At 36.7% G+C, this 72089-nt stretch overlaps 1 long non-coding RNA gene across 2 annotated transcripts; it reads right to left on the bottom strand.

Annotated features, from left to right (window-relative positions):
* Positions 1 to 19194: 19194 nt before the first annotated feature.
* Positions 19195 to 41499, bottom strand: LOC149793778 (uncharacterized). 2 transcript variants are annotated; one of them, XR_016422589.1, is made up of 5 exons: positions 40454 to 41499; positions 39815 to 39936; positions 29235 to 29349; positions 19758 to 19864; positions 19195 to 19305 (listed from the first exon to the last, which is right to left on the bottom strand). It is a non-coding gene; the product is annotated as an uncharacterized LOC149793778 (long non-coding RNA). The 2 variants fall into 2 exon arrangements; XR_016422588.1 differs by lacking the exon at positions 40454 to 41499 and having other exon boundaries at positions 39815 to 40252.
* Positions 41500 to 72089: the final 30590 nt, after the last annotated feature.

Here is a 72089-nt window from a genome sequence, read left to right as displayed (position 1 = left end):
GTGTATTTCTCTTTTGTCACCTCTAGTATATCACATATATTTCTCTTTGGCACCTCTAGTATCTCACGTATATTTCTCTTTTGTCACCTCTGGTATATCACGTACATTTCTATTTCGTCACCTCTCGTGTATCACTTTCAGAATTCTGTCTTCACGGTCAAACGTCTTTGTAAGCTGTTTATTGGTTTTGCAACATCTTTGTAGCTAATGTAAATCTGATCAAAGGATTTTCTTTTGTTCTTCTCGCTCATTTTTTCTTTGGTACATAGGAAACATCGTGAACGGGGGTGGGGGGTAAGAAAGAACGATTCACACGCATCAATAACCTTTATGCGGTGACCAATCCATGTATGTATGCCATAAAATTTCATTTGCTTTTCACTCTCTTTCAAGTCGAACTTGTCTTGGCGGAAGTTTCACATAGCACTGACGGTAGCACCCGTGTGCATACGTCTGTAATATGAATCTCGAAAATCATATTTGATCCGTTCTTCACATACAGTTGACAATGGAGTCAGATTAATTGGGGGATATATATATATATATATATATATATATATATATATATATATATATATATATATATATATATTAATCTAAAGAAGAAGAAAAATAAAACAATTTACCAAAACGTCCTCGGCGGGAAAACCATGTAGCTATGGCCAGCCATTTGCTTAAAAACATTCTTAAAGCCTTCTATAATGGCCCGTATGGCATGTAAAGTACTTATTCTCACTTTTCTAGCTACCATAAACACTTTTACTGCATTTTACAACCCGAAATCAGTTTTTGTTTTGCTGGATAATACCGTATTTTAACGAACAACTTTTATCTTTCATGTTGTCTCTCCCTTTTTCACACTCTCTGGGTTTTAATATTTCTAGATTTCACAGACATTTTGAAGAATACGCATACGTCTAAAATGAATTTGATCTCGATATAATTAACATGTGCAGTGATATCCTGACAAGATCCATACGCGTGTGCAGTGATATCCTGACAAGATCCATACGCATGTGCAGTGATATACGAAAAAAAAAATGAATGTGATCTGGATATAATTAACGTGTAGTGATATCCTGACGGCATCCATACTGAGTTATAAAGAGTTGTTTAAATTACTGTTGTGCAGAATTAATTAGGATTAATGTATCTTCTCATCTTAGAACTAAGATCTGTTAGGTATATCTGTAATATGTGGACAAAGAACTAAGATCTGTTAGGTATATCTGTAATATGTGGACAACGAACTGAGATCTGTTAGGTCTATCTGTAATTCGTGGACAAAGAACTAAGATCTGTTAGGCATATCTGTAATTCGTGGACAAAGAACTAAGATCTGTTAGGTATATCTGTAATATGTGGACAACGAACTGAGATCTTTTAGGTCTATCTGTAATTCGTGGACAAAGCACTAAGATCTGTTAGGCATATCTGTAATATGTGGACAAAGAACTGAGATCTGTTAGGTCTATCTGTAATATGTGGACAAAGAACTGAGATCTGTTAGGTCTATCTGTAATTCGTGGACAAAGAACTGAGATCTGTTAGGTATATCTGTAATATGTGGACAACGAACTGAGATCTGTTAGGTCTATCTGTAATATGTGGACAACGAACTGAGATCTGTTAGGTCTATCTGTAATATGTGGACAAAGAACTGAGATCTGTTAGGTCTATCTGTAATAGGTGGACAACGAACTGAGATCTGTTAGGTCTATCTGTAATATGTGGACAACGAACTGAGATCTGTTAGGTCTATCTGTAATAGGTGGACAACGAACTGAGATCTGTTAGGTCTATCTGTAATATGTGGACAACGAACTGAGATCTGTTAGGTCTATCTGTAATATGTGGACAATGAACTGAAATCTGTTAGGTCTATCTGTAATATGTGGGCAACGAACTGAGATCTGTTAGGTCTATCTGTAATATGTGGACAACGAACTGAGATCTGTTAGGTCTATCTGTAATATGTGGACAAAAAACTGAGATCTGTTAGGTCTATCTGTAATATGTGGACAATGAACTGAAATCTGTTAGGTCTATCTGTAATATGTGGACAACGAACTGAGATCTGTTAGGTCTATCTGTAATATGTGGACAAAGAACTGAGATCTGTTAGGTCTATTTGTAATATGTGGATATCATCTTGCTAGTGTTGCGTTCCATGTAAGTCATATTGAAATTATTATAAAGCTTTATCAGGTTCCTAATCTTCGAGACTTTGTCTTTGCTCAACGGGGACACATGTGTTCCATACAATTAGAGAGAGAGAGAGAGAGAGAGAGAGAGAGAGAAAGACATTCGTGTATATTTATTAAAGAAAATGCAATACCTAAAATGTTATTTGCTGAAACGATTTATAGACACAACTACACATGTGTTTTATTCAAAGTGGGACAAAAGAACGAGTTTGATATTGTGCGGGAATTTGGAAGTCTGTATCAAACGAGTTCTTTTCCGCAACTCGGAACAAACACATATATGTTTTCTTTGTTGTTGATTAAATATTCCTTTTTATTCACACCTTCCTTAAGGTTTGAAATGAATGCATCTGGAGTTTTTCTTAACAGGGGCTTGGCCTAGGTATGTAATGTGCAGTCTGTCTGTCTGCATTGCAGGCAGGATTTACTCTTTAGCTTGACAAGATAAAGTGCATGTTCTCTCTCTCTCTCTCTCTCTCGTTTGATGGCACTTTGCACAACAGTTCATCTGAGAACTTATTGTCGAATGTTCTGCCCAAACTATTGTTGATCACTTCAGATAACTCTAATTTCTCGGGAGTAGATACAGTGATATGCCCACAAACTGCTCGTCTCTGACAGCAGCAGGGCGGGCGAACCCTACAAAGAGTTAGGAGGTCCCAAACGTCAAAATAAGCCTTCCACAGCACAGCTAAGGAGGATTAAAATGACGAGAAAAAAAAAACGACTAACGTTTTTTTAGGACCCGGAGAAAGTATCTCCAAGAGAGTTACTCTCTGAGTTCCTCTCTGAGTTAGCTGCGCTGTTTTCCTGCTGGAAATAGGTTAGGTGTGCAAAAAAAATGAACCCAACTCGTTGTCGCCGCCCGAACGGCTGCTATGAATTAAAAACTTATTATATCAGATAATGGTACACCCGGAATCCTACACCACTAGATTGGCTAGAGAGCGACTAGAAGCAATCAAAAAATGTATTCCTGTCAGAGACGAATTTAGAAAAAATTTACAACAACAAGAGACACAAGTTGAGTACGCAGCGGAAACAGAACAGTTATTTAAACCCGTCACTGAGGTTACTGGAAAAGTCTTAACTGCTATTAAGGGACCTGAAAGAAAACCAGGGGATCCAGAGAAAAAGGAAGAGAGTGTTATTCAGGCATTAAAAGAGACTGCTGAAAAGATAGCTGCAGCTCAGCCTCAGCTTGAAGGTGAAAAAACACCTGAGGGTGCTATTGGCAAAAAATCCCAAAAAGTAAAAAAGGAACTAATTTTAGAGAAAAATTTAGTGAGGAAGGTATACAAAAAATTCAAGAACATAAATTGAAAACTAGACGTAGTAAATATAATTTTGGTGAGTTTGCTGCCGAACATTTTTCTCTCAGAGATCAATTTGTAAACTCTGAACATGTTAAAACATAGATAGAAGTACATGGAATGATTGGGTGTTAAAAATAAATCAAAATATTGATTCTATAGACAAAGAGGATACTACTTATAAAATTTATTCAACAGGAGCAGAAAACTATCATAAAACACTAAAAGAACAACAAGAACAAGAACTAGAACAAAAACGAAAACAACAGAAACAAAAACGAGAACAACGAAAGCAAGGACTAGAATAAAATCGAGAACAACAAAAACAAAAACTAGAACAACAAAAACAAGGACGAGAACAACGAAAACGGCAGCAAGATCCCTTTCCGCCGCAACAAATGGAGGAAAAAACGCATGATCCAGATGAGGATAAATACGAAGAATTTTACGATCCAACTCCGGATGAAGAAACTCTTAGACCATTAGAATTTCCCGGTGATGAACCAGGCGCTACAGGTAGTGGTTTGGGAGGTAATATTATTTGTCCTGATAGTATCTTCAATGATGTACAACGGTTAGAGGTTCTCATAGGAGGAAAACGAGCTGGAAATAATTCACCGGAAATAATTAATGAAGCGTCTGATATTTGTCAACGATTATTTCAAGGTGGTATCATGGATATTGGTGTTTACTGAGAACTTATTGATGAACTCATTGATGGTTACCATAGTGACTAATTGTTAGACAATAACCACATAAAATAAAATGGTCATGTACAATAGTCATTACCGACCAACACAAGTCAGAGCAGTAAACTCACGATTGCCAATCTATAGAGTAACTTACGCCGAGGGGCTTGGTGATGTTGTTCAGGGATTATTTGCAGGATTAGCACCAAAAATAGGTCCTCTTGCAAAACAATTATCAATGAAGGCTATTAATGTTGTCGGTGAAAAAGCTCCGGTGCAATTGTTGATGTTGCCAGCAAGGCATTTTCGGCAATCAAAGAAAGACTAGCACGATTAATAAGACGAAAAAACCACCACCAGTGAAATTACAAAGCACTGAAGTGATGCCCGCAAATGTTAGTAAGGTAGTAAATCAAGCCGCAAATCAAAAATTGGCAGCCTTGATAAATCAAGGGGTTAATGAAGCAGAAAGAAATATAACAGCAAATTTGATAGCGGGTAGTGGACTTCGTGTCAGGCGACGGTAATTTAGATTAGGGCAACTATAATAAATGTTTAAATATATATCCGATACAGCATTCGACATAAATGAACCGGTCGCTAAGGATAGATCGGTACGTGATTTTCAATTTTATTCATATGATGCTAAAAACCCAAATGAACGGAAGCGCATCGAACTTCACGTTCAGGATACAAGTAGATATTTCTTATCCGCTGAGGCCTTTATTGAAGTAAAAGGTGAACTTGTAAAAACGAATGATAATGAATACGGTGCAAATGCACGAGTTGGTTTTGTCAACAATGGGATCATGGCATTATTTAGTAGCGCCACATATCTCATTGATGGAAAAAGTATCGAATCAATTCAGAATGATGTTGATGTTGCTACAACAATAATTGATCTAGCAAAATATTCTGACGACTTTACAAGATCGGCCGGTCGATCAATGATGCTTGCCAAAGATATTACCTATAAAGCTGATCACTTTCAATATATTAAGCTACTGACCCCTACTGCTACTGGCAATGTCGATCAACCAGCTGATCCTGAACACGAAGCTAAACCGACCGCTAATTTTGATATCATAAAAAGTGTTAACCCAAATCACAACTTAGGATTTGTAACGCGCAAAGCAATGTTGAAGGGTGATGATAGAAATAAATTTTCGTGTGCGATTCCATTGTCTCACATCTTCGGATTTTGTGGAGATATTAGAAAGGTCATCTTTGGAGCTAAACACACAGTCGTGCTCGTGCGAAAAGGTGATGATAATGATGCAATATGGCGAGGTGATGGTGTTGCTGATGCTGGTATGGTAAAGTTAACAAAACTTTCATTGTGGATGCCAGTATTAACTCCGTCAATCACAGAAGAACCGCAATTATTGTCTTTTATGAATCAAGGTGGTAAAACATTACTATCATGGCTTGCAGTAACCACGGATATGACTCAAAGTTCCGTCGGAGATATATTTACTTGGCATATAGTATCACAGCAAGGTGTTTCTGCACCACGACATATTTTTGTTGCGCTGCAACATAGTAATCGGGTAGGTAGTCAGGAACATTCACATATGATATTTGACCAATTCGGTGTTAGAGAGGTTTCGTTGAGAATAAACGGACAACAAGAACCATCCGAAGATATATCATTAAGTTTCACAGATAATCATGTAGCTCGCGCATATCATCGCTTGTCGACATTCCTGGCACGTAACACAAATATAGATACCGGCTTGCAAATATCGCAGTTAGATTTTACAAATCGATATCCGATTTATTACTTTTCGCTGGAGCAACTTGATTTATCCAAACAAACTGTTGTTGATATACGCTTTCGAGCTAAAGTAACAAACCCGCCAGGTGGTGGTGTTAATTATAGAGTAATCGCGGTTAAACTCTCTGACAAAGCGATGCTACTTGAACGTGGCAGTGATCAAATGAGAGTCGTTGATGTCCCAGTAGAAAACATGTAACAATTAGATCAATCGCGTTTATTATAAAAAATGTCGTACAGTCACGTTAATGTCACTCTGACTCCTGGTCAGATGAAAAAATTACAATCGAAGCATGCGAGCACATGCGGAGCAACAATAACCCTGAAACAAGACCAAATTGCTAGTGGTGGCTCAAATAAACTGTCACTGACTAAAACTCAACTCAAACATTTCAATAAAGCATTAAAATCAAAAACCGGAGTTCAACTTGATTTTGCTCCAAAAGCCATCAAAGATATGATTAAAACCGGTGGTATTTTTCCACTTCTCGCAGCTATACCAGCACTCATAGCCGCTGCTGCTCCCGCGGTAGCCAAAGCCGCTGCGTTAGGTGCTGTTGGAACCGGAGCCGGAATGGCATTAAAGAAACTGGGCGAGGATACTAAAAAAAGGAAAGGGTCTAAGACTTCCAGGAACTCCACCTTCGTGGTACACAAAACGTTTTCTGAGATGAAACCGATGTCCAATTTTGATTTGCTCGATGCTGCTAAACAATTAAATATAAAAAATTGCAGAGGCGTCTTTATGCGAGACCAACTACCACAACGACCGAATAATCTGGAAACGGGTATCATTAACCTTGATAACAAAAACGGCCCTGAACTCACTGGGCTGCTTACGCGATTGACCCAAGTGGAATTATTTATTTTGATTCGTATGGGCTAGCACCGCCGGTTGAATTTCTAAAGCATGTCAGCAGAATGCAAAGCATTCCAACTTGGTACTCAACGCTACCAACACAAACATTAACCGACCCACCAATATGTGGCCGTAAAGTCATTAATGTGCTTGATGCGATATCGAGATCAACTAAACCACCTCATAAAGTCGTGCACGAGTATACCGCAAATTTAAAGTCAGTCCTTAAATAAATAATGGTGGATATTTACGGAAGATCTCTCATCGAAATAAAAACAAAAAACAGGATATTGATTCATCAAAATATGCGACTAAAGATGAAATCGATAATCTTTTAAACCTGACTGGAGTAGGACCAATTGAGGTTGTTACTTTTCAGGATATACATGGTAAGCTTAAAACGAGCAACATCAGATGGAATGATATCATTCGTAGGGTTCTTGGAGCTACCACGGGCAACTTCCCTGAGTTTACTGACGGTGGTAGAATCAGAGACTCAAGTATATCAATCACAAGCATCAGAGATGAAATCAAAAAAATGTTGCTGATCGTTTAAAAACCACCGGTGACAAAATGACAGGCGAACTCAACATGAACAGAAATAAAATAGCGGTTTTAGCGGATCCAACATCCGATGAGGACGCAGCAACAAAAACTTATGTCGACGTCAACTACGGTTTAGTAGATTATAACTTATCCACGTTACGAAACGATTATAACGGTCATGTAAGCCAGTTTGAAAGATTTCGTAAAAACGTTCGAGAAACACATAAAACCGTAGATAAATTCTTTGGTGATCCAGCCGTTGATATGAAACTTTCTGATATCAAGACCAACATCGACACAACCCAAAAAACACAAAAAGAATTCTTTGGTGATCCGCTGACCGTTGACATGAAACTTTCTGATATCAAGACGAGCATCGACACAACCAAACAAAAACAAGAAAATATCGTAGCGGGGATTCCTGAGATTGTAAATAAAACCAACTTAATTAAAATTCGAGCCGGAGTAACCCCAGGGCATATTACCAACATAGTATACACAGAATCATCTGGATTCGCATCATGGTCAGCGCAGAATAATAATATCAAATATACCGCAACCGTCACTGGCATGTACAGATTTTCCGTGCTTAGTGCTACAAAATTTGGTATATTTACTAGATATCTTGCGCGGTACATAACCGATAAATTTTCCCCGGATGTTTCTGTGATCATAAATAGCGGAGCCGAAGAAAACTTTACACTGGAAGCAGCTGATAAAAATGTACAATCAGCACATTACTACTACTGTTTGAAATTTGTAGCTGAAACACCTCAATTGGTCACTGTGTAAAATAATAAAATGGCCCCTTGACAGCGTCAACGACAACATTAAACGTCCAACAGTATCGATACGATCAAGTGCGAGAATGGCAATCAGAATTAAAAACCATCGTTGACCAATATACGTTAAAAGCCAAGAAATACAAACGGCGTGTAGTTATTGATGCTGTAGTTTACTCAGTATCTGCGTCAGTTGCATCCACCGGAGTAGTATTATCAGCATTTACCCCAGTACAACTGCAATCGCGGTAACTATATGCGTTTCATCATCCACTGCAATTGCAGGAGTTTTTAATATTATTTGCAAAAAATATCCACGTGCACGAGCATGAAATATCATCACGCGGTTACACTATTAAACACGGTCATGGCAGCCTATTCTAAATTGTCGTCGTTGATATCAGCAAGCCTTAGCGACGAAGCAATATCAGGGTTCATGGTTAAAATATACGAAGAGGTTCTTGGTAATAATTTAGAACTTCAACAGTTAAATAATGACCAAACTACTTCATCGAGCTCTGCTCGACATAGTCGCAAATATGACTCCGGTAAAAACTACGATGTTAACAATAAGCTGGACTAACCCAGAATTTGATATTAATTTTCCAACGGCGATTCCAGTGAAAGAAATCGCATTATAACAATTACGAGTCTATCACAGTTGGCCGAATATCAGATCAAAACCATCTGGTGGATTACCAGCTAATAATTCGTTTGTGTTTGCGTGGAAAAATAAACCGGATGGTACTACAGACTGGAACGTCATTGGGTTACCCACTGGGTCTTATCAAATTGAAGAAATCAATGAATACTTACAACGCAGAATAAAAAATATCACATGAAAAGAATCCAAGATAAATATAGAGGCTTATGAACCCACATTGTCTTGTGCGATTGAAATAAGCACCCCTGACTACGCTGTGGATATCTATCAAAGTTCGATCAGATCGATATTAGGCTGACCTGAAAATCTACCACCGGCATCACCATCGCCGCTAGAACCTAAAAAATCTGATTATGTCACTGACCAGCAGTCATACCATAATGTTAAAATGTCGTACGAAGATAATTTATTCAACATAAAAATTTCAAAACTTCGTGATCATTTTAATATCGTCAATGAAGATATATCGTGGGGGTTTATGTTTGCAAAAAGTACCGCGGCAGATATTAGCTGAGGTTTTAGACTTTAAGATTTCACTGCATTTTTTAAAGAAATTTATGAGAAACATAAAACACAACTGCAGCGACTGCGACAAAGTTTCCATGAACATCTTTTTGATATATCAAGTTCACGCAGTGATATCTTTAAACAAATTGAGATCTTAAATCAGCTCGTATCTGATATGGAATATATCAACCGGCGAGCAGTCCAGACAGTAATTTATGACCGTGGTAACAATAAACAAAAATTTCTTAACAAATACAAGATAACAGAAGCTGAGCTACCAAATTTTATACTCCTCGGGTATAACGCAGAAGAACTACGAAAATCAGTCAATGATGTCATTGATGTGCATTTTCCTGATATACTTGGATAAGTGGACAAGCGAACACTACCACCTGCAAATATTCTCAGACACAACAATAGCCCCGAAGGGACAGGCAGACATGTATCCCCGGAAATCACAAATATCACCCCTGTGGTCGCGGTCAATCTTACGTGTGATGTAGTCGATGACAGCTATGCCACGGACACAACATTATCAAATCAAGCCCAGCAAGGATACATTCTTTACTCGTTTACCCCTAAAGAACCTCCTGGATTTTTGATTGTGCAAGAGCCGATTAATCCCGACTTCCTAAGATGTTATAATCCATGGTTATCAAGAATGAATTTTAAACTCACTGACCAGTTCAGCCACCTTTTGGATTTGAGGAATAGGGTGATTCATATTAATTTGCTTGTGAAATCTTAAGATTTCCATCTTAGAATGTTTCACATTCCAGGATTTTCGTCTTAAGACTTTTATCCTAGATCGTTTCACATTCCAGTGTTTTACACTCCAGTATGTTTTCACACTCCAGAGTGTTTTCACACTCCAAGATCTCTGCGGGTGTTACAATTCACTGACAGAAACCTGGAATGTGAAACATTCTAAGATTTCTAATTAATCAGACGAGAATTATATAATGTACCAACACGTAAAGGTTTTGATTCACAAGCAAGCGCTTGAAAACCACACCAGAAAAGTATTTCATCAGCTTCTAGCCGGCCCAGTTGAAATAGTTATTGATGTTATAGTTATTCGGTAAAGAGGATTTTTTATTGACACAACCACAGCTCGATAAACTACGGCAAGAACATATTTCAACGATCACGTGTGATAGAGATCAGATTCTAAACTATGCGCATTCTTGCATTACATTTGATCGACTTCAGGAAATATTATCCAACCTGTAGGTACCAGGTGAAACTCACAGGTGAAAAAAAAAAGATTTAGGTTACCAGGTGAAACTCATCAGATTGATTCAGGTGAAAAATGATAGGTAAAAGAAATGATACAGGTAACAAGTACCTTTATTTACTTTCAATTTCAACTCCAGGTATAATAGAGGGATCTAACTTTCGATTACTTCGTTGGACACTAATTTCCTTAATTGACGTACGCGCGAATTTATTATTTTTTTACATTCGTATTCTTGTGATAATTGTAATCTAATGTTTTCGATTGCACGAGACAACGAAACAAATTCATTTATTTGTGATTCTTCTATCGAAGTCAGCAATTGATACATTGCAGTTTGAATCTTCTTTATAAACCGGTAATGAGATGGTAAAATATACCGTCCCTCAAGGTTAGCTTCTTGCAGAGTCTCAAAATCAAGCATGATTTTTTCAGGATTTAATTCATCAGATAATTTTATACCGTTATCTTCTAACTTTTTAATAGCAACAATCACATCATTAATATTTTCATAATTCATAGTATATATATATATATATATATATATATATATATATATATATATATATATATACACGTTTTAGGTGCGTTGTGGGCAGTCATCCCGAAAGTGGGTTTACGGGAAGGACATGATATAGTTTACATTTCAAATCAAAATACATATACATAGGTTGTATTTCTTACATAGTAATTATGTATATGTTGAAAATAAGTATATACACTTATGTTATAGTCCTATTCATGTTTTCGGTTCGTGGGCAGATATATATATTTCATGGGCAGTTTTGACCTTTAGGTTGAAGATGACAAAGTAACTGCCCAAAAATACGTTCACGAAGAACAAACATATAGCATTCTGCCCGTGAATACGGTCACGGGAACAATATATAGCGTACTGCCCACGAATACGTTCACAAGTAACAAATATATAGCATGACTTTCCGGTGTGCGCGCGCAAAATGGTTGTCAAGACACGACGATAAACATTAATCTATTAAAGCATCCTTTGCAATGGCCAGCGTACATATAGCGGACGTGAGGTTCGTTTTTCACAGCTTGTTTGAAATAAATGGATGATTATATATCCAGTGTAACAACTTGTCTTGACAGCTTATGGATGCTAATGTTTGACATTTATTGTGAAGATGATTGTTCACTGCTTGTTGATGAATTCGTAGCTTCTGTTAATCGATGCTATAGCTCAATTTAACTGTCATACACTGATATGTTTAAGTCTGCTTGCACAGTTAACTATGCAGAGTTATGGAAATATAACAAATTGGTTTTAATAACTTTCAGAGTTTGTTTTACTATTACTCAATATTTGTTTCAAGTACTATAAAGGCTGTGATAGGTTGGGTGGCTTAGATTACAAATCAGGCCCTTCTCACTTGGGGTGGGGGGTGGGGGGTGGGTACTGCCCATTATGAATATTACTGGTCCTAGATGTCCAACCTGATATTTATGACATATAGGTTCAACATCTTACTGCAAGCAGAAATGGTGTTCTGTAGTATTTTTCCCAGTCAATAGTTTATGGATATATTATGTCATGTACTATGCTTGTTTAATTCTCTCATCTCAGTTCTGACGTTACCATTGAATGCTATAATGTTCCCAGACATCCGGTATTCTTGGTTATTAAAATTATATATATACACAGATAACTGAAGGTGAGTTCTCATTATTCCCTAACAATTGTAATTAGTGGGGCTGTAGCAATTGATGGTCTGAGAATTCAAGTTAACTGGTTCAAAACTTGGGTAAACAACAAACTGTTTTCTTCCTTTGACAGGCATCATAAAGTTTTGCATCTTTGTCTCTCTGATGACTGTGGTACACAAGTTACAGACTTTGCCTTAGAATGAGCCTGATTTTTGATACTTGTTACTGAATGGGGTGGGGTAGGGAAGTAACAAAATTATTAAAGGTGGAATGTATGCAAACCATGCTGGAAATAGATATGTGCCAGCAACTGCAACATGTAAGCTTCAATCAATTTGGAAACTATAAGCTTTATCCTGTAAATATTAACAGTTCACACCCTGTATAAAAGGTGATTTTGTGTTTGATTAACTGGAACTGTTAATTTATTATGTTAAGGAATTTATTGTTTTAACCCTAGTAAATGTAATATAATTAGGTCAAAAGTTCCAGTTTGTTTATTGTTTCCAGAGTTGATTATTGTAACTGGAAGAACCTGTTTCTAAGTGTTAAATGAAACGAAAGAGATATTGTTTACTCAAGTGATATAAAATAAAAGTTTAAAATGAACTGAAAGAAATATTGTTTATTCAAGTGATACAAAATAAATGCAAAAGTTGGTTGTTGTTTGTTGTGGGGTTTAACGCCATTTTTCAGCACACGATAGGCCATATATGGCGGCCAGTATTAATGGTGGAGGAAGAACCCGGGAAAACCCCGGAAAGAACCACCGACCCACGAGAAGCTACTGGCATGCTTTCTCACATATCTACATTGGCTGAATCTGAGACTCGAACCGGCGCAGACAGAGGTGAGATGGCAGTGATCCGTAACGGCGACCGCTTTATACCACTCGGCCACTCGGGGCCCCTAAATGCAAAAGTGTATATTCATTAAGAAGTGTATTGTCAATTGCAAATAAATGAAGATTTATCTTATTTTGTTCTTTACTTGTGTACAAAATTATACCTGGATTGGGCAATAATTACTTGGACTCCATTTGGAAAAGAAAAATCTATATGTCCTAAATACCTAATGTTCATATCATAATGCTCTTTTAATGGATGATTATGCTTTTCAGCTGACGTTACCATATTGCCAAGTGAACTAATAGTATGGCCTTCGGTGTGGCCCACTAATCACATTTGTAAATGAATTATGCATACAATAGAGAAATAGCTCTTAAAATATCTTATGAGTTGAACAATGTGTGTACAGAAATAAACATGAAGCAAATCTTTGAACTTGTATGCCACACATGCAAGTGAATTGGTGGTTTTCATATGTAACTTGTGTACTCTAATGGCTTTTGTCTATATTACTTTTAGCCATTTCTATTCACACACCAGAACACAACCTTTTTTGTCTGATTCAGGTACTAATGCAAAACTTATTTCAGCTGTAACTGAAGTATACAGAATTTTTCCTGACGTTGAGGCCTACTGTGTAGACAGTATAGCTGTAAGTCATCAAATCAAATGGAAGACAACAGTGTGCAGTTGAAGAAAATGATATATACCCAGTACCATTTAGAGTTATCTTAAAGAAAAGTCACAATGCACACTGATACAAGTAGTTTTAGAAAATGCATTTGTTCCACATACATTTTAACTTAACCCAAAAGTTCAGTCTCTTGCCTAAAATTCAATCAGATGTATGCATTTATTCCATAAAACACAAAGATATAATGAACCAAATCATTTTCATTATTGAGTTAGGTAGTAGGCTATGTTAAAGAGTGCAATCACTTTATCGATTTTTTTTTCCATTACATTTTTATTTATTATAAAATGACATTTCTTAGTGGAGTGCTAGCAACTGTAACTTGAGGAATATTTTGTACATGCTGGCCTAAGTGTCATGAATATACTGTGCTACATTTTGCTTTATTAGGTATAATACTATCATGAGACTTGCTTGATTAAATCCTGAATTTGTCAGTTACACTTACAAGTCCACTGGTAGAATTTAAAATCTGTGACAGTTTGGGAACTTTTTTTGCAGTAACTGCAAATCACTTTGCCTTCACAGTCAATGAATTCAAGCCATTGATAATTGTCAAACCATTGTGACTGAAAATGTGATTGTCTCTTAGTTGTGTCCTATTTGATAATTTTGCTGCCACAGAGTCTGGATTGTGTCTCTGAAGAAATAGTTCATCTAGACTCTGTTGCAGTATTACATTTTATATGTTCAATTTAATGAATTTTCTTTCTTTGAATCATTCTTATGTCATAACTTGCGAAAATAGTTTAGTTAACAATATTTATTCAAACAGAAAAGATAACCTCACTTGACAAATCATCCTACTAAAGTGATCATGGCATACACTTTTATCTTTGAAATTCAAATATTGCCCACTCGTTAATTAACATAACTAATATTGCACATTGAAGGTGATCATATGTATCATCAGTTTTAAAAAAATAAAGACATAATACTATCATTTAATCACTGCATACAGGAAACAGACACTTGTGTCTGTAAAATGCCTTTCATTGGATTACTTTGGTTTATTAAAACCAAACAGCAATCCACTCAGGATTTTCTAGGATAGATACAGAGAATATATTATGGTCATTCAGAACGCTATCAATACATCAGACCAGATTGTTTTTATTATTATTTAGGCAAAATAACTTAGTAAGTCAGATGGCAAACATGAGGATGGTGATAGGTTATGTGGAATTTGCATTGAATCATCTGATCCCAGAAGATTTGATACAATGTCACTGGCTGTGGTAATCATCAAGTGCAGTTGCACGGCACCATAAGACTTATCAAGATACCATAAGCTAGAAAGATGAAGAAAAAGAAAAACGATGACCCAAAGACAAATCCTGCAAACTGTGTGCAAAAATGATTCCACAGATTATAGATGAAAACTTTACTATATTTAGCTTCAAGATATTAATAAATTCGGATTACTTCCTCCAGTCTGCTACAGTAATTCATGCCCATTGCACTCATAAATTGATTATAGTCCTTGCAGTATTTTGTGTGGGCCACAATATTTTAATTGATGCAGCTGATGCTCCATTCTTCAGTTCAGTGTTGATTCAAACATAGCAATGTCCCTTTGGGATGTGTGCATAAATAAAGAATGCCTGTCCCTTCATTACCACACTTGTTGAATTTATCGTGTCTCTCTGAAAACTGTACCATGTGAGAAAGAATTTTATAAACAAACTGGACATAAGTATTGCTAGACATATACTCAGACCTGAGACTTCATAAAAGACTGCTTACTTGTGAGGCATTATTAGTGCTAGGGCTTGAGGTAATAACTTGCTATATGTTTGGTAAGGCAAAATAAGGGGCCTTATGACTTAAATTGAAACTGTGAAAAAACAAAAGGTTCAAATGCAATAAACTTTTGTTTTTCCTCATTTGTTATATTACAGTGCCATGAAAGGTCATTTCTTTTATCTTTTTAATCCCTTGCCAATTTTAAGTCATCATCACTAACCAAGTCTCTAAATCAATTCTTGGCATATTTAGCTAAAATGGTGTCTACTGTTCCATTATATCATTGATTGTTTAGCTTGCTTGTATGGAGCTTAACACCATTTTTCAGGACATCATAGACTTTACATGGCAGCCAACATATTTATTGGAAGAAATCAACACACATAACGCTACTGGCAAGCTTTCTCATATACACACATTGGTTGGACTAGAGAGAGTTGATTAGTGATGTGTATGCCTAGACCATTCTATAATCCAGGGCCCCATGATTGAATACAGCTTAAAGAAATTAACCCTAATTCAATTTCCTTGTTGCATTTAAATCATAACACCCACCATGCAAAGTGACACATGTCTCAAGATTTTCAAATTTGTATATGTTTTGCAACTTTTAATTCTGAGTTGATGCATGTGGATGTGGAAATTCAGTTACTGAATACTTAGCTACTTATATAAGGAGCTCTCACACTGGTAAAAGCATGCAATTGGGATTGTATTTGCAAGAGGGCGATTAATTGTTCAAAATACTGTTTTAGCTAACTACATATGCGAAGGGTTGATGTATAAAAAAGAGGATCAAGAAATCCTAGCTGGTAAAGATAATTGTATCCAACTTGACAGAAAGTGAGAAGGCCTTTTAATTTTGTACAGCAGTTTCATTAAGGAACCAACTATAATACCATTAGAAGTTTATGAGCAGCAAAAACCACATTTAGGACCAACTAGACATCAAAACCATATGCATAGTTCCATTTACGGCCAACCAGACATCAAATAGGTCATCTAGTGAAAGCACAATGTCAAAATGACCAGCCATCTAGGAGAAGTAGCAAGGAAGGGGTTTTCCAGATGCCCATTAAAACAGCCATATTGGAGGTTAGATTGGCACTATTTTCATTTACGTCCAACTAGACATAAGAAGTCTTTCACTGATATGACGATTCATTCAGGAGAAGTAGTTATACCAAGATTTTCAGGATGGCCACATTGGTGGCCTTATAGGATGTCTGTACAGCACCATAATTCTCATTCAGGACCTGCTAGACATCAACATAAGTATTTTGTACACATGTTGACACGCTGACACAATTATCCATTCAGAAGTAGCGATAAAAAGTTTCTTAATATGGCTACTGTGGCAACCACATTGTATGTGTGAGTGGCACCATCTTGTTTTTTCTTCCAGATATTTTCACACAAATATCATATTTAAAGATAACATGAATTCATACAAGATCTTGTCAGTTTATTTCATAACAGATTTTTCCCTCATATTAATATAATCTTTTGAAAACATTTATACATTATAGTTCTAGAAATTTTTCATGCTCTCAGAAACTATTAAAATCACAGCAGAAAGTGTTATGTTATATCTTTATTCAGCACTGAAAAATATTTATGAACTCTTAAAGTTTTTTCCACTATATTAACTTAATTTAATGAAGATTTTCAGACTATAACCTTTCCATTGTATTTATTTTTTCAAACATGGCGTAAAAAGTATGTTATAGTAACCAATTTTTACATTGCCTTCACCATTGCAGAAATCTCTATAATCAATTTCCTAGTAAAGAAAAGCCAAGAAAATAAATGGACAGTTAATATTCACTTCAGGATCACAGACCTGAGGCAAATATGTCATTGTTAAATCAAACATTTTTATTGTGTTTCCTTAGACCTAAATATATATATATACTTGCTGTTACTCTAAACGAAGGCTGGTGATCCAGTTGATAACCTTTTGGGGGTTTTAAGGATGTCTTTAAAATTAAGGCCTTAAAAATGTTGAGATCTTATATTAAAAATGACAATTTGAGCCTTGCAGATTCATGTCCACAGGTGCCCAAATAATAAAAAAAAGGGGGGGGGGTGCAAGGGGCAAGCTTGTTGGTGTGTTATAAAATAACTGACTTATCATCGGTGTGCTGACAGGTGATGTGTAATTAAATCACTGTTGTAATATTAATAATGAGTGAGTCTGCACAAAGGAATTTCATACAGCTAAACTAGCTCAACAACTAGAGGCAATTAAGAAATATATCCACATTCATGATTCTGTCAAATGGCAGATACAACAGCATCAGGAAGCTCAAGTGGCATTTACAGAAGGTAAAGAGCCGCTATACTTGTTATCTTTTTAGGGATGTGCTTGGATTTTGCCCTCAAGCTGGAGCAGTCATAGGATATATAATAAATCGCCACGGTCGGAATTTATCCCCAAGCTGGGGTAATCGATGGGTAAAGTCTTATCCACAGTCGGGGTTTTATTCAAGCTTCAGGTGCAAGTTTTTGTGCATCTCCATGCCCTTGCATAAAACACAGTTACACGTTTTTTTATATAGATATTTTTCAGTTGTAGACAGGAATAATAAGTATTTGTGAGTGTTTGAAATGAATGGGTTCATTATGAATTGAGTGGCACTACATTTCAAAAGCAAAATTGGATTGAAATGCAAGAACTGTAGTACGGAATTAGTGTTGGTTCTGGATCGTAGAATGGAATTGTGTGTGTGTGATTGGATTTTTAACGTAGCTTGAATAATTTTTCAGTCATATTGCTACGATGTCTGCAGTGTGGCAGTTTATAGTGATGTATAGCACTGGGGCATCATGCTGCAAACATGTAGTATGATGTTGCACCCAGTCACATTATCCTGACACCAGGCCGATCAGTCCTAACACTAACCTCTTAATGCTGAGCGTCTAGCGAGGTAGCTGTTAATACCATTTTTGTAAGTCTTTGGTATGACTTGGCTGGGGTTTGAACCCATGACCTCCCGCTTCTGAGGCGGACGCTCTAACCACTAGGACACCGGAGTGGTCAGAATGGAATTGTAACAATTACAATGGAAGCAATTTGTATTATGCTTGTTGGGGCATTCCTCACTGATGGCTGTCAGTGACATCATCATGGGAATGTGTAACAGCCACATTTTGTAAGAACAAGGTGTAGTTGGTGAACAATACAGACACTTTTCTGCCATTTCCACTGGCATCATCTCATATGATGTTATTTAAAAAAACTTCCTACAACATACTCACAACATATAAAACCTATATGCAAATCTGATGAAAGCTGCTTGTGTTTCTGAAACACATATTCCATACTGGTGGCAAGAATGTCCAAATCTACATTACAAAAATGAAAACATTACCATCCATCTAGGAGTTGCAAATGTATGAAATCCTCTTGTTGGGTAGTTTTACTAACAGGCTTTACAGCAGGGCCTTCCATTAGATTTAAATGTGGCAGGTAAGTTGACAAAGTAGGGTGGGGGGTTGGGGGGACCTACCCCAATGGGGATAATTCATTTTTTTTTTAAAGTAGCATGGTGTAAAGTAAAAGTAGATGGGCTGATAAGGAATCCACTGAATTTACAGACTAAAGGTTCAGACATTTGTTTTTAAGAGAAAAATGAAAGAAGGAAACAATACAACAGATATTTTAATATGACTTTAATGTTTATTTTCTAGATTTAATTAAGATTATGAATCAGAATCAGTCTCCAACTCCACTGTAAAGTTTATCTATTACTTCTTCTGCTCAGGCACCTGCAAATTAAAACAAAATTGTAATGCTTAAATAAAGTCATATCATCTCAGCACTAGTTACATATGCAGAAGTCATGTTAATCAGCATTATAAAAATGTATGAAATTTTCTTCACTGCACTTGTGCTTCCCTTACTATCGTTAAGCCATGATACAAGATAACTTTGCACTTACTTGTCATTTCTGGCAAGTGGATGGTGCAATCAATTTGCACAAAGATGAATTTATTTCATCCAAATATTTCATGTGAATAAAAATTCCAAATGGAGGCACTTGTCCGATCAGACAAGATATATGCATATTGTAGTTAGCTGGACTCTAGCTCTGATAGTCCTGGGCAATAGGATAAGCTGATTTTGTTATCAGTTTAGAAATGCATCCGCTTTGCAAATACTATGCTTTAAAAGACGAAACTGAATCCAAAATTGATGAAATAAGAGTCATTTGGATTACCTTGTTTTTTATCATTCTGCGTTGGTTGGGTGCATATTTGAGGGTCTCTGATATGGTCTCTTCCATTCCATTTGCCTTTGCTTTGCCATTAGTTTTCAAGCAGGCTTCTGCATGAGTAATACAATGTTTTAAAATAAGTTTCACAACAAAGGATGCATTGCATTTTTCAAAATGCCAGCAATAATCAATGGAATATTTTTAAAACATGTACTTTGAAATGTGTCTCAAGTTACTTTATCAATTCATTTAAAAATCTCTGGCAAGTCACATGAAAAACACAATTTAAATCAAGCCATACTTACTTATCAAAGACTTTCTCATTCACATCCTTTACCTCACACAATAAATATCAGCAACACCAACATTAAATTCACACAATCAGTACAAAACCTAGGTGTTACTCTGGACAGTACTCTCACATTGCACCAACATGTCATGAACATATGCAAGGCTGCGTATCTTGAGCTGAGACGCATCAGCTCCATTCTCAGATATCTTTCAGTTGATGCCACTAAAACACTTGTGTGTTCATTACTGCTTTCAAGACTGGACTATGGTAACTCAGTTCTGTCTGGTTCATCTTAATATCTACTGCAGAGACTTCAAAAAGTTCAAAACATAGCTGCTTGGATCATACTAAGAGTACCACAATCAGAGCACACCTCCCCGCTGCTCTGTACCCAACACTGGCTATCCATTCGATCCAGAATCAAACACAACATTAGTTCTCTGTGCTACGTTTCACTGACAGACTCTAGTCCAACATACCTATCCGACCTCACCTATGTGTACACACAAGCAAGATACTTACACTCCTCTTCCGACAATCATATACTCATTATTCTCACTATGAAAACAAAGTCACATGGACAGCATTCTTTTGCATACCAGGGCCCAGCAACATGGAATGAATTGCCCACTGAACTTAGTCACAAAGACGCAGTGATCCCATTCAAGAGTGCTCTCAAAACTACTTATTTTGACTACAAAAACAAACTTAATGACTTAATAATGTTAACTACCTTAAATATTCTCAGCATGTTTTTTATGTTTTCTAATTTCATGGTGTTTGTTTTTGTAATCATATCATTGTGTATGTTTTTATGTTGTCTAATGTTGCAAAGCGCTTAGAGCTTCTAAAGATTAGGCGCTATACAAAGTCCTCATTATTATTATTATTATATTTAGCTTGGATGAATATTTTTTAAATCAGTGGCCATAACTAAAAAATGGGATTTTGTTTTATGATCATAAAAGTATGTTGGACACCATCCATGATGTACAATGCTGTCTGACATTTCTATGCACCTAAGGTTTCCATCTCAAATATTAAAGCAAAATGCATACCGAATTTGACAGATTGATGAAAATAAAAAAAAGCAATGCTTACCATTTGAAAAGAGGCAATTGTCACTAGAATATTCTATTCAAAATGATATTAATTTTGGACACAGGGGATACCACCCCCATGTTTTCCTGACTCGTGATATGTCGGCCTATTCTGTGCACAGCTTTAAAAGATGTAATGTTTATCCATCGAGCTATAGAAATGAAATACATTTACTGTAGACTGTTTCTGTCAGCAGTTAAGTTGAGTAATTAGGTCAGGTTTATAGCTAGTTTACAAAATTCAATGTAGAATGCCAATAAATGACAAGATGTATTTTTGCAAACTAAAGTGATCTTGAAAAAAGATTAGTAAAGTTTAACATTTTATAAAAAATAAGCTATTATGTGGAAAAGAAACAACAATGAAATAGGATGCAATGTGTTTACGTCTAGTTTTGGAAGGTACCGTCTCTAAGGTACCATCATAATTGTACTGTAGTTTAATGGGTGGAAAGGCCATTGAAAGGTAAGGGCAGTGCGGAGACCATCGAGTATGTTCCAGAATAGCTGAATCTTTGTAGATACATAGATCCATTCGTAACTTAAGTCCGCAAGCGAAACACTGTACTTCGTATCCCAATCCTGACTCGGGTCCGAAGTAGACAAATCCTGTTCTAGCTAAAACATACGAAGAAGGTAATCCTTCCCTATCCGTAGGCCATTTTTGAAACATGTCCAATCGACGGGCACAATCACAATAGTCAGGTAAGAAGACTGGAAAATGGTAGGGTTTGAACTTGGAGTTCTCACTGGATTTCTCACTCGATTCTTGCTGCGGCGAAGTCATCCTTCTGGTGGGTGGCTATCCTCTTACAACCAATGTTTTATACCGACATGTCCATATGGCAAAGTAAAGTGGGTGGGAAGCCGCACTCGCTTCTGCTACACGATTTGATAGACTTTTTCCAAGGGTCGACTGACGATGTGGTGTGTGGGTAAACGTACAATCTTGTTGGGTTGATAGGTGGTCACTATCTCTAGACTGCAAGGCTTCTTTCAATATGCCAAAGTTGACCACTCGACTGGTACGATAATTCAGAGTAAGTCCTTTCACTTTACACTTCGTGTGCACTTCTCCTTGTTTGGCCCAGTATTCGTAGCCGTAATTTTTGGGACCACCACTAACGAAACTTAGAATCTTGTCATCGGGGTGCTTGTCTGTCCAGGCTCCTAAACGGTCTCCTTCGATGTCAGGGTGCTGTTGACTCGGGTGATCGATATAAATGCAACTGTCCATGTCAAAGTACAAGACACGTTCCCCTAACAGTTCTAAAGCTTCGTACAATTTTAAGCGAGCATGAGCTGTCATGTAAGCTGCAATGATGACATTTCCAAAGGGGTCATCTTCTACAAAGTTCAGATCTTCTTCGTAATTCACCAAGATCAAATCCTCACGAACGACGTCCACGTGTTTCATGAATTTGGCTTTGTCGTGAATCATCTGAAAGTAGCGGGAAGGTTCGGTGAAATACTCCGTCTTGGGTAAACACGGTCATTGTGCCATTTTACCCCACAAGCAATTTAACATCACTTTGGCAAACGATCGCCTGCCTTCATTTTTCTCAATGTGATCTGAAGTAATGCCTTCTTGTGCCCAGAATTTCTCTCTGAATGTCTTTTGGTCTTCGGGAGTGTGACACCAGGACAGATAGCCACTGGCTTCTTGCTCAGTTTCAAAAAGGCATCCACGTAGTCTGCGAAAATGCCTTTCTGCGTGGGGTCACCCTTGTGGAATTATTGTGTCTTGGGAAAGTGGCAAATTTCGTACACTTCTAACAGTTGGTATCCCATGTTCAGAGCTTTGAACAATTCTACGCTGACCCATGTCCCCGTCAAGGCCCGTTCTTCCTGGGTGTGATGACAAGGTTGATCTTGGTTGCACGTTTCAGCACAAGTACGGCACAAAGGAAACATAAGTTTGCCTTGGCAATGGCGAGGTAAGATGGGATGGTATAGGTTCGTGGGAGGCAAAACTTTGCACTTGATCAAGCCTTCGTATTGTCGAATGTTTTTTAGGTCGATGTGTTCGGTGAACAATTGTGGGTGCCCTGCAGGAAAGCAACAATATTTGCACACGTAGGGATACAGTGAACACACGTCCAAGTATATGATTTCTTCTCCTTTCTCTTCGTCAGCTTGGTACAGCAAACAGGTGGCATTGGTCCTTCCTCCGTACAAACTATTACTTGGGTTCAGGGGGTCCATGAACTGGTAACTTTCCATGAGGCGTTTAAACTCGGGATCGGTGTTCAAACGGTGATTGTATTTGTGTTCCCACATTTCCACCACTTGGTATCCTTCCTGTTCTAACTTTAGGCGTGGCTGACAAATGGCCTGGTACAAGTCTTCCATGGTTCGTTGTAAGAACTGATTTTTAGTGCCGCGGTCAGGGTAACAGACGGGACATCCGTGAAATAAGCAACCGTTAAACTCGTACATGATCTTGGGGTTTTCTAAGTCCCAGCCATTGACCGAATGCATTCCGATGATCTTTCGCCCTGTCCGTTGCGGGCATGCTGAATCCATTTGTCTTCCTTGTCGCACAAGTAATGCAACCAGCATGGGGCTTTGACCGAGTATTGACGTTTGACATAGTTGGTCGTTTGAGGACTGATGACAGCCACAGTGTTTTCAAGCATGAATCGTTGTCGGTAGACTAAGGAACACGCTTTGGCAATGGTGCAAGCCTCTTTTAAATGATCAACCCCTCCATGTTCCATGAACAGTTCTCGAAATTTTCCACAGCATCGCCGTAAAATGTCCATGTCGGAACGACGATACTTTAGCATTTCTTCCTGAAAGTCGAAAGGGTCGGAGGCGTGAGCCTGGTACCAAGCGTAGAAAGTTTCTCGTTCGGTACGCATGTTGTCAGGGTCGTAATAGTGAGCCTGAGGCAAATGGGGTAGAACGGCGTGTTGATTGGCTTCTGTATTGAAAAAGTGTGGAAAGTATCCTTTAGCCATTTCTGTCATTCCAAACATTTTAGGCATTCGACTCAAAGGCATGGCTAAGTAGCTCATCGAATCTTTAAACTGCACTTGTCCCACTTGCATGAAAATGATTTTGGCTCCGTTCAAAGTGATTTTAGGACGCTCGATGCCACGTTCCGTATAACATCTCAAAAGAAACTGTCCATCATATCCGGAGAAATTGTGAGCCATCACCGTGGCATGACAATGACAATCTCCATAATAATGTTCGATGTCCTCTTGGCTCCACGTCTTGTCGATAGGGTCTAAGACCCATTGTGTGAAATCGGCTAGTATGTTCGGTCCTTGAAAGATTTTTTCACGCCCTCCAGGAATCTTACTGCAGTGAGGGCAATAACTCAAGATAGGTTCTTGAATCACTTCTCGCACGCTCGATGAGCCACGCAGAAATTAGGAATGTGAATACTGATCTCTTGCATGCATTCGAAATCGAAAAAGATGAAATTGCCTTTCTTCTTCTTGTGACCATCCTCTTTCTCTGGTTGGGATTGGTATTTTTGTATGTAGCATTGGTGTTCCAAGTCCACAATGCAGTGACAAATGTGACATTTTTTCTTTCCTGAACATACGTGTGCCTTGGTACTGTTGATACATAGACCTTGTCCACACATTGGGCACAATCTCAGGAGTTGACAAGCACATTTCTTCTGTGAACCTTGCATCTTCAGATGTTGTTGGTAACAGGCAGGGCTGACAAATGTGCGCAGACAAGCAGGACAATGCACTGGTTCTTGCCCTTCGCTCAGACAGGGTTGAGAGGCCAAACATCCTGAGCATTTCGATCCACAATGTTTGTGTTGCTCTCGATTATTATAACCATCATAAGTCACATTTCTCACAGTAATATTTGTATCCCAGGAATCCAGTGATAGTGGTAATGGTATCGAAATGGTCATCGTGATGATAGAGGTGAATGTATTTTCCATCCTTAAAGTCTTTCCCTCGAAACAACAGAGACCCGCGCACTTCTTGAGGGTGCACTTTCAAGGTGTATCGTGGAGCTAGGGCATCTTGCAAATTTTGCATCTCAGGAATGCCACAGGATGTGTCTTTGGACAGGCATGCTTGTTGTAACAGAAGTTCTGCTTCATTTCGTTGTTTGGCTCGGTTCGATTTTCGAATGTTCTCCCAGGCTCTTTTCCATTCTACCGTGTCGTTCTTGTCGGCATAGGTTCATCCCACCACGATGGCTCGGGCTAAACACATGTGGTCTTGAAAATTGTTAATTTGGACAAGACTTGTTTTGGTAATGCGAAGGTTGTTGACCAATAAGGTCTTTCTGCATTGTCCGGTCCCTTGAGGAGGAGAGACGTGGGTCATGTCCAGTGTGGCTTTTCCATCGGTGATGTCAAACTGGTCATTAGATTGTTGCACGTGTTGAATCTTGTCCATGACTTTGGAAGTGGTCAATTCTGCAGGGCTGCTAAACTCGATCCAAACAGGGGATTTCAAGCCGTCATGTTGTATGGAAAGTCTCAAGCGATCATCTTCTTCGGGTTGACATTGTCGCTTGAGTGTGGTGAGCAAAGAATCCCACATGTCGGTGATGAACCCTTTTGCTTTCTCTAACAGTAATTCAGACTTGAAATCTTTAAACTTCACTGTGTATTTGTAAGCCGTAGTTCTAAATTTTCTAGAGGGACGCTTTTCCGTCTCTCGAATGTCATAGTACTTTTCAGGGTTGACTAAGGGTGGTAAACTTTGTTTAGAGGGTTTGGATTCTGGTTCACTCATGTCCTCTTCAAAATCACTGGCATGAATTTGTGCCAAGACTTCAGCCCTAGTACGAGGCGATAGATCATGTTTCTGCCTCTTACTTTCTTCTTCTTTCTTCTCAAATGAATTGGATCATTTCATCTCGATAGCAAAAAGTCAAATGACTAAAGTTTAAACACCATGGATTAATTTATAGTCATAGCAGACCAGCGTATATAAAGGGTATGTGTCTTGTCCTTTCACTATTCATTTCACTCTCAAACTGAGCACAACAATGGAAGAGACTACCAAGATTGAACGTTTCATCAGAGCTTTGCGAGGGGTCATTAGAAAATTCTCTTCAGACCAGCCGAGGGACTACTCTCCTTCCTTTCAAGATAAAAGTCAAGATACTTGCTATATCTGTCAGAAGAAAGGGCATTGGTCTTCAGAGTGTCCAGACCGTCAAAAAAGAAAAAAAAGGGGTTAGAAGAGACAAAAGTCAAGATACCTGTTATTATTGTCAAGAAAAAGGACATTGGTCACCAGACTGCCCAAAAAAGAAACAAGAGGAGTCAGAAGAAGAGAGGGATTCTTCAGAGGAAGAGGAAGAGGAAGAAAACAGACAGGTGAAGAAAAAGAAACAGGAGAAGAAAAGAAGGGAAGAAAGTGAGGAGGAAGAGGAGGAAAAGACTATGACGGTGAAGAAATTAAAAAAACAGAGAGTGAACAATGAGACAGAATAAGTCTATGAATTTTTTAAAGTGCTCTGTTGTGAATTGTGAATTGTAAATATTTATAAAAGAATAAATTAATTATAAAAGGTAAGTGTCTTTGGGTTTTGATTTTAAAATAAGAACCTACACTCACGCACACTCATACACAGACAGGTACTATTGGGTAAAATGTTTTTTTTTAGTTATTGGCAATTGAAAGCCTATCTCTTTTCGAGAGACGTGGATGGCCCTGAAAAGGGCCTTTTTTGGTGTAAGGGGTGAGTTTAAACAATCAACTTTAACTGTCTTAAGCCTTTGCCATGGCCAAGGCCTACTTCTGGACTGCGTACTGTTGATGATGATTTCGTTGAAATCACTAAGGATGGTGCAGTAGGCGTAGTCACAGGGTTGGAGTGTTTAGCTTGGGAAGGTCGTATTCTCTTCGGCCGTAATAAAGAAGTCTGATACATCTGTTTCAGACTTCTTAACTAAAATGTCTAACAGTACCGTGACCGTTTGATTTTGACACCCTTGTTTCTTTGCTGCTGCGTCTTCTTCTTCTTGTTTTTTTCTTACCTCTTCTTCTTGCTGCTGTTGCTGTAGGAGAAAAGCTTGTTCCGCTTCCTTTTGCTGTTGTATAAATTTCTCCAATTCTTCTTTCTGTCTCTGTCTAAAATTTTCCATGTGCGGTAATGAAGGAGAAGGTGACGAAGGTTCAGGAACAAATTCTTGCAAGGTAAAAAAATCCACAAAATCCCAATTCACCTCTTCTGAAAGTAAGTCTGGGTTCCCTTGGGTAGTCTCCACCATCAGTGCACCCAAACTGATCGTTTTCTGAGTTTCCGTCATGTTGAAAAACTGTCGCTTAGATTGACTACGCACAGGCGCTAGCGAATCTATATAGACTATGTGACGTCACAGACTGCTCTCTTCGGATTGGACGTGGGCTGACTGAATTTTGTAACGCGTGTTTGGATTGGTCAACAAACTCAATCCGTTTCAATCCTTCCTCCCCCTATAAATAAGTACAGTTCACTGCATTCCTTCACCTGTTACTCAGCACCCCAACATGTGGACCGATGTACAATCTTCAACGCTTGTGTCTTCGATGATGTTCCGGACGGACATATCAATGTATGTCCGATCCAACTGGACAGTTATCCACAGGACAGACACCAGCCTGTGGATGCGAAGAATCTTATGTGGAGCATCAAGGATGCCTCAAAAGAGTCTTAATCTATGGTCCTGCAGTCAGGCACAGCCTAAGGTCAAGAAGAAGATGTCACAGATGCCCTTTATGTTAAGGGTATATTAACATAAAACCAAAGGCCCTTTTCAGGGCCATTCCTATCTCTCGAAAAGATCTTGACTTTCAATTGCCTACCCCTTTTTTTATTTTTTTGTTTAAAAAAATAATAAAAAAATAGAGACCCCTCCCTGTTTCAATTTTCGCCTGTTCCATTTTCATAGACCCATCAGGTCGGGACCTTATTAAAATAGGGTCCCGACCCTGTTCCATTTCCCCTAGTCCCAAGACAGTCCCACGATTTATTCCCCATGTTCAATTTCCCTTGTCCCTAGAGTGAATAGTTTTTTTTCTTTCTCCCATGTTAAATTCCCCTTGTCCCTAGAATGGATATTTTTTTTTTTTCTCCCATGTTAAATTACATAGTCCCCAGAGTGGATATACCCTTTTTAACATGGAAGTTCCCTAGTCCCTAGACCGTCCCTATTCACTACTACCATTGTCATTACCAGCCTGAAACCAAATTTAATGCCATTTGTATAAATTCATTTCAAATAAATATTATGATATAGTTGAAGTGTAAAGTCAAGCAAGTATTCTGTTTGCAGATTTTACATTTTAGATATTATAGTAAAGTCATATTTTCTCTTGTTTAGTAAACTTTATTGCAACTGGTTCCAAAATAGTAAATCTTATTTAATGTTCATTCACCAGAATAGGTATTAATACAATCCCGAATTAACTGTATAGTACTAAAATATACCCTGATCTTGTGTGAGATTGTAATATACAGAACTATAACTCAAGACAACAATAATATATTGAATTTATATTGTATCAAGACTGTCATGGTTATGAACTCCAACTTTATTCAGGTTTTTTCATAATAAATGATCATCTTGTGCTATGGTTGAAAAGAAATCAAAGTTCAGTTTAACTCCATTCTCTCCACATTTGTAAGTTGTTAAGAGGCATACTCATCCTCAGTGTTATAGTAAAATGTAATCTTATTTGGATCAATCTTGGTGGTGTAATATATGAATGGAGAAAGAATATTATCATCCAGATTAAAATATGTTTTATTCAGACTCTACTAAAATTTTTAGTTGGATATGGGTTACGGAGCCTGATGTGTACGAACAAAGCAATGTGTACCATGACCTTTTTAATTTAACATTTTAAACTCCTGCAGAAGAAAGAGATTTTTTAGATCCATTAATCTGTATTAACAAAAACATTTCTTCAGTATGATTTTCAATTACTTAGTATTGACAAAACTCATATTTTAAAGTTGTTGTTTTTTTGTGTTTGGTTTGGCCTTTTATGGTAAACCAACACAAGTAAGTTATTTAGTGCCAAGGCACTTTAAGTATAGTGCCTTGCCCAAGGACACACCATGGTAGCTAACCCAGGTTGGTCTGATGGTAGAATTTGAACCTACCTTATTTCACAGGTCCAGAAAGCTAACCACTGAGCCACTACAGCTCCCCATCTTATAGTGGAATGCTGGTATACTTTATGATCAAGAAGGATGGGTTGGGGTATGCATGTTGCATCTGAAAAAAGTGATGGAATTTTTGTTTACATAATATTTTAGTCATACAATATGAATCATTTTCTATAGATTTAAGATGTATCAGATCAAGTTAAGAAAAATCATATATTCTGTTTCCTGGGAATGTACTAAAATTCACTGTTATTGTTTGATTTTTTGGTAGTAAGCTTACTTGGTATTTTTTTCTTTTTAACTTGAATACCTAATTTGTTAACATCCTATTCTAAATCTTCAGAGTTCTGTCTATTAAGTGACAACTGTTGATACATGTAGGGAAGTTTTTGTTTATATCTTTTGATTTTTGTGATTCTGGAAGTTGCAGTATTTGTTGTTGTATTATAACCATTTCAGTAATTTAATGAATGCAGAGTATACTGCTCTATAAATGAAATTTAAGTGAAAATAATGTAAAAGTATGTTTCACTGCAAATATAAATTGTTTAAAATAATATATCATTTATCATATGACTATTCAATTGTGGTAACTAGTATTCCATCCAATATCTATATATTAAAATATGTCTTTTCATACAGCTGGTGATCATTTAGATACAAGTCCAATTGAACATAATCAAATTATCAATGCAGGTGTTTTTATTAGTAGTAGTATTGCAAGTATAAGTGTTAGTATTAAGATTTCATATACAGGTATGATAAGTGTATCATAATGTTTAAATGATGCTCCTTGTTACAACATAAAATATGTTCATTGAAACAAATGGTTCACTGGTAAATTGGCAGCAAAGGTCTTCACTGAATTATGTTGCATAAACTATTTTACAATAAAACATATATGATGCATCTCAATTATGATGAATGTGAGGAGGAGGATTAATAATAATGCAATTTAAGTTATCTTCATAACATAAGTTCTAGCAGATGTGTAATTTTTATGTGGTTCATCATCAGTTTGAAACTGGTCTGTGATTTCTGGATCTGGACATACCTGGTCCCCTGCTGTTGTGCTGCTATGGTCTTTACAGTTCATTAGGATATCAGTTACACTTGGTTTACATTTAGAACCCCATGGGATGGAATGCCCAGTTTGAAACTGAGAGAATGGTTAATTATCCATAATATAACTCCTGCAGTTATTATTAGGTTTGATATCAAGGTCTTTCTTTAAAAGCTTTTCAACTCAGGTTCTGTTCTACCATACAGATAAATAAAGTCAAATTCAAGGCTTTCAGATTTGTCCAGTTTGTTTCATGTGTTGCGGCAGACAGACTGTATATTGCCACTGTACCATATAAATATCAGTGCTTAGTCTGCTCTCAGTTGCTGTGGTTTGATTAGTTACAAGTGTCATCACATGTGACTAATTATTGACCAATGTAATGAAACTTGTATAATTAGAAGGCTGTATTTAAAAACTCTAAAGATCTTAAAAAGAAAATTGGATCGGGGTAAGTAAAACCTTTTACTTTGACCATTTGGCTAGAAAATAATTTTCAATAAGTTTAAATTGGATAATAGTAATATAATAATTAATTACACAAATCAGAATAAAAGCTATTTGCATATCCCCTTACAGCTGTTGCTTTTTCATAGTACTAAGTAGAATAAAGTATAGTTAAGACAGATAGCTTTAAGCTAGAATTAAACTCAAATAAATTGCAAGAAATCAAAACAAACCCAGGATTAAAACTAAAGAAATATCCCGTCATATATACCTTACATCAAATAAAGAAACTCAAGATGGATAACAACAAAATTAATGTCACATCATCAAATAGTTATCTCAGCTGCCTGGACAACCTAAAGGCAGATAAACTAAGGCAAACTTACTCCGAAGCAGTCTCATCCCCCCTAAGAGAAAAACGACAGATACAGTTCTTAACGCCAATTTTCAACTCGACCCCAACTGACTCGATGAGTAGACTCTACCTGTCACCAAGCGTAAACGAGAATGTGGACAATCTACCGAGTAACCGCAAAACTACATCCGACATGAGTACCCAAACTGAGGAACAATACTCAACAAGCACAAAAACAACCCAGACCACGCTGGTTAAAAACACTAGCAGCCAGGGGACTCAAACTGAGAACCTACTAGATGAAACAGAACGCCCTCACCCTACCACAAATAAAGCAGTCACACACGACTCAACAAAAGGTAAGAATAATAGGAAAACCAAATCCCAAATACCAGTTAGAAAGAATAAGAAACACACTAACTGTCAGAATACAAGACCCAGCAAGCCGGTTATGGACAACGAAACAAAGTCAGCTAAAGAGACAAACACCAGGGGAAAAAAGACCAGTCTGCAAAATATCCAAAACAAGAAACACCCTGCTGAACTGACTCTCTTCGTCAAGGGAGTAAATTCCAAAATAACGAAGTTAGCCTTTAAAACCATAGCATGGCAACTGAACAAACATCACCAAGGAGAATTCACGCTTAAAAGCACTAGAGACAACTTGCTGATAATCAAATGCACCACTGAACAACAGATTGCCAAATATATGGAAATTGAAAGAATAGACCAAATAAATGTTCAGGTCACTAGACACAACAGAACAAAACAACACATAGACCCAAACCCCCCAAAAACACACAACAAAGGAGTCATATACGTATCAACTCAAAATAAAACCAATGAAATAGTAGACTACATAAGGAGTAAAGGACAGGAAGTAGAGAAAGCAATCCGCCTAAAAACAAGAAGGGGAAAGGATAGCACTGCAGTGGTACTCTTTTTTAAGGGCGCCACCCCAGAAACTATCAAAATAGCTGAAAAACTCAAGGCTAAAAAAATTTTTGCTTTCAAAAACAAACCACGGTTCTGTGGCAACTGCAAAAATTGGGGGCATTACTCTAAGAGTTGCGGAAACCTATTCCGGTGCAATCAATGTGGTCTTCACCACCCAGACCGGAAAACATGTAGCGCCACCAATCAGCACTGCGCTAACTGTAGTGGTAACCACAAACCAAACCACGCAGAATGCCCCAGGGCTCTTAGAGAAGCCCTAATAGTCGAATATATGATCTCCCATGGGGTAAACTATAAGCAGGCCAAAACAAAAATCAGGATACCAAAAACAAAATAAATAGGTAGCACCCTCACTGGTAGGAAACACGCATAAAACGAAAACAACAGTAAATTAAACAAACTATTAAGACTTTTTGCACTAGAGATGGATTCCAGAGCAGAAATCAAAATATGGCAATGGAATGCACGCGGCCTTAGGGCCCACGCTGACCAACTAAATAACAAAATACTTGAACAGGAAAGAAAACCAGATGTTATATGCATACAGGAAACCCACCTAAATTATACCTCACGTATCCCAAACATCATAGGCTACAACACCAAATACCTAAAGCATCGATCCCCCACAGCAAGAGGAGGGGGGTTAGCAACCTTTGTTAGAGATGGAATTACATCAGAAATGCATAAATTAACAGATAGTAGACCGCCCAATGACTTCGAAATACAGATAGTCAAAATAACCGCTCAAACTAAGCAGGTACTAATCGTTAACCTCTATGAAACAAATCAGCAGCGCAATTTAAGTGCAGACGAAACAATCAAAATGATTAAAGACTGTGGAGAATGGGTGGTAATATGCGGGGACTTCAATGCGCACAATGAACTATGGGGGAGTCAAAAGACGGACATTAAAGGAAAAATTTTAGAAAAATGGGCACAAAAATGCAACTTAGTTTTTCTAAACAACGGAATGCACACCCGGATAGATGACAGAACAGGCCACACATCAGCAATAGACCTATCTCTATGCACACCAAGATTAACAGGCATTTCTGATTGGCAAGTTGATGAAAGCGACCCTATGGGAAGTGACCATTACCTTATAAATATAGAAATACAAATTAGAATACCTCAAAATAAAGCGTCCTTCACACCAAGATGGAAATACGAACAGGCCAACTGGATTAGGTTCAAACAGATAGGTGACTCAATCGACCCAGAAACCATATATCACCGGGACATTGACACCTTTAATGACAAATTAATAGAAACCATTAACACAATGACCCAAGAAACAATTCCTAAAACTAAAGGAGTAGCACCCAAACCCACGGTGCCCTGGTGGAATAATGAATGTAAAATAGCAATTAAAGAGAAAAAAAGAGCTCTAAACAAATTCAAAAGAACTAAAAATAATAGGGACTTTAACTACTACAAGGAAAAGGAAAAAACTGCCAAACAAACTATTATGATAGCTAAACAAAACTCATGGAGAGAATTCTGCTCAAAACTAGATATTAACACAAAATCGAAGGAGGTGTGGTAAAGAATTAAAAAAATGAGAGGCAAAACTAAATCAATAACCCCCAACATACCTGGACAAAACAACAAACATAAGGCAGAATTATTCGCAAACTATTTCGCCAACATGTGTAGCAATACCAACTTAGAGGATAAGTTTAAAAATCATAAAAGGCAATTTGAGGAAAGCAACTCTGACAACATAAAGGAAGCAGGAAATAATGACGGCCCACTAAACCTTCCGTTTACAGAAGCCGAATGGAGAAAGGCCCTCGCCGGCAAAAAGACCACATCCCCCGGGGAGGATACTTTGGGGTATGAAATGTACAAGAACCTACCCAAAAAACTTGTCACAATTGCACTTAACCTCATTAATAAAATATGGGAAACCGGTACCATACCTATAAGATGGAAAAAGGCAGTAGTGGTCCCGATTCTTAAGCCTGGAAAACCCTCAAGCGATATAAAATCATACAGGCCCATATCACTAACAGACAATATATGTAAAATAATGGAAACTATGGTAAACAACAGGCTGAAATACCATTTAGAAAGCAAAGGACTACTAGCTAATACACAGAGCGGGTTTCGCAACTACCGAAGCACAATAGACCAACTCATGAGACTAGAAACCGCTGTCAAATTAGCATCTAGAGAAAAATTTTAAAAATCCAGATATGTTACAGCCATCTTCTTAGACATGGAAAAAGCATATGATCTAATGTGGACTAAGGGACTGATAAGTAAACTTAAACCATACGGAATAACTGGCAATATATACAAATTTATTGCTAACTTCCTAACCGATAGAAAGATACAAGTCAGACTAGGACAAGACTACTCCGAACGATACAAACTGGAAAATGGCACGCCACAATGAAGCGTAATCAGCCCAACTTTATTTAATATAATGATAAACAACCTGGAAACAGCGGTAAAACCCAACCACCTTGACTTATCCCAATTCGCCGATGACAGCGCCGTATGGAAAACTGGCAACCCAGCCAGCAGAGAAACGACCAAGCACTTACAAAAAGGACTAAACGATATAGGAAATTGGACAGATAAATGGGGATTTAAATTGTCACCTCTAAAAACAGTAGGCATAGTTTTCAATCCGGGAGGTGGCCACCCCCCACCCACTCCAAACTTAACCCTAAAGGGGGTACCCATCAAATTCGAAAAACAAGCGACACTCCTAGGTATGGTATTCGACCACGAACTCACGTGGGCAGCTCATATCCAAGAACTCGTAACGAAGTGCAAACGAGACATCAACCTCCACAGAAACCTCAGAGGGGTGAATTGGGGGGTTGATCAAAAAAACACTCGTTACCCTATATCGAGCACTTATAAGAGCAAAATTGGACTACGGTTGCCAGGTATATGGAGCGGCGAACGCCACGTTACTAAAGAAACTAGACACAGTCCAAAGCGCTAAGGGTATGCACCGGCGTCCTAAATGGTACCCCCACACAAGATATCTTAATAATAGTAGGAGAACCCCCACTAGACCTAAGGCGGAAGGAATTGATGCTGCGATACTCGACTCGAATATCAATACACCAACCCAACCACCTCACGCTACAAGCCCTCTTAGCATGCGACAAACCATTCGATACAAAAGGAAAAAATAAAAAAATACCTAGTGGGAAAATAATTATAGAATTAAAAAGGAAATTTCAAATCGCAAATATCAACCCAGAAAAAATAAGGTACTACCCAGACCCCCCGTGGACCTGTCCCACACCACAAATAGATCTTAGCTTACGTAAACTAGGACAAAAACAAAATGACCCGATAGGACTAAGAGCATCAATACTAACGTACATTGACAACAAATACGAGACATACACGCAAATCTTCGCAGATGGATCAAAAACCAAAAATCCAAATAAAACTGCAGCAGGGATAGTGATCCCAAAATTAGATGTCGCCGTTGGAAAAAGACTCCCAGACCAATGCGCTATATACACGGTAGAATTCATGGCAATACTAATGGCATTAACATACGTCAAAACATACCCCACAACTAAAGCAGTCATTCTAAGCGACTCTTACAGTGTACTACAATCGTTAGCAACAGACCAATCCAAGAGCAGACCTAATATGATTAATCATGCAAGATCGCTACTTAAAGAGATTGAAAAAAACAACAAACACGTTGAATTCGTATGGATACCCTCTCACATCCATAATCCCAGGCAATGACAAAGCAGATGCAGAAGCAAAAAACGCCACAAACGAACCAAAAGCCCAAAATATAGCATACAGCGTCACTGAAATCAATAACATGGGACAAGATCAATGACATGTGGCAAGAGCTATGGGAAAAATCGGATGCAAACAGTCTAATACACACGATGATGAAAAAAGTAAGTAGAAAAGTCGAAAGTCCGACCTTCAAAAATCCATACGATATAACAATAATAAATAGAATAAGAACAGGTAAAACACTATTGGCAGGATGCGCAGGGAAACACATAAAAAGGGGACCAACCGAAAACTGCCCCTACTGCCCAACTCCAGAAACAATCGCACACTTAATAAATATATGCCCCAAATACAACCAGGAAAGGGCCGAACTAAAATCTCAACAGGAACAAATAGGAGAACGGTGGACATACCCGGAGTTACTTGTGGCAAAAAACAATAACATAGGAATGACCTATAATAACATCATGACATTCATTAACAAAATAGGCAAAAGGGGACAAATCTAAACCGAATGAAGGGTTGGGTATAAAGAGAGACCATGTAAAGAAATTAAAACCAATAAACCTAAAAGATCGAACCAAAAAAGAAAAAAACCAATCAAAATATTACAAATCACTGTTTGGGAATTGTGACGGCCGGCTCGGGCTAGTGGGTTCACAGACTGACACCGCCGCTCATAACCCGAACAATAAAAACCAGATAAGGACGAATATTACAAAATCACTGTTTCGGAATTATAACGGCATGCTAGGTCCCGTAGGATCAAAAAAAAATAAAAAAAATATAAAAAAATAAAAATAAAAAAAATATACATTAAAATAAATCACAAATAGCTAAGCTAAACAAAAATAACAGGTAAATAGCCAAGTGGTCAAAGCGAAGGGAAACAAAGGCAATCAAACCACCTCCCTCGAAGAAAACATCTCACGGCGAACATGGCAGTATCAAAAGGACGAGAAGACCAAAATAGAAACGGACACGGGATAAGGCAGAAAGAGCTGAAATAAAGAAGAGCAGGAAAAGGCACAGGATGAAGTTAAACGTCCTAAGGCAGTAAAAGAAGAAAGAACAGGACACTTGCAGACCTTGGGGAATGAAGGCAGAAACAATGAAAAGAGTATGCCTCAAATAATCAAACCACCCCCACCCCCCAGTATGAAAAGAATTGCCTTCCCGAAATCAAACAAAAGAAATAAGGCCACCCCCCCCCCCACATCTACTTATAAGTGTGAATGAGAAAGTGAGCGTGAATGTGTGTTGTCGGGATATGTGGGAAAAGCAGAAAAACGAACAAAAATGTCTATAGCCATCACACAAATATAGCATACACACTCCCTACCCACCTTTTTTTTCTTTTCTTTTCTTTTTTTTTTTCTTTTTTACAAACAAATTTTACCACATAGGGCTTTCATTCTGACCCACGAAAGCCCTCTTTTGACCAACAACTTACTGGCCCTGAAACACACTGATTGGTTTAAAGCCACACGTACGAAATACTTAACCAAATTGAGATCTCCAAAACAAAATAAAGGGCTACTAAAAGCCTACTAGATGTGAAAAAATTTTCGGAAAATTCAAGTACGCAAAGTACACAAAATTTAATAGACCTTACAAAAGATAGGAAAATTCACAACTCAGGAATATCTGAAGCGTATGTGACAATCACATGTTTGGCAAGATAGTACAGGAATAGCCCAATAAATATAGGGAACTGGGCATTGATTGCAACGAAAATTTCATAATACTGCTGCTGGTGTGCTTCGGTTACTGCCTGAAATGAGAGAGGAAGGAGATGCAGGATGCAGAAACAGACCACCAACGGAGTACAACGATGGAGAAGGTTGCAGCGATGAGAGCCTGGGCGGGACCTTTTGGGGCACCTGGGCTTCGGCTTGCTTGCTTGGGGGCATTGTATAAGTTAATCACTAAATTCAAAAAGTACACAAACGTGTACAAACTAAACAGTCGCACATACCGAAAGGTGCACGTGACTTTAATCCAATGAATGAATGAAATGTGTGCTAGAGGGTAGGGTTAGCAGTTATACTCCCAATTATGTTTGTGATGAGCAAAAGCAGCTGCACAAATTTGAGCTTTTAGTTTGGTTCTGGTAGGGTCAAAGGATGCAGGTACATTTTACATTCATTTTTTACTAGAAATAGCTATTTTCAATATTTTTCTGTGACAAGGCAACTAAAAGAATCAGTATGTGCCTTATGCATGAATAAAGTTCACTAGTACTATAACAAATTAGCATACTTTTCATCACCCCTCTACCATCAAGATTTTTTTATATTTACCTCTGTAGCAGACACAAATAAAAGTCGGCAGCTCATTTGCAGACTAAGTTACGCATATGATCTCCAATGCTCATCTAACTGTGACAGGCAGTCACCAACAAGCCAACCTATTTCCATGCCTAACTCAAAGTAAATCTGAACCACATTATAGATTTAGCTTATGTGTAAATTTATAAATGCTAGGCTTGTGATAATTAGGTTCATGCCTTCTACCTTAAAAATTAGAGGGATGTCAAAATACGAAACTATCCAGTGAGACCTATGATGTTAATTTTAATCCCTATGGGATTTGTGACATAAAAAACCCAAATGCTTTATGTATTAAAAGGTAACTAATGGGGGCAGGATCTGCAGTGAATCAATGGTTAGTATGCTAGACTCCTGATAAAAATGTTTGTGTTAAAATCCTGTTATCAAGTCAACCAGGTTACCTACTGCAATGTACCCTTGCCTTACTCCAATTCCCTCAGTACTCAGTAAACAACTAGTGTTGCTGTACATAACAAAACCAGTCCATATTGATTTTACATATTTTACTAAATCCTGACAAAAATAATTCTCTAAATAAAGAATGATTAATATGTGATGGTCTCACATGTAATCAAACTCTTCCAAGCTTTTAATGATATGAACCGATTTATCAATGTTTATCAAATTTGCATGAAAAACTATTTCTTATTTGTCATCAAATATGTTCAATGTTTTGATCATATAAGCATTTCTGCTACATTAGATCAAAATAATCTTTTTGTCAGAAATAGAGCCCTTATAGTATTTGCAAGGTCAACCAATCAGATGCAGAATTTGAGTTTAATATGAATGAATATTTTTTTTACAAAATTGCTCTTTTGCTATATCTTGATGAGATAAATCTATTCACCAAGTCTGATGAAATTAATGAGAAATAGTTTTAAGAGCAGTAGCAAGAATGGCTAGTGAGATGTAGAACCACCACATTATATGCATAGATTTTGCTTATAGCCTCAGACATACAAGCAAATAATTAAACAAGTCAGATCTAAATTGGATCATAAACACTGTTGTGCAAATCATAAGAAACTCTGCCAATCAGATGCAAGGTCACTTCACTACCATACCTTTATCACACTCATAATAAGCATCATTGTGAAACTTGACTCTATAAGCCCAATGGCCAAGCATGATCAAACTTGAATCAGCAGTAGTGGTTATAACCTCATGTATTTGTATGCATCTTCACTTCTTCAATCTAGATCTCATTTATATAAGCATGTATTCTACGTTTAGTAAAAACTGCACTACATGTATAAATATTGCATGCAGTGGTAACATACTCAGATGAAAGATCACCTTATTATTATTAATGGTTAACACTCATCAAACTTCAAGGACAACTTAATGATTTTAGCCTATATTGTGGAAGTATGGCTTTTAGGCTGGTTAAAAAACTCAACTAATCTTATACATGATCACATGTATATACTTGGATTTTGCTCATTATTAGATTTATCCAAGATGTTGATTTAAGCCCAAAACCAAGTTTTATATAAACAAATTGATCAGAACTATGGACTCCAAAGTAGCTAATTTCTTACTGTTGAAAGACAGAAGGGGATGTGAAATAAATAACACACTCTGGACCATTACATAAACCCACTTAGCCTTTTGACCAGTTGAGATAAAATATCAACAATAATGTTAAATAAGATTGATAAATTATGTTTTCTCACATTACCTCTAGCCCTTTTCAACATGGATGGTATTTTTCTTCCACATATGTCAGCTCTTAATTAGTGGCCCTTTCCCATCATGAATGTTGTAGGTGAAACTCTCAGAATTAGGCTTTTTAATTTATATCTGTAGAAGAAAAAAACTATTGGTCTGCATATATCAATGTCACCATTTCTGTATTAGATTAAAATACCATATGTGTGTGTGTGTGTGTGTGTGTGTGTGTGTGTGTGTTAATTTTAGAATTTAAGCAAACTTGTCTCCATGTGTTTATTTTAAAACTGATGATGATAACACATAACAGGTTCAATGGATAAAATGTTATTTCTTACTTCTTACAACTGCTCATTATATCTGAATTTACATTCAATGTTTGTTTTAATTAACATATTTGGGATATTGGGCAAATTATTTATTTTGTAGTTTATCATTATATCATTTACCAGTCTTTTATCATTCAAATATGTAATATAGTACCATTATACTGACTTCATATTCTATATGATATCCCAGCAATACATATTAAGCAGATAAGTGCAAATAAAAATGTTCAGAATGTAAAATTTACTCCAAGCTCAAAGAAGATCAGCAAAAGATAATATCCAACAAATTACCAAACAAAAAGCGAAGTTAACGCAGTTACCTTTATTATGACGTCTCCAACACCAACGGTACTGTACAGCTACGTCTTCTGAGTTTTACCGTCATCTTGTCTTTCAAACCAGAATTAATTTCTTGAGCTCTTACAAAATGAAGAAACTTTTAAATACTATAATTTAAGCAGCTTCTTTACATGCCATCAGATAAATTATGGCACAGTGTTATGTCTGTCAGCAAAACGCAACTTCACATTTGGACGGCGCGCTGTGTGGGCATCGCCGACACAGCAACTGACATGAATTCTCTATTAGCAGACAATGATTCGGAATAAATCCTTCGCAAATCTAACATTCTCGATTTTTCATAGTTCCACTTTTCATTGTTGCATCTGTTTGATTGTACAATTGCTAATGATGTTCAATGAATCAACTTCAATTCATCTGCTGTCTGAAATCCCGGTTCAGTTGGTATTTTCTTCCGCGCATGATGCCGTGTAAATAAAAGATACGGTCGACATTCAAAGTGGTTTAGGTTAATTTATTATTTTTCTTTATTAAGGTCATTTGCAGAAAGTGTTTCGCTAGGGTGAGAAAAAAAATATAACAAAAAGAAAACTTTCTTTTCCAACGCTAATACTGTATATATTTCAATTTGTGATTGATGCTATAAATAAAAAAAAATGATAATAAAGCATTTTAGCCCGTGGATTCGGCACGGCACTCGTTTTTGTGGGTTTTTTAAAATGTTGTTAGTGTTGTTTTGGGGTTGTTTTTTGTGTGTGTACCACACTAAAAAACATACCAGGTATTAGGCCTAACGTAGGAAAAGAAATTATCCTCTATTTATTACTATTCTTACTGTCAAATGACGCGAAAGTGATCAAATTGCTATTAAGATTTTGTTTTGTATAACACTTACCGCTCGTTTTCCTCGAGATAAAGCAGCCACTTCAAAATGATTATAAAATCTGTGACAGATGAAAAACGTGGTTTAAATAATTCGTAATCGCCTGCCTTAAAATACTGTAGGAATTTGCTAATGTATTTCATGGCCCTCGTTTGAATAGATACCAACGATCATGTATATCGACCAAATTTTGTATATTCCTGCCCACAATCATGTATTTTGTATTAAACCGTATATTACACGAGCGCTCTGTGGCAAACTCGGGGGGGGGGGGGGGGGTCTCTATTATACCCAGAGGCGTAGCTATGATATTTTGCGCCCGGGGACGAACTATAAAATTGGCGCCCCAGCCCCCTCCCCGTTTAATCACATTTTTGAATATTACCCTTGTTTACTTATTATAATGTAACGTTGTAAGCCTCATTTTGGCGCCCCTGTACCTTGGCGCCCGGGGACATATGTACTCCCCTTCCCCCCCCCCCCCCCCCCCGCTACGCCTCTGATTATACCTGCTGTATCAGTTGAGAAATATATTGAACAGATCAGGCCCCAATACTCTCGCTCTGAAAAACATTAAAATAATTATATGCAGAATATCGGTAGGTCTCCCTCTTGCCGAAAATGTCAGCACCATATATATTTTGCAAGTAATGTAATGGGTATAATAACACACACACACACACACACACACTTTTTTGGGAGTGGGGGGGGGGGGCAACGGACAGATGCCCTCATTTCCCCCAAAAAATAAAAAGTATTTTATATTTGTGTATTTCCCCCTCAGATGTGTTCTACGTTTTATTAAAACAAAATTTTATATAAAAAATTTAGTTTTTAGAATTTTTGATGGGGTATTTATGTTTCCATAGTGTTATCTAAAGGGTTGTTCGTCCGAGTCTGGTTTCCCTCACCTTGCTCGAAGTTCATTCCCTTGAAATGTTTTGTAACCTTTGCTATATGTCGCCTAGGTCTCAGCGTTTGCTATATGTAATGGTGTTATATTGTGTGTATGCTATATTTTCTTTATGTTTGAGACAGCAAGTATAGATCAAATATCTTTCCCAGTTGTATTTCTTCCTTTATGATGTTATATTGTATCTTTTAATTTGTTTTATGGTTTTCTAATTTTGACGATGGAATGGTGTACTATTTAGACTTTGTTTAAAAAAAATAATTTCCTATTTTATTATTCGAGTGATAATATGTGTCGTTCCTCATAATAGTCTTTAAAGATGTTGATAGGTAGGTTACGCTCGATCCAAGGTTCACGCTTCTTTATTCTCTATGTGTTTTTCCTGGGTCGCGTTAGGCCTCCTTTATTTAGTTTATCTGATTATGCTTTATTGAAAGATCCAAACGTATTTATGAGACCACATTATTCTATAGTGGTCAACCATGCAGTGCGGGAGAAGTTAGTAGGGTTTTAAACTAAGTGTTATACAGTATGTATTTGTGTCTTTATTTTGTCTGTTTATGTTCTACATTGGGTGTTTTCAAAGACTCATGATGGGCCTATGCACTTCACTGAGCCCTGTGACTTAGCCCCATGATGTCATCGCCATTTACTTCCCCCTTATATTTTCCCTGTATCCCTTCCTATATATGTCTTTAGAATTTTCTTTCAGAGAAAGAAGAAAAAAAATTAAATTACAAAATTCTTTTATTTTTTTCTTTCTTCCTTTCTTCCCTTTTCTCTTTTAAAAAAAAAAAGTTATATGGGTTTCTTTGAAATATTTGAAATAGAATTTGAAATTTTCTTTGAAATATGGCTGTTGTGGGGTGCGAGGAGGGGGTATGGGTATGGCATCAGCTCGCAATTGCGCTACGCGACCCTTCGGTCTGTAATACCTATTCCTCCCTCCCCCTCTCTCCCCCAATTCCAACATCAATTGCGTTATATCAACCTGACGGTAAGTATCTATTCGTCGTAAGACGTACTGAGTTCTTGTTGTGGTTAATATTCTCATTTTTACCACGTATCTTATTTAAAAATCTTTATCACCTGTCCACAGGATATCATCGTAGTTACTATATAGTCTATACATTTTAGAACGATTTTGTTTTCGTAGTCTAAATCTATGAATAAAATGTTATTTTTGTTATACTTATATTTTTTGCAAATTTTCATTATTAACTTTATCCTATTATGTTTAGATTTATCACATTGGACAATCGTATGTAGTTTGGTGAAGTTCGCTGTTTTACATAAAGGGCATTTCGGCATTATCCTCAGCATACGATGTTTGATTGTTTCTTCGCCTGTTAGCCAGGTGTTGTGCAGGTATTTAAAAATTATACTTTGTGTTTTGACAGATCTTATTTTCCCCAATTTTTCCAATTTTTTGTCCAATTTACCCCCTCAGTTGTCCTGCTCTACTCTACATTTTATATTTTTGGTTACCTCCTCCCTAATCCAAGCGTGACTTTTACTTATTAAATTTTGCATAAATCTGTTTTGTCTCTATATTTTAAAATTAGTTCTCATATGTTTGCGTGGCACTTCGATTTTTTTATATTAATTTGTTATTTTTGTATATCTCTGGTCGGTTTCTCAAGGTGAAGCCGAACCAGTAGATGTACGGTGCTTCTCACGCTGTAGCCGGGTCTGAGTGCATTTTTTTTTTAATCTATTGATTATGTTAGTTAATTATAGTAGTAGAGGGCTCGGCAACCCCAAGCCCCCTCTACTTTTGGCCCTATATAATGTCTCTTTTTTTACATGATGCATTTTATGATTCCATATATAATCTATTATTTCGTTGTCTGTTTTGTTTAAAATTGTATTATCCATATCTATGGATTTAATTATGTAGTTAATATTTGAGTATAAATAAGTCTTGGCCACTTGGGCCCGCTCCATGATAGGTAATGGCGCCATGGCCAGATTTTCACATTTTCTCTTATTTTATTGATAATATGTTCATAATTTTCTACAGCTTCTTTTTTTTATTGCCAAAGTAAACCCCTAGAGCCTTTACAGTGTCTCTCAGTAAGTGTGTGTGTGGGGGGGGGGCGATAATCCAGGGTGGTTGCCCCTCCAGTTAACTATTTTTAAGATTTCGTGCTTGTTGTGGTTTATTTTGGAACCCGACGCTTATAGCATTTCCCCTCTCTTATAAAGATGTTGCAATCATATGCATGTTAGAGCATTTTTTAATTCTTTTTTAGGTTTGGTATTTGTATGCCTTGTATAATCAGGGGCGGATTAAGGCTCACTGGTGCCCTAAGCACTGACAAATCTTGGCGCGCCCCTCTTTTCCACGTACACCTGAGAAGATAACCCTAGGGTGTACCATGATCAAGAAACAGAACATCATGATCAATTTGCACTAGTTGTATCAGTTTTTTTTACAAATCTTCATTCTTTTTTCTTTCTTTCTTTTCACCCTTTTCTCAACTTTGTGGTGCCCCCTTTGGCCCTGGTGTCCTATGCACGTGCTTAGTCTGCTTAATGGTTAATACGCCCCTGCTTGCACATCTGGGTTGTTTCTTATCGTGTGACGTAGGATTTATATTGCCATTACGTATTCTAGCATTGATAGTGGACATCCTTGTATCACTGATCGTTGTATTTCAAATTCTTTCGTGCATTTCCCGTTTAATTATCCCAGTGTGTAGGATTTTGGTCCATTTTGGAAATTGGGTCCGAAACCAAATTTTTTAAAAACATTCTTTATACAGTTTTGTTCAAATCAGTCGAAAGCTTTCTCCTGGTCGAAGAGTACCATAGCACTCATCATACCAGTTTCATTTATGTAGTTAATTATAGTTTTAATGTTTAAAATATTGTTTTGTATATCCCTCCCCCACAAGTTTGATTTACATTAATTATCTTGTTTATCCTACCCTTTACTGTATTTGTTAAAATCCTACTTAAAATCTTATAGTCCGTGTTTAAAAGTGATATAGGCCTCCAGTTTTTAATCTCGTCTCTATTCCCTTTCCCTTTGTATATAATTGTGATAACTCCCTCCCTCATAGATTTAGTCATTTTATTTTTACTTAAAACTATATTATTATACAAAGCGTTTAAGATCGGCGTCAGTTCACCGTGGAACTTTTGGTAGAATTCCACGATGAGTCCATCTTTCCCTGGTGACTTTTGTGAGTGTTGATATACTTTTTGTGATTTCTTCATCTGAGATGACATCATCACATTGGTCTCTATGTACTGCTGATGTCATCTCACAGTCGACATTTTTTAAGTAGCTGTCGATTGTGCTGAAGTATATGTTCTGTGTGGTGTGTGGTGTATAGTTCTTTATAATATTTGGAAATATTATTTAGGATATCTTCTTTTACAGTATGGGTTACATTGTTTATTTTGATATTGTTTAAAATTGTATCACCCCCTTTTCTAAATTCTTCTCGCTTATATACGTTTTTTGCCTCGTTGTAGATCTCTGTAAATTTTCCCGCCCTTATTATTCTCCCCTGATTTTCGTCTTCTTCAACGATTTTAATTTTGTCTGTCAATCGTTTTTTTTTTTCTTTCTCCATCGTCGTTTGTTGTTTTGCTTAGTTCTAATTTGAGTTCGTGTTTGTCTTTTTTTTCTGGGGTTTTTCCGCCCTCTATTTGAGTACTGAATATTTATACCTTTTATTTTGTTTTTTAAAACATCCCAATCAATTATTATATTAATATTTTCTTCATTTTTGACGGTTTAAATTTCTTTTTTTAATTATTATTTCGACATATTCTTTGTCATTTAAAATCTTATTATTTAGTTTCCATAGTCCTGACCCACATTTTTCTATTTTTTTCATTTTGAGGTCAATAGTGAGCATGAAATGGTCTGATAGCTTTTGGTTGGTTATTGCAGTATTAATATATATTAATGGATCATAAAAATTTCCGTAAAATTTATCAATCCTGCTAGACTGGTTTAATTTATAGTTACCCAGTTGAAATCTCCCCCTATGATTAGATTTTCCATCGAATATTGTTGTAGGTAGGTGTATAAGTTTTCTTTAAAATTAGTTTCTTATTTCTATTAGCTGGCATGTACACATTTATAATATGCCAATTAAACATTTTAACACGTAGCAACCGTCCCTTAAAAAATTCCCCCCTCCTCAAACCTTTCCCAGCTTTTTAAAAATATTATTGTTGCAACCAACTCTAATATCATTATTTGCAAAATTGTTGCATATCTTTATTGCGTTAAGTTTGTCTTCTACTAAAATTTCGAACTCTGGCTTAATTCTATAGTGTGTTTCTTGTATCATTATTACACCAAAGTTTGTTTCTTTGGCTACTTTGTCTGCTTTCGCTTTGTCTATCCCATTGCTGTTGATAGTAGCGATCCGGAAATTTGTTTCTTCCATTTTTGCTTTACTCCCAGGTGCCGCATCACTTTTATATAGAATTTAATTGTATATATTTCAGTTAAAGTTATTATATTCCATTTGTTTTTGTACACACACACCAGCACGCTCGACAAAGAGCGCTTGAGTAATATACAGTTTGATACATCCTACATGGTAGTGGGCAGGAATACATATATAGGTCGTTATCCTTCTCGACCGAAGTAGTAACATTGTTCCAATGCTAACACTCGACGTCCTCGATTTGTGCTTCATCGTATTTGCAGTCTATACACTTAAAGTTACAATGGAAAAGTGTACATGAACATATTTATACCATAGACAGAGCCTTGAAGTACTACTTTTTTCGGTCTAAAACTGTCCCCCCAAAAAAAGAAAAAAAACCCCAGCATGTAATAGTTCATTTCGATACAGTTGCACAGAGCATTTGACGTTCATTTTGATGTCAATATATATTGATATCGATTAAGTGCGATTTGTTTTCAAAGCTGCTTTATTGCTGGTAGTGCTTCTGTTTTCAAGTTCGATATATAATATACCCATGGAGCAGTAGTAATACAGAAATCAGAACAACAACCATCATCATCATCATCGGGAGTATTATTATCGTATATGTTGGTCACATCGATGATCATTAATAAAAAGCGGTTGAAATATGAACAATATTCCATCTCTTCAAATAGCAAATAACTAAGCAAAGTGTGTGTGTGTGTGTGTGTGTGTGTAATTTTTAACGTAGCTTTAAAAAAAAATGCAATCATATCGCTACCATGTCTTCATTGTGACAGTTTATAATGATGTCTAGCAATGTGGCATCATGCCACAAACATACAGCATTTTGTCCCACCCAGTCACATTATCCTCACACCAATATCTTAATGATGGGCGCCAAAAGAGGCAGCTGCTAGTACCATTTTTATGTCTTTAGTGTGATTCGGCAGGGGTTTGAATCCGCGACCTCTCGCATCCAAGGCGGACGCTCTGTACAGACACTGCACCACCTGAGCGATCGCTTAGCAAAGAATGTACGATACTGTTTCCTGTTGTTCATAACAACTCGACCTGGAGACCCACCTGACGGAAAATGAAAGCGCATTATAACGTTATAATATACGAATCCGGAATTTTTTTTGATTATTATAATTTTCAAGAAAGTTAGTGCCTTTTAGCATTTGACAAAGTGTGCTTGCAGTTGCATACTAAGGGGAGGGGGAGTTTACAACATACTTCGATGCTGACTACTGATTTGAAGCATAAAATTAAAACTAAACAACAGCATAACATGTTTATATATCTTATTAAATACGTCTTCATTTGTCTTTCCGTGCGCCAAAATGCCTTCCTACACGAACATGTTCCATATAGGTAAATAAGTTGTACCAATCGTAAACAACCACCGATTTCGACATATATGATATCAATTTATAGGTTTCTCATCAGTTTAAATCAATCTGTGCAAAAAAAAAAAAAAAAAAAAAAATAATTAAAAAAAATGTGTGAAAATGAATAATAAAAAAGTTGCTATTTGCGACTCATTGTCGCTTGCGACTTTACCGATCTTCGTATCCTTGATGCTTCCATCCTTCCCGTTTAGGGATGGTAGCATCTACTTGGATGCTAATACTATAGATTTGAAGCATATAATTAAAGCTGTACAACAGTAAATAATATGTTTATGTATCTTCTTATTAAGTACGTCTTCATAATGTATGTTCGTGCGCCCAATGCCTTCCTCTACGAACGGTTTCGATATACACGAATAAGTCATACCAATAGTAAATAAACACCGATTTTGACAAATTTCATATTAATATATAGGTTTCTCATCTGTCTAACTCGATCTGTGCCAACAGACATGTGTGAACATGCAGAATACAAAAAAGTGTACTTTTTACTGAATATTGGGTTCGACTTTACTGATCTTCATATCCTTGCTACGTTCATATACCGTTCCCGTTCTGCGATGGTAGCACATACGTCCATGCTAATACTATAGATCTGAAGCATAGAATTAAAGCTGTACATAATTATAAAATATGTGTATGTATCTTATTAAGCACGTCTTTATCTGTCTTTCCGTGTGCCTACATCTGACCTATACGAAAGTTTTCCATATGGGCGAATAAGTCATACCAATCGCAAAGAACGATTTTGACACGTTTGATATCAGTTGATAAATTTTTATCAGTCTAAATAGATCTGTGCCAATATAAATGGGTGAAAATGCAAAATAGAAAAGTTGGTATTTTTCACTCAGTATCGCTTGCAACGTTACCGATCATCGTATCCTTGCTACGTCCATCTGCCATTCCCGTTTTGCGATCGTATCACATTTTTTCGATGCTAATTCTATAAACCTGACACATATAATAAAAGCTGTTCAACGGTAAATAATGTGTATGCGTCTTATGAAGTACGTCTTCATTTGTACGTCCTTGCGTTTAGTGCCTTCCTAACCGAATATTTTCCATATAGGCGAATAAGTCATACCAATCGCAAACAACCAACGATGTTGACAAGTTTGATATCAATTGATACGTTTCTCATGATTCTAAGTCGATCTCTGCCAATAGACATGTGTGAAAATGCAAAATAAAAAAGATTGTTCTTTTTACTGAATATCGGGTGCGACATTACCGATCTTCATATCCTTGGTACGTGAAACTACCATTGCCGTTTTGCGATTGTACCACATATTTCGATCCTAATACTACAAATTTGAAGAATATAATTAAAGCTGTACAACAGTAAATAATATGTGTGTGTATCTTATTAAGTACGTCTTCATTTGTCTGTCTTTTCTCCTAATGTCTTCTATACGATCGTTTAACAAACAGGTGAATAAGTCATTACAATAGTAATAAACACCGATTTAGCAAAATTTGATATCAATTGTTAGGTTTCTCGTCAGTCTAAATCGATATGTGCCAACAGAAATGTGTGAAAATGAAAATAAAATAGTTTGTATTTTTGACTCGATATCGGTTGCGACTTATACGTGCCTCTACCATTGCAGTTTGCCACGGTACCACATATTTCAATTTTAATATTATAGATCTCAAACATATAAGGAAAGCTATACAACAATATATAATATGTGTATGCATCTTATAAAGTACATCTTTGTGTGTCTGTATGTCCGCTCAATGTCTTCCTCAATGAGCGTTTTCCATATAGGCAAATAAGTTATAACATTAGTAATTTTTTAAAAACGCGATTTAGACGAATTTGATATCAATTGATAGGTTTCTCATCAGTCTAAATTGATCTGTGAAATATATAAATGTGTGAAAATGCAAGTAAAAAAGTTGATATTTTTTACTTGGTGTCGCTTGCGATATTACGGATCATCAACGGATCATCATATTCTATATTCTACCTACGTGCCTCTACCCTTGCCGCTTTGAGATGGTACCATATAATTCGATGATAATCATTTGAATGTTAGTGCTCCTAGATCTTTACAACACGAACGTTTATCTTAGAGTCGAATAAGTCATACCAATCGTAAGCACACACAGATTTTGACAAATCTGGTATTATTTGGTAGGTTTCTCATCAGTCTAAATTGATCTATGCCTACAGAAATGTGTGAAAATGCAACCTAGAAAAGTTTATATATTTTACCCAGTATCCTTTGCGACTTTACCATTACCAATCTTCATATCCTTGTTACGTGCCTCTAGTATTGCTGTTTTGCGATGGTATCACATACCTCGATGCTGATACTAGTGATATGAAGCATATACTTAAGCAATAAAACAGTAAAAATTATGTGTATGTATCTTATTAAGTACATCTTCATTTCTCTGTCCGTGCGCCTATATCCTTGCAACATGATCGTTTTCTATAAGGCTAAATATGTCATGTTAATCGTAAAAAAAGCTACAAAGATTTGGACCTATTTGATATCCAGTCATTGGTTTCTCATTAGTCTAAAACGACCCGTGTCAATATAAATGTGTGAAAATGCTACCTTGAAAGTTGCCTTTTTTGTCTCGGTATTGCTTGCGACTTACCGATCTTCATATCTTTGCTACCCGCTTCTACCCTTGCCGTTTTTTGATGGTTTGTATATAACCAAATAAGTCATGCCAATTGTAAAGAACCACCGATGTTAACACATTTGATATTAGTTTATAGGTTTCTCATCCTCCAAATCTTTCTGTTTTTAAGAAACGTTTTTCTAATTCAACTAACGGGTCATCACGCTAAAATTACGCTACTGACAAATGTCACCTTAATATCCTACATACTAAACTTAGACAAGCAGGTAGTCTCCTGAAATCCGACCTTTACATGGTGAATTTAGTTAACTCTTTCACGTGTGCATGTGCTTATGATAATGAAGAAGTTGAACGCTTTGTCTATTGCCCCTTACCTAATGCCAAAGATCCCAGCTCTTTCGCTCTACCTTTCAATACACTTCTTGGTTAAGTCTAGATTTATCATTGAAAAGTGACGTGACTACTCACCTACAATAAGATGTCTTTCTGCTTGTGTGATGACCCGTTAGTTAAATTAGAGAAACGTTTCTTAAAAATAGAAAGATTTGGAGGATTTCGGATATCATCAGGCAGAGAGTTCTAAAGACGAATCGTATATGGTAAAAGGTCGTGTGAAAATATAAAGTTTGGTTGAGATTGGTGTGATACTTTGAGAGTAACGTAGACGATAATTAGATGCCTCATATCTCCTTTGTGGAAGAAGTTCGTTTAAATAGTTAGGTACTTGAGTATTTATAATCGAATACATAATGCATAATCTCTTCCTTTTCCTTCGTTGTGCAAACCAAGCAGTTTCCGCATAAAGAGACTATCTAGAAGAATTAATGGGTATAGATCTGGAACGATCCGTGCATCTTCCATCTGATTTTCCCCCCTTTATTCTGATCTTTCCGAATCTTCAATAGAACAATTATCCCAGACTCCAGAAGTATATTCTAAGGTTGGACTTATGAATAGTGTATATAATTTAGCTGAAGTCAACAATTAGTCTGCATTTAGACGGTAGTGTTTTATCTCCTTTCTTATACATCGGTATGTCATACGCTAGCTTGCACTGTGTTAGGAACACGCTGGCTGGGAGTGATTTATTTAAATGTATTTGCAATGGAACATACATTTCTTCAACTATACTTGTACAAGTTTATTACTTATTGGATTGGTTCCAGCGGTTTTGTTTAGGTCAAGACTAGTTACTACATCTATAATTTCTTGTTTATATATAATGATGGCAGAAATAAAAGTTTCATTTCTAACTTCAAAATGCGGTAACTGTTTATCATAATTTTTTAAACGTGTAACATATCAAACTTCCGAGTTCAACAGGTCGCACTTCTCCTGATCACTTGTTGCAAATTTAGATGATCATTTCGTACGTTTCAGTGGAGGTAATAGGTTCCATGTCTTTGTAGAATGTACTTGTTATCTCATTATTTTCCAATAAGGTCGAGGATTTGATCCGATGGCAGGGGTTGAACCTGCATCCTTTCGGTCGCAGGTCTGAGACGCTAACCACTGAGCCAATGTTGCTCCTCTTAAGATTAATATACCCATATGATATTTTCCAGTATCATACGTAACTATATGATACGTTTAATAACACCCAGTAACTCAGCAAATGCCGGCATGACGACATATGAATTGAAGGTGTAATGACGAATGCAATTTAAAGTCAATTATGTAACCTATTTTTATGCTTTTTATTGAATATCATTTCTGTCATGTGATACACATAACATAATCTTACATTTAAGTTTATTTAAAATGAAATTTATGAAATTCGTTAAATAGTTTCAATCTTTTGCGACTCTCGTGAAAAGATCCTTCATTGCTGTTCATGTAATTTTACATGTCATTATATTTCTTTATTGATTTGCACTTTGGTTACAAAAGAGACAACTTTTGCAATTTAAAACTTATTTCATCTATACTACACTAGTATAGCTCATGAAATGAAGGCAGTTTACTTGGCCTCTAATTCATCTATAGGGAATGATACCTGCGGGAGACTGCTCTATCTGACCAGTGTGTAACTATGGAAACGGTAATTTAGTGACCTCTTCTCCAGCCTCGAGCTTTAGGTTAAGACTGAAATTCGCTGTCTTATGTAATGTTCTGTATCTGTAGTTTAAAGCTGGGAGAATTATACAAAGAGAATAGCAAGTAAACCCTTCTGTAAATGGAGCAAACTCGCACTTTTACACTGTAAAACTAATTTATCTTACAATCATTTATGAATAATTAAAAATTACTGAGTAGTAACTAAGAATATATAAATTCTTTAGATGGAGACCCAAATTTCATTTTTTAAATTATCGTATTTTTTATGTTTACTTTCCAGATACATTTTTAAAAAAATTCTCAAGAAAATATGAAATCTGACAAAAGATAACGAAAGTCTTATTATTTTGATTTTTTGTAAAGAGCAAAGAAAGAAAACTATTAATGACATAAGCTTTCATCATGACATATACACACTAGCCTCCACAGAAGTACCTTTATGACAGTACGGTTAAAATAGAAATAAATATGCATATACAGTTGTAAACTTTCCCGATTTATGACTAAACATTTATACTGTGATAGGGTATTCTTAGTAAGTAAAATGTGTATTATACAATGAATGAATAGGAGGTATTCGATGAATGGACTGCACGCATTTCAGGTGCAGTGGCTACTCAAGATTATTTACTGATGCACAAACTAGTTATAGTTGTCATACTGGTTGTCATTCCAGGGATACTGACAGTCAGTGATTTCCACCTTGTAAAATCTTTCCTCTAGGGCGGACAATAATAATAGTTTCTGAAGCTGATTTTATTAGCAATGGTTTGCAAAATAACAACAAATATCCTTGTGTTTTATCAACTCATTATGGTTCCGCTGCTTTGGTAGAACAAAAAGGAATGTTCTTTATTGTTTTATGAATTTTATGCCCTGTGACAATGGCCAACATTTTGTAGGTCACGATCACTTCGGCATAAACTTATTTTATGCATGGCAGTTGGAAACTACGAAAATCTTCTTAGAGGCGAGCTGTATAATCGGCAGTTACATTGTTATTCTGAAAGAGTTCTGATAACTAAATAAATAAGTAAATAAATAAAAACACCATCTTTTATCATTAAAAGTTGCCAAGTGTTGTTTATACATTGTACGTGGCGTAATTCGTAAGTTTACTCGGCATATTTTCAACTCGGTAACGCCTGGTAACGGTCATACTTTTACCTAAATATGTGGGTCCTTTGAGAGCATCGTAAATGTATGGAGGAAAAGAAATAATTGTATTTTATGCTCATCTCAAAAGATTTGTTTGTATTTCTGCGAAATAGTCATGCCTAACCAGATAATAGCACAGACCCCCCCCCCATTGTAACTACAAAGCCTTGAGCAAGTGCGAAGTTACCAGTTAATTTTATTGTTTGTTTCTATTTTTCAAGTTGTCTTCGTGTGTGCGCGCGTAAATTGAAAGCTTGTTATTACCAGTCAATATCGTCAATCATATTTGCTCCATTATTCCATGCAGATAATAAAGGAACTAATTTTGTGTTGAATTTGTGCCCCCCCCCCCCCCATCCCACCCCGCCCCGGCACGGTACAATAAACAAACACTTGATTGAAAATAAAATAAAAGAAACTAACCTTGCATTGTTATAATGTATTCCTTCTTTTTTCATCATGCGAAATTTACAGAACAAAATATATCAACGAACTCCGTAAATGTAGCGGATGCCGGCATGCGTATGCATCCTTACTGTGTGTGTATCGCTAATGTCAGATAAAAAAAATATCGCAAAAGAGACGAAAATATCACCAGATTGCTTGAAGGCGCCTGCCATTCACGCATGATAAGTTTCAAGGTGCAAACGGACCAAGATTATATTGTATCCAGGTTAACTATACGACGATATCTCGCAAATAAAAAAAAAAATCATTATTTTAAAGAACATACAATGTGAGTGCAAATGATAATCTTTCGCAGGTATGAGTTACGAAAGTATCATGGGGGGGGGGGCACCAGACAGATGACCCCCACCACATAAAAAATAAAGTGTTTTCATGTACTCTTGTATACCCCAAGATGTGTGTGCTTGTTTAAAGTTTAAAAAAGGAATTTTGATCAAACTTTTAGTTTATAATTAGTCCTAGTGTTTTCTAAAGGGTAGTAGTCTGAAACATGGGTCTTATTCCCATTTTCAGATTTCATATCCTTGATTTTTAGTGATCTTTGTCAAGAATTTTCTATGTTCCGTGTATGCTATGTGTATCAATGCTATGGTGTGTGTATGCTATATAGTCTGTGTGTAGGGACAGCAATACTATGTCAAATTTGTCTCTGTTGTCTTAATATATATTTTTCTATGGACTTTTCAAATTTATTTGTTTGTCCTGGTATAAATTTAGTTGCTTTTGAATTAATTTGCAATTTAGAATTCCGGCGAGATGAACGGTATACTACCATTTGAAATTAAAATAAAACCTTTTGTTTTATGTGATTGACTATGGTGTGGTGTTTCTCACATTAAAGTCTATTTTCAAAATGAGGTAGGCTGTATTCGAGTCAGGGTCCGCACTTTCTTTCTTTATTTATTTGTGTTTCTCCCGATTCGAGTTAGGCCTCCTCTCTAGTATTTAATTTATAATGTAAAAGAAGTAAATATCCAACCCAAAACCCCTTAGGAAGCTTTATACATTTACTGGTTTGGTTTTAGCATGAAAAACATAAGTGACATCTACAAAAATAATAAACTGGTAAAAAGACTAGAAACAACAAGGACCTTTAGAAGTATAAAGGAACTTTTATGTAAATATAGGGAAAATGAGGAACTTTGGGGAATTGAAACTAAGGAAACATATAATTGGATAAGGGAAAATTTAACCTCTAAAATTAAAAATAAAGTAGAGGAGGAAATATCTCGGTTAATTGGGACAGACCTTAGAGGTACTGGACCAACATCAGCTCTCCAAAAATACAAAGCTTGATATTCAAATATCTACACGACATATGCATACATGTAAATTATCTCATGTGCAAATGTGCGAACTTCACAAAATATCATGCGATGGCACAGTGCGAGTTTAGGAAACAAGACAGGATACAATTAATTATGGAGATATCCAAGAAATAAAAATACAGAAGAAACCAAGTTTTATATCAAGACGGCAACTTTAACAAAACTTTAATAGGAAAAATAACAGATAACATAACTAAAACCATGATGGCGTGTGACCAAGTCATAAACATAAAAAAAATGAATAGGCAAATTTTTTTGTAATCCTTTCAAATTAATTAGAAAAAAGAACTTCTAGGAAGATTTGTGAATGGGAGGGACGGGGCTGCAAAGGGTGAAAAGAAGGGGAGGGAGATGGGGCAATGGATAATCTCCCCATAAAGGGGACCATCACAAAGTGAACCCTTGCCCTCATACCCCCACCCCGGATTGGAATCTGCTGTAGCCGCCACCCTTTTAGATTCTTATAAATTTTCCTAAACAGCTTCAGTTTCTTTTTATTATCCATTACAATTAAAATTAAATAATTAAATAGACTTTAATTATATTACGTAAACTATCACAAATCCTAATTATCGGGACAGAGAAACTATATGGGAAAAGAACGAGATAATGACGTCATGGGGCTATGAAAGAGTCGGGAAAAACACCTCATATAGGAAACTTTACATACATACACGAAAACAAAGGATCTAATAAGTCTCTCTTCTAATTCTATTTGCTCAAAATGTGCAGCTCTCGCACTGCACGGTAAATCCCCACTGTGTGTGTGTATGTGTGTGTGTGTGTGTGTGTGTGGGAAGAACAACCATTTTTAGAGATTTTGGCAGAAATCCAATAAATAATTTGAGACGGCCTAACTCTAGGTGGGAGAAATACAAGCAAATAAAAAAGTGTATGGACTCCAACTCGAGTACAGCGGATTTCAATTTACAAATCCAATATGTGAATAATGACACAATATATTTGCACACAGAACACATTAAGTTTTTTTTTCTTAATTAAATTATAATACACCGTTACTTAGCCAAAATTCAAAAATATATTAAATAAATAAAAATAAACCTTTTCTTGATCCGATTATAAGGTCCTAAGATTACTGGGGAGATTTGGGAAAAAATAAAGGCTATCCCAACATGGAAGCAAAATATAGCATACACAAACTATAGCATATATATATATAGCACACACGGGATATAGGCGACCTCTAGCCAAGGTCAACCAAGAGTATAGGGAAGGGATTTCAAGTCAGGTGATGGAAAGATGGAAACCTATTCGGAAAAACAACCCTATAGATAAAACTAGGTTTTAAAAGAAATACCCCGTTAAAAAGGAGAATTAAATTTTTTTGACCTAAATTCTTTTGCATAATATAAAACATACAACACATGGGGGGGGGGGGGATAAATACACATAAAACACTATAATTTTTTGGAAAAGTGGGGTGGGGGGTCTGTCTGGTGCCGGCCCCCCCCCCCAGTACTTCGTCTTGTGGGGATAAATGTACGTCATTTCCTGCTGGCGTCCTCTATAGGTGGAAAATCGTATCTAAGTAACAGTGATGTATACTTTTATTTCGAGAAATTAAATTATTTTTTCTGTACACTTTATAGGTTTCTTTTGGTTCTTTTTGTTCAAGTATAACTACTTTTAATCATGTTATGCAAATCTGATGTATAAAGAAAAATGTTGGTGCATGGCCGGTAACTTTTATACGTCATGGCAACGGAAAATAAATTCCGCGCATGCGCATTTTGTGTGGGAGCACCAAAAAAAAACCCACACAAAAACAAGCAATTTACTAAAACAAGCCATTACGTGAGAACTTGGCCTGAAAAGAGCAAATATAGGTACTATAAAATATTGCTAGTCTCGGATTTGACAAGCCTTAGTTTTTTATGCTGATGAAACATTTTTCAGTAGAATTTTTTTTCCTACAGTTTAAATGCCTAATTTTACTGTTTATAATCATACATGTTCAAATGTACTGGTCACATATAACAATATCGTCGAAATATTAACTGATACCATGCTGGATTTATATAGAATGTCTAAATAATCATAAAACTAAAGGTGTAATTGATTATAACCAATATATATTTTTTGCAATAACAAGATAATGAGATCCGAACATTGACCAAACAGTACTTAGAGAAATTCAATATCGATTAGTTCATCCTCAACCTCCAACTGATATACTTTATTGCAAGGGGTAAATGGTACCGTATTGAAAGACGTGTTAGGATAAAAGATACCGTTGTTAAAGAATATCCTGACCGACTGAGATCTTAACATCGTACATCATAGCTGCAAACAGTGCAAGCCAATATACACATTTGCATTATGCTCACGCAAGAAATATTGTATCAACCAAATGGGTTTCTTGACCGAGCGATGTCAAGCCCTTGCGCGAATCCCGCTACGAGTCATAGGTTTCCCCGATTCAAAGGAATCCTGTACAACTACTTCTGCAAACTGGAAAGTCCAACGCGTCCAATCTATCAGTAATGTTACTCTAATTAATACATGACCACAAATCCCAACTTCCCAATTGTATGTCAATGTCACAACTGCAAAGCTTCTCTTCGTTAACTTTCCGTAACTTACCGCCAGTATTTCACGCCGTGAAACTATACAACTCAACAACCTAATACAGGGAACCGTTTTTACTACGCCACCTTAGGCCTTTTAAATCATGATTTTTAGCTTCATTTCGCCTGTAACTTTGTAACATATTTACCACCACAGCAACAATAAATGGCGCCCGCCGACGGCGGAACAGTCCTTTTCTGTTGATTCCATTGTATAATTTACCAATCTCCAGTCATAAATACTGCACCTGGAGTCACACGATCAATTCACGCAATTAGATTTGAATAGGGACTACTGAGTGACAGGGATACTCATGCGGCTCTTACCTGAATTCACCAAAAGTAAACCATGTCATCTTGAAACTCACTTACACTTCACTCCGTAACGTTTGCCCCTAGTAATTGGCTAATTATTTTGGTCTAAAGACTATAATCCCAGCACCGACTTCCCATATTCAAGCAAGTATATAAGGAATCCTTAAAATGGAGAGCGGTAAACAAATGCGCATACTCCATAATATATTACAATATTATACATACCTTGGAATTTTATTAACTATTTTTGTTTACATATTTTCATTGTACTCGTGGATGGGTAATGTGATTTTGCGTTCTGCCTTGCTTATAAAATGTATTGTCTTTGGTCAACAAAAGTTGATTTAGAGAGGATAAGAAAAGAAGTTTTGTTAAACGATGATGGAATTAAATAAACACTGGGGACAGTATCGTACGTTGCACATAAATCGCAGAGATTAATTGAGATTTTGCTTAACGGTCAATCAGTCCGCACTCGAAGTAGGGAAATAAGCGAATAGTGCAAAAGCCGACCATTGTCTGATAATCGACGTACATCTGCCACAGCCATATATTGTAAAAATCCCATTACTACAGGTAAAAAAGAATTAACTACAACTGCTTCTTTGGGGCGTCATGTGTGACCAGTGTATATTAGTACTTTGTTAGAAAAATATTGCGACAAACCAAAGTAAAGAAAACAGTCACTTTTATCAATCAGTCCATATCGTTTTACAAATTATACTGAATAACTGACTTCAGTAGAACTCAGAAGAATGTATTCCTGTAAGCACATCACGATTGCGGTGTTTGTACATTTATATAAAGTGGGATCATTTTACAAGCAAAGTATACATTTAAAAATTAACACTACAAATGAGACAACGCTTAAGTACATACGGATTATAATCGTGAGATGGCAAAGAATGGTTCATATGTTGAGAGGTAACCAATACACCAACAAAATAAGAGTTTGTAAGAACATCTTATTTCCTTCTTAGATATACTTAGCCATAATGCAAATTGTTTCCTAATATGAAACATGTAAACATATTCCGACCATGCTGGAAACAAAAATAGTAAATTTAATTTAGTTCAGCGTAAACTGTAAGTTAGTTCTTTCCTTTTGGCATGGTGTCTGAATAAAAAAGTATATTTCTCAAATTTGCTAACCACTACACTGTCATTATGTAATTAGATACCTAATTGATGTACCATGGTTGTATAAATATATCTATAAATATATATAGTTTTGTGGACATGTACGGTTGAATAATACCATCCCGTGTTTGTGTAGGGAAATGCGTACATCACAATCGCACTCGTAAATTTGAATCAATACCATCTCATGAATGGTTAGGGGCCGTCCATTTAGTATGTACGCATAGAGGGGTGGGGGTGGGGGTAATCCAAATGCATAGGCTTGAGCATGGAGGTATACTGATAATATATGTACGCATTTAAGGTGGGGGGGGGCGCTGAAACCTCGAAAATAAGTTGTATAATACGTAACCTGTTCGACTTGGTTCAGTAGGCTTTTGCATTTTAGCGGACATAAGACAAACTTGTCCCACCCAGTCACACTATCCTGACACCAGGCCGACTAATCCGAACACTAACCTCTTAATGATCGGCACCAAAAGAGGCAGCTGCTAGTACCATTTTTATGTCTTTAGTATGATTCGGCCGGGGTTTGAATACGCGACCCCTCGCATCCGAGGCGGACGCTCTATAGACACATTGCACCATCGGAGAAGTCGCTTAGTAAAGAATGTACGATACTGGTTCCTGTTTTTCATGACAACTCGACCTGGAGACCTACCTGATGGAAAATGAAGGCGCATTATAAGGTTATAATATACGAGTCCATAAATACATAAATATTTTTAAATTATAATTTTCGAGCAATTAGTGTCTCTTAGCATTTAACAAAGTCTGCTTGCAGTAGCGTACTAAGGGGAGGGGGGTTACAACATACTTCGATGCTAATACTACTGATTTCAAGCATAAAATTAAAGCTAAACAACAGCATATAACATGTTTACATATATTATTAAGTACGTCTTCATTTGTCTTTCCGTGCGCCAAATACCTTCCAACACAAAGATTTTCCATATAGGTAAATTAGTTGTACCAATCTTAAACAACCATATATTTCGACATATATAATATCAATGTATAGGTTCCTCATCAGTTTAAATCGATCTGTGCCAAAAAAAGTCGAGAAAATTAATAATAAAAAAGTTGGTATTTATGACTCATTATTGCTTGCGACTTTACCGATCTTCATATCCTTGATATGTGCATCTACCCTTCCCGTTTTGCGATAGTAGCACATACTTGGATGCTAATACTATAGATTTGAAGCATATAATTTAAGATGTACAACATTAAATAATATGTGTATGTATCTTATTAAGTACGGTTTCATATGTCTGTTTGTGCACCCGATGCCTTCCTATCCGAACGGTTTCCATATAGGTGAATAATTTATACCAATAGTAAACAAACACAGCTTTTGACAAATTTCATATTAATATATAGGTTCTCATCTGCCTAAATCGATTTGTGCCAATAGACGTGTGTGAAAATACAAAATAAAAAAGTTCCACTTTTTACGGAATATCGGGTGCGACTTTACCGATCTTCATATGCTTGCTACTTTAATACACCCTTCCCGTTTTGTGATTGTAGCACATACTTCGATGCTAATATTAGAGATCTGAAGTATAGAATTAAAACTATACAATATTATAAAATGTGTGTATATATCTTAATAAGCACGTCTTTATTTGTCTGTCCGTGCGCCTAGATCCGACCTATACGAAAGTTTTTCATATGGGCGAATAAGTCATAACAATCGCAAAAACAACGGTTTTGACACATTTGATATCAGATGACAAATTTGATTTTAATTGATATGTTTCTAATCATACTAAATCGATCTGTGCCAATAGACATGTGTGAAAATGCAAAATAGAAGGTTTTGTTCTTTTTACTGAATATCGGGTGCGACTTTACCGATCTGCATATCCTTGCTACGTGAATCTACCATTGCCGTTTTGCGATCGTACTACATATTTCGATGCTATTGCTATATATCTAAAGCATATAATTAAAGCCGTACAACTGTAAATAGTATGTGTATGTATCTTATTAAGTATATCTTCCTTTGTCTGTCATTTCGCCTAATGTCTTCCTATACGATCGTTTTCCATACAGGTGAATAACTCATAACAATAGTAAATAAACCCCGATTTTGACAAATTTGATATAAATTGATAGGTTTCGCATCAGTCTAAATCGATCTGTGATAGTAGAAATGTAAGAAAATGCAATATGAAAGTTTTGGTATATTTGACTCTGTATCGCTTGTGAATTTAACAATCTTCATAACCTTGATACGTGCATCTTCCATTGCCGTTTGTCTCGGTATCACACACTTCAATGTTTATAGTATAAATCTGAAGCATACAAGGAGAGCTATACAACAGTATATAAAATGTGTATGAATCTTATTAAATACATCTTGATGTGTCTGTATGTCCGCCCAATGTCTTCCACAGCGAGCGTTTTCCATATTGTGTATTGTTCCACTTCCTATTTTTACACTACCTAATTTTGACCTAGTTTAATAAACACCCATTTCTACAGAGGACACATCTGTCGCAGCCTCGACATTTTTTTACACTTATCAGCATTGAGTCACTCGGACAAAAAGATTTGTCAAAAGTCATATCATTATTATTAATGAAGTGAAACAAGGACACATACGATGAAAAAAATAATACATTTCTCCAATTCACTTTTTTCCAACCAGGAAGTCCTCTTAAAATCTTTACCAACTATTCTGACAAGGCAAATACAATTCGTTCCATACCAATCATCCAGTCTGCTACTCAACATGTGTTAGCTATGTGACTCACAGCTGATAACTGCATCTCCATCACCTTTTTAGAATTGTGTTTTGTGTTTTACGTGAATATGTCATTACTGATTTTCTGAGGTGGTTCTTGGGTATTTTACTTTGGAGTAATGAACATGAAACACACGTTTATGGTATATTTCATAAATAAATCAGCATCCTCTACATTACTGCTAATTTAAATAAAATTACGTGTATTACTATTAGGATGTTTCTCTCAAAAATAGGCAATTTTACTTTAATAGTAAATTTTCAAACGTCCATTAAACTAATCTTGATATTTAACTTATTTTGACAAATTAATTCTTTCTAAATGTCTTCTGTCTCCTATTATTTGTACTATTAGAGAAATAAGTTATGAAGTATGCAAAACAGTTTTGTACCTTAAACAGTACATGTACATTAAAGAATTGGGGTTCTGCATATTCACAATGCCATTTAATTATTGCAAGGATGTTGTACACTAAATCCAGTATTCTTTTATTATAAGTAAACAATTGTATTATTATACCATCATGATTTTCCCCCAATTTTATTCTTTCAGCTTTTCCAACAAAATATCTGTTCCAAAACAAATGTTTTGATAAATATAGGAACAAATTCTGAGTAAACACCATTTTTCTTTTGTTGTCGTTGTTAATGGTAGACTGAGAGAAGAAAATGCAGCAGCATATAATATGAACTTAAGTGAAGTTATGAACTTACTAAGCCTGAATTTAAATAAATGGTATCACTTGTATTTCTAATGACAGCCACAATCCTCTTAGTTTGGGCTCAAGACAAGCAATAGTGAATAGAGGTATTTCGAAAGACATATAACAGCTCACTCATTATAATGTTACTAATTAGCATTATTGAAAACTTCTTAGAGATCAAAATAAATAGTATATATGTATGGTGCTTGTTGGCGACATTGGCAGATTATTCACTCCACATCCTGGTTCCCGGGCAGTTTTGATCTCTCACAATAATAATCACGGGCATAGTGGCTCGTTACAAAGAAAATCAACAGATTTGGGTTCTAACCTGTAACACTATTAACATATTATATTGTTACAGGTTAGAACCCCATCCCTTGATTTTCTTTGTAACGACCCCCTGTCATCATGGGCAGTAAATTTGAAACATACTACTTCCGGGTCAATCTATTTTTAAGGTGCAATATATACTAGTACATAATGGGAGGTAACTCAAGTTGTGCTATTCAATTCAATTCATTAATGAAAAAATGGAAATAAATAGGTAAAAAGGCAATTATTTATTTTGCAGATGAATATTTATCGAATATTTAACATTCAGCAGCATAAATATGCATTTATTTTATTGATATTTGTGGCAAGAGTGCAGAAAAGGACGACGTGCTTCGTGGGCAGATGGAAATCTGCCCACGAACTTTTATCTGCCCACGAAACCGTCTGAGGACGACAAAACTGCCCACGACCCACCTTAAATAATAGTATATATATATATATATATATATATATATTTAAAAGAAAAATATTTAAAAGGACCAAAATAAACAGTGGCACGTGATGAGCGGTTATCACTTTATGGGCACACTGCACCAGCCTATGTGTCTTCCACGGGGATCCTTTCGGACTTTTGTTTTTTGTCCTACATAGACTTTTCTGATAGTCTTCTCGGCATTCCCCGTGATCCGTTTCTTTTTGGCTACATTCTTTCTGAATGTTTGTTTTATTTTGCTAGTTACCCATGTGACCGAGAGCTATGCATTCACTGCCACCCACTGTTTATTTTGGGGGGACAAACATACTTTTGAAAATGTTGTTTGTGTATTGTACATCGCCTCCCCCCGAAATTAAATCCCGTGGGGCGAAAAACACCCAGCCCCCCAAGATTTAACGTGGAGGAGGAGATGTACATTAGGACCCGTTGGTCCCCCCAATTATTATAAAAGCCTGACAGATGGCGACCCGTCGACAAATTTGCCTGTTGCGGGATTCGATCATACACATTGGTAAAGTTGGGGACCAAAGTCTGCCCGCTTTACCACTGCACTACGTTCGCCTGTAATGATAAGGAGTGAAACATATTTATGTAGCTAACTATGACCAGTGGCAGGTTCTGCAGCAGATATTATTTATGAAAAATAACCCTCAGAGAAACAAAGTTTTTGAAAAACAATTTTTTTTAAGGATAATTTATTAAATGCGGAAAACAGACTGTGGTGTAATGTATCAGTCACGCCATGAACTGTAAAAAAAAAACTGTATACAATTCTACTGCACTGAATACCTGTCGGCTGCGTCATATGTTCGTTAAAGGGAGAGGTCATTGGAGATACAGGTAGAACGGAAAACCGTTTACCTATTGTGCATACAATAAACAATTCGTTACACAGTTAGTATAAGCGTATTTATTTTGGGTCGATTTAATTCTGTTTTTAGGATTAATGTTTTTACCCACAGAAGACAACGATAATATATTACACAATCTTTTGAAAGTCAAAGGAAGAAAACTGATTGCATTACTGACTGTTAACACAGCCGCTGCAGATTTATCTCCGTTATCTATATCTAGATAGGCAAAGGAAATCCAGCTGTTAAACTTGTATGAAAACGTTAAGTTAATTATTTATTTTGCAACACGGTGTACTGACCCCGGATTAACACCGAAAAATGTCGCAGCTGCGGATATTGATTGAAATATCATCTCTTCATTAGTATTTTGTTGGAGGATTTGATAGCTCTCCCTTTCTTCTTAAACTGACCAGCCCCTCTTCGTTTGGAATTCTCGCTCTGTGTGACGGCGTCAAGGTTAGATAATTTATTATTAAGTTTATCGTTATCTTTGTGATCGATCACAAGACGGTCTTTGATCTTTCCAAAGAAACATTCGAACACAAATCTGTGATTGTAATATCTTTTTTTTTCTCCAGCAGTAAATCGGAGATAACCAGCATTATCAACAGTACCAACTGGTTTTTTTCAACCTGCAATTTCTGACTCTTCCATCGCGGGATGCTTCGTAATTCCTAAAAGTATGATGTGGGACAAATTCTTGATTAATTATGCAATAGTAATGTCGTTTGTTTAATTTATAATTTGTCTGAAAACTTAGTTATGTAATCATGCTCGCATTTTAACGCGTTACTGTTATTTTGTTTATTATTATATCGTTTGAGTTCGCGAAAATATTTTCCTCCGTAACTCGCGCAAAATTGCGTTTTACCTCTGACACCACTACCACATCGCAGCCATGGTATTGGTCCTAGACTTCCTTTCCTGACGCTTTGTAAATGCATGCCACAGAATTCTTTTCTGCAGGATTTATTACAAGTGGTTACAGATCCCACTTTGAGCCACATGCACCGATTCATTTTATATATACATATTATTTCTTATTTAAATGTTTGTTTTAAATATAATATGGAGGAGTTTGCGAGATTATCTGCAATCAAGTCTTGGAAAGCTTCTAGATTCGATCTTGACAGACTAACCTCTGACCCACGGAGGCGAGCTCTAACTGATTTGATTAATATTATCAGAACAGCCAAAGAAGAATTTAGTAGCGATGGGACATCTCATGTATGGTCGACATTTAAAATTATACGTGACACCGAAGGTGTCGATGACGCTACAATGAACGATACACGAGCAAAAACGATTATCGATTACCTCTTTGATATTCATCAAAGTAATCAAACATATTTTTTCAGAGTAAAATTTATCGTTAACACCGAAGGTGTCGGCGAAGCAGATCATTGGATTATCCGTGACAAACATGACCCTGTCCTTGCTAATGGAAAAGCTGTCATCGCGAGTAAAGATTCCAAACCAGGAGCACTGACTGGGATTGACAGACCATATTACGCTCGAGCGTATCCTGTGACCGCGGTCATTTATGGAATTTATCCGATTAAAAAACCCAACAAGAATAATCTTGCCCCAATGAGAACGTCGTCGTTGAATTGTGTGGCCGAACGAGCAATAGAACATTTTAAAAATGCAAAACGTGGAAACGGTTTAACCGATCTGCGACGTGAAAAAATAGCGAAGTGGGCTGAAAAAATCAAGGATACTGGGGCGTCAATAAATGATGTTGCAAGGTTAGAAAAAACACTAAGATTTCCAATAACTGTAAAAGCAATAACCAGAGAAATATTATACGAATCGAAATATAATCGAAACGGAGCCTCAGTAAATATCATCGATCATAACGCTCACGCCTGGACTGAAGCAGTTACAATATTTCCACGGGATCGAGTTGTCAAATTTTACTCAGGAAATATATTTGATGCTATTTACCAGATGAGTAAAAACGATCCTGTGTTAGCATGGTTATTTAAGAGTTCCGAAAATGAAGAATATGATCAATTTGTTCGACCCAACGGCGAAATATACCGTCAGGAATCCCTACACGAAGAAATGAGAAAACTCGCTTGTAGGTATTCAGAGGATACTGAGCAAATATTAAAAAATTGTTTAACAGTTTCATCAGTTGCTGCACACGCTGCCAGAGAAAAAAATTTTGTGGAAACCAACGCAATTTGAATTTCTTGAGGATGTGCGTTTAAGTTGTGTCGAATACGGCCATGGTGGATTATGGAATACCAAATACAATTACCGTGACATGATATCAGTGGATTTGGTCGCGGGCTACTCAGGGAGTTTTCTCGGGATGGGAGAATGTTCTGAATATTTTGGTCCATTACCCGACTTTGATTTGACAGGTTTCGTTCGTGTGGTATCATTCAAATTCGCTAAGGGTCTTCATGTGGTTTGGTAGACACTTTTCAGAAAAACGCTGGGCGCCAATAGTGCTGTTACGATATCTGTTTGATTGTAAAATATTGATATTGCTGGTTGTCAGTGAGGCAATTATATCATATCAAACACAGATTGAGGTTTGGTTACCAACACCTGAACGCATCACCGTTGATGAAGTTATTGAGGAACATGCACGAGAATGTCATAATACACCCATAGACGTCATCATTAATGGTGCTCCTGGTATTCTAAAAATTAAACTCGACAACAGCGAAAAAACCGCAAAAGATCTTGTTAGAAAATAATCGGTAAATTCACTCAAGAAGGAGCATATGATCATAAACGACATCATGCAAGACTGATTATGGATCCCGCCGAATATGATTTTGTGGTCGCTGATGCAACAGCGAAAGATACACTTTGTAATCGAGAAGATGTTTATCTACCCGATGGGAAAAAAATGGGCACAATTGTTAGTTTTATTAGCGGAGAATCCCCTCAATATACTCATTTAAGATCCTCAGTGCTTTCCTACGTTTCCAAAAATTTGCTATCGATGATAAATAGATTTCCTGACACTGCAGCGAGAGTAACCACAGATTCATTTTATATTAACAAGAAATGCCTGAATTTGGTAACTCGTTTTACAACTGATGGTGAATTATGGAGTTCGTGGAGAATAAAACAGGAAAAATTACATAATTATTGTGAATCAGCAGATGTTACGATCAAAGATAATTATCGTAGTGATCAGATAATATCGGAAATGTCGAGTGTACCGTCTGTGTACGATCCAGCATGCAGACACAAGACCGTTTACCTCAATGGGCCGGGGGGTTCTGGTAAAACCACTCGAGTGATCGAATTATTTCGAAATTCGGACATGATTGTGTTAACACCAACACATCGACTTGCACGAGAGATGAAATAACGAGGAGTTACTTCTTGTACTTATCACAGCTTTTTCAAGTGCAGCCGTGGTGTGTGGACTCCTGAACGAATGGGAGAGAAATATATTCTGAGGATTATAATTTGGGACGAAATATGTCAGTAACATTAGAAACATTACAAATATTTCTCGATTGGCTGTAAACGAAAAATACCTCAGTGATAATGTGTGGCGATCACGGTCAACCACCACCTTTTGTTGGGCCACATCCACATGACTGGTTAAAAAATTTTGTAGAACATTATGAAGTAGTGGATGATGATTATAGAGCGCTTGATGCAAAATTAAGCGAGTTTAAGAAATTAGTCAGACTAAAACCGAATAAAATTCAATGTAAGATAATGCGTACAATAATTTCACAGACTTCCATTGAAAATTTTTGGAAAGCGTGGAAACCAAACGACCTGATAGTGGCAAGTAGAAAGATAGTCAGGGGCACACTCCAACAACAGTTGTTTCAGTTACACAAGAAAATTTTTCCAACGCTGCCAGTGCCGTTGTGTTATAGACCAGCCGATACACGACTACAAAATATTGACGTTGATATACCAGGATCCTTGACAATGTCAAGGGAGAAACAGAATCTCGTATTGAACGATATTGTCGCAGTTGATATCAACGCGGTTGAAGATGCACTGCGCGCTGATAAATCCCCGTGGGTCTTGGGGTACGCGATGACCATACATTCTTCTCAGGGACTGACTATTGCTGTTACAGTGGTCTGGATTGTTGATGACCGTATCGAATGGTCAAATTTAGTTTATCTCGCAGTATCAAGAGTCAGAAAAATATCTCAACTGAGAAGGATTGTTCTGGATGAGTCCATTGCCGATGAAATTAATAATGAACACAGCAATGATATAATAAGAAAAAAATTAGCTGGCGACAAACACAGCGACAAAAAAAATAAAATAAACGCGATTCTGATCTTTATGCTGAATTTATTATAGCGTTGAAGCAACAACAGAATAATCACTGCGCGAGTTGTAATTGTATAATGTTGTGGCAGTATTCGGATAAACATCCAAGACAATTTACCGTAGACAGAAAAGATAGTAGTCGCGGTCATACACGAGGAAATACCATGTTGACCTGTCTGGAGTGTAATCGACGTCGAGGTGCTGGCACTAGTTAAGTGATCGCGGTGGTAATTGTGTGTCTTCGGGAATCACCTGCAATTGTTCACGTGTAAATCCACGTTGAGGAGCAGTTGAATCCAATCTGTAGATTGCTGGTCTACCTGTGGATCTTGTGATGTTTGATATCTTGTGTGTGGTAATGCTCCAGACAGGATCAGTCGCTCTTTTTTTGCCACCTTCGAGTTCACCGGGCTCATACAAATATCTCACAGTGACATTACCCAGTATTGGTTGTGCTGAAAAATCACGTCGTTGTACAGGTAGATTTTCTTTTTGGTGATCGCGTTAATACGTTTCATGTTGGTTGTTCGAGTTATTTCATTATTTAACGGAGCTATTACACCTGGTAATCTTGCAACCCACTCGCGAGATCTCTTGTCTTGAATAAATTCCTTCGCGTACTGATATCCAAATAAACGCTCAGCAAGTGTTCGATTAAATCGCTCAACAATCGCCTGATCACGGTGAATCGCAGTATGTCCTCGTCTAATGGTGACGTTGTGTTGCTTCATCAACAATGATACTGGACCCTGAAAATCTTTGCCAGGATCAACTTGTAATAAATTTGGCCACTGTAGACCACCTCGATGATAAATTCGTTTAAACGCTGATGCTACCTCAGATGCTGTTTTAGTTGTTAGGGGTTCTGCCTCTTTGTATCTACTGGCAACATCAACGTTAGCGCATATTTATGTTTGCGACGTACAGTATCATGAGGCAAAAACAAAATATCAGCCTGATGAACTTCATTAGGAACACTAACATCAAAATGTGCAAAGTGAATTTGTTTAGGCGGTGGTAGGTAAATGTGCCATATCGCCTGCTTGGATAACCATTTTTCAGCGGCGACACGAGTCACTTTTGCTGCTTCGGCGAGTTTATCAATCGCTGTTCTACCTCTCCAATATCCCCTTGGGGAATAATAAATCGCCTCCATTTAATTAATTACCAGCACCTAGCGCTAATTTACCTTTCATTGCGGATCGTACTAACCAGTTAGCGAGTGACTCTCTGAAGCTTTTATTTTTTTTATAGAATTTAGCGCGTGAATTAATTTCACATCTGCGAGATGCCCGTCTTATAGATTTTTACTTTTATAGGCAACATCATGAGCATGACATGCTTTATCAATTTCATTTACTGGATATTCACCTGGTTTTGGTTGATCCTGATCATCAAGTCTGATATCAAGTCGGGTTCCAGGGTCACAGTAATTATATCCTGGAAGATGGTTTTCTCCTGGGTATTTTCCCCATGGAGTTCCTCGTAATTTTGTTAGTCTTGCGGCAATATCACCTCCGTGTTGCTTTTTTTATACCTGACTTTGACTTTGACTTTGGCTTTGGTTTTTTACTCGACTGTGTTGACTTGCCAGTGGAGATTAATATAAATTTCTTTGTACGGCATCGTTCACATTTACCTGTAACTGCTTGTCTGTTATTTTTTCTTGTGATAGTTGTTAGGTCTGCTGTTGTGGTGCGCGCCTTACATTTCACACAATATAAATCCATATTAATTTTATATTATTCTAATGGAAATCACTGACTTTTCTGCTACGCGACGACGAGAACCAGTCAAGCATCGTGCAGCGCTACCCAATTATATCCGTGGGATTATCATTGGTCCATCTGGGAGTGGTAAAACACAACTGTTACTTAACTTGATAATGAAGTGGATGAAATGGGATAAATTATCTTTGGTAGCACCATCAGTTGATGGTCAACGGTGCTTTTGATGTACTTAAGGATTTTAATGAAAGTGCAAAATCGTTAAACGAGCGCGGTGAGGATGTTGTTGAGTTTATAACTGACGTTAATGAAGCGCCATCTATAGAAAATCTTAACGGGGATATTAACAATTTATTTGTGTACGATGACATAATGCTGAATAAACAATCCAATCCTGCCAGAATATTTTCCCGAGGCAGGCACAAAAATACTGATGCGATTTATGTTACTCCAAGATATGTACAGATTCCTAAAGTGATCAGAGACAATTGTAATTTTCTGGCAGTGTTTAACGGAGTTGATACTCACACGTTACGAAGTATTCATCAAACTTGGTGTAGCGGTGATATGGACATAAATAAGTTTAGAAACTTCTTTTCAAGCTACTCCACACGGATTTATAACAATAAATTTACATGATCCCAGAACAAGATATCGAGTAGGTCTTGACAATTTTTATTAATTCATAGCAGCAGGGCGGGCGGCGACGACGAGTTGGGTTCATTTTTTGAACACCTAACCTATTTCCAGCAGGAAAACAGCGCAGCTAACTCAGAGAGGAACTCAGAGAGGAACTCTCTAGGAGATACTTTCTCCGGGTCCGAAAAAAGTTAGTCCTTTTTTTCCCGTCATTTTAATCCTCCTTAGCTGTGCTGTGGAAGGCTTATTTTGACGTTTGGGACCTCCCAACTCTTTGTAGGGTTCGCCCGCCCTGCTGCTCTGACGCTACTTACGATATTTTCCTATTATCTTCATTTTCACAAAATATGATTACATTTCTTAAACGTTACAAATGATAATATATTTAAAATGTATAGTAATAAATTATTCCCGATATTTTATAAGTGAACTCGTATCGGATATTAGAAGTTGTAAAAGTAGTTCGAAGTTGGATGTGCGATAGGGAACCTTTAGGTATGCGATAAGGAATCAGAGACCAAATACCTATAACGAACGCCAGATAATTCATATACGATTAAATGGGTAAATAATTGAATAAAGTTTCCAGCATGAGTTTTCACAAACACGAACCCACATTATTATTTACAGCAATAATCTTGGTTTGTATCTTTC

Source organism: Sinohyriopsis cumingii, chromosome 8 (genome assembly GCF_028554795.1).
Source record: "Sinohyriopsis cumingii isolate HCF-2022 chromosome 8, ASM2855479v2, whole genome shotgun sequence".
Lineage (NCBI taxonomy): Eukaryota > Metazoa > Mollusca > Bivalvia > Unionida > Unionidae > Sinohyriopsis > Sinohyriopsis cumingii.
This window is presented reverse-complemented; position numbering and strand designations above follow the sequence as displayed.